The sequence below is a fragment of the Apium graveolens genome, chromosome 5 (assembly GCF_009905375.1).
Source record: "Apium graveolens cultivar Ventura chromosome 5, ASM990537v1, whole genome shotgun sequence".
NCBI classification, from domain to species: Eukaryota; Viridiplantae; Streptophyta; class Magnoliopsida; order Apiales; family Apiaceae; genus Apium; species Apium graveolens.
In genome coordinates, this window is record NC_133651.1 from 205,089,532 (window position 1) to 205,161,620 (window position 72,089).

General features: G+C 38.0%; 3 protein-coding genes and 2 non-coding genes across 5 annotated transcripts; 3 read left to right on the forward strand and 2 right to left on the reverse strand.

The window, feature by feature from the left end:
- Nucleotides 1-12,440: 12,440 nt before the first annotated feature.
- On the forward strand, nt 12,441-19,385 carry LOC141724718 (protein REDUCED WALL ACETYLATION 2-like). The gene is made up of 16 exons (XM_074526953.1): nt 12,441-12,809; nt 13,693-13,784; nt 14,359-14,502; nt 14,592-14,648; nt 14,765-14,837; nt 15,737-15,895; nt 16,899-17,048; nt 17,136-17,391; nt 17,472-17,587; nt 17,726-17,812; nt 17,888-17,976; nt 18,058-18,120; nt 18,241-18,297; nt 18,525-18,621; nt 18,698-18,856; nt 19,110-19,385. The coding sequence occupies exons 1-16, from the start codon at nt 12,777-12,779 to the stop codon at nt 19,113-19,115; spliced, it is 1,638 nt and encodes a 545-aa protein (XP_074383054.1). The 5' UTR covers nt 12,441-12,776; the 3' UTR covers nt 19,116-19,385.
- Nucleotides 19,386-24,109: 4,724 nt separating this feature from the next.
- On the forward strand, nt 24,110-27,988 carry LOC141660602 (uncharacterized). Its single transcript, XM_074467591.1, has 3 exons — nt 24,110-25,052; nt 25,157-25,429; nt 25,727-27,988. The coding sequence occupies exons 1-3, from the start codon at nt 24,110-24,112 to the stop codon at nt 26,662-26,664; spliced, it is 2,154 nt and encodes a 717-aa protein (XP_074323692.1). The 3' UTR covers nt 26,665-27,988.
- A 9,711-nt stretch (nt 27,989-37,699) lies between these two features.
- Nucleotides 37,700-41,142, reverse strand: LOC141724719 (protein REGULATOR OF FATTY ACID COMPOSITION 3, chloroplastic). Its single transcript, XM_074526954.1, has 5 exons — nt 40,787-41,142; nt 39,807-39,861; nt 39,619-39,675; nt 39,177-39,254; nt 37,700-38,486 (listed from the first exon to the last, which is right to left on the reverse strand). Exons 1-5 carry the CDS (start codon nt 41,066-41,068, stop codon nt 38,008-38,010), a joined length of 951 nt encoding a protein of 316 aa, XP_074383055.1. The 5' UTR covers nt 41,069-41,142; the 3' UTR covers nt 37,700-38,007.
- A 10,044-nt stretch (nt 41,143-51,186) lies between these two features.
- LOC141662591 (small nucleolar RNA R71) lies at nt 51,187-51,293 on the forward strand. The gene has a single exon (XR_012550698.1). It is a non-coding gene; the product is annotated as a small nucleolar RNA R71 (small nucleolar RNA).
- A 12,813-nt stretch (nt 51,294-64,106) lies between these two features.
- Nucleotides 64,107-64,213, reverse strand: LOC141662489 (small nucleolar RNA R71). The gene has a single exon (XR_012550604.1). It is a non-coding gene; the product is annotated as a small nucleolar RNA R71 (small nucleolar RNA).
- Nucleotides 64,214-72,089: the final 7,876 nt, after the last annotated feature.

The following is a 72,089-nucleotide window of genomic DNA, read 5'->3' on the forward strand; positions in this document are numbered from 1 at the left end:
ATGAAGACAGCATGGATCATGGGGGAGCATCCAGTTCTAGAGAAAATCTTCCATCTGCAAGGAAGTGGACTAAAGCACATACACCTGACTTAATTATTGGAAATCCTGAAGCAGGTGTCAGAACTAGAACAGCTACATCAAATGAATGTCTTTATCACTCTTTTCTCTCTCAGACTGAACCAAAGAAAGTGGAAGAAGCTCTTCAAGATGCTGATTGGGTGCAAGCAATGCAGGAAGAGTTAAATGAATTTGAAAGAAACAAAGTCTGGACCCTAGTGCCAAGACCAAAGAACAGATCTGTTGTTGGTACAAAGTGGGTGTTCAGAAACAAAACTAATAGTGATGGCATACTTACAAGGAATAAAGCAAGGCTGGTTGCAAAAGGATATTCTCAACAGGAGGGAATTGATTATGATGAAACATTTGCGCCAGTTGCTAGATTGGAAGCCATAAGGATATTTTTGGCTTATGCTGCTCACAAAAAGTTTACAGTCTTTCAAATGGATGTGAAAAGTGCTTTTCTAAATGGAGAATTGGAAGAGGAAGTATATGTTGAACATCCTCCAGGTTTTGTAGATGTAAAATTTCCTAATCATGTCTACAGACTTGACAAAGCACTTTATGACCTTAAGCAAGCTCCGAGAGCATGGTATGAGACACGAGCTCAGTTTCTTCTGGAAAGTGGATTTAACAGAGGGACTATTGACAAAATATTGTTTTATCTCAACCATGGAAAGGACTTACTTTTGGTGCAGATATATGTTGATGATATCATTTTTGGTTCAACAAATGACAGACCTTTAAAAAGTTTGCCAAGCTGATGCAGTCAAGATATCAAATGAGTATGATGAGAGAACTCAGCTATTTTTTGGGCCTTCAAGTCAAGCAGAATGAAGAAGGAACTTTTATTTGTCAATCTAAGTACACCAGAAATTTGTTGAAAAAATTTGGAATACAAGATTGTTCAAGTGCATCCACTCCTATGGCCACTGCAACAAAATTGGATAAGGATACTGGTACATCAGTAGATATTACTGATTACAGAGGTATGATTGGCTCATTACTCTATCTAACTGCAAGTAGACCTGATATCATGTATGCTACCTGTCTTTGTGCAAGATTTCAAGCAGATCCAAGAGAACCTCATTTAACAGCTGTGAAAAGAATTTTCAAGTACCTTAAGGGTACAGCTGACCTGGGATTGTGGTATCCTAGAGAATCAGACTTTAAGCTAATAGGTTACTCAGATGCAGATTTTGCAGGATGCAAAATTGACAGGAAAAGCACAAGTGGAAGCAGCCAATTTCTTGGAGGCAGATTAGTTTCTTGGTTTAGCAAGAAACAGAAGTCAATTTCCACATCAACTGCAGAAGCAGAATACATTGCTAGAGGAAGCTGTTATGCACAGATTCTTTGGATGAAGAATCAGTTACTGGATTATGGGTTAGAATTTTCTAAAATTCCTATTTACTGTGATAATCAAAGTGATATTGCTATGACAGGTAATCCAGTTCAACACTCAATGACAAAGCACATCAGCATTAGGTACCACTTCATAAGGGAACATGTGGATAAATGTACAGTGGAATTGCATTTTGTTCCAACAGATCAACAACTAGCAGATATCTTCACAAAACCATTGTGTGAAGCTACTTTTACAAGATTGGTAAATGAACTTGGAATGGTTTCAGGTTCTTTCTCTAAATCTGCTTAGTTTATGTTCTGATACATCAGACTTTATGATCAATATTTACAGATATTACTATCTTTGTGTATTCTGTGCTTAATTAGAAATTTTTTAAGTGCTGATTATTGTCTAATGTGAATTTCTAAACTCTGATAGTGATATGACTATTTCCGTGACTATTCAATCCGATGAGGATAACTATGCTAGATGCTGACCTAGTAGTCTTTAATATACTAAAGATCCCATGTATGAAGTAATTGTTTATGTGGAAATCTTTTAACACAAACAAATTCTGATATTGAGCTTAGTTAAAGTTTACTTTGTGTATCTTGTTACTAAGTCAAAAACTAGAATAGTCTTCTTTCTGTTAAGTTCTGATGTTGGTAAATCTGATGGATGTACTAAGTGCTGATAAGCCTCACTTATAAAAAGAAAAAGAAAAGAAAAGAAATAAAAATCAGGTACTCCTTTGAGATCTAGAGTAAAAATGTGGAAGGGAAGACCCAAGTACATTGCTGGTATTAAGTTATATGCATTAGAAAAGCAAAAATAAAATTTTCTTGGTGACTTTTCACATTCTCTGATTACTGGAGAAGTACTCTGATAATAGCATAAATTCTAATAAGCAGTCGTGACTCACTTACACTGAGAAGCCACTGTAAAATGGAATTTCAAAAGATGCATAAAATGAGCACAAAACAGTTGAGGTGGACTCATGCATGAACTCATTCTATAGTAGATTTCAGAATAATGACAGATTTTGAGCAAAGTTCTTAGTTATGCCTTATTTCTAAGATGTACTGAAGTGAATCAGACTTTAATCTTTATCTGATATTTAGCTTACTGCACATACATACATTTCATATGAATGATGAAAATTACTGTGGTGATAAATGTTATTTTAGATGAACAGTTTAAGTGTCAGTTGCATAAATTCTGAGGACAAGTTCTGATGGAAGTTCTGATGATTAAGTTCTGATGAAACCATATCAGTACTTGTGTGAAGAATTACAGGAATAAAACATTCACTTTTCGAGTTAAGGAGCCATGTTTTGATGACTATTAAGTTCTAATATAAGTGTAAGTTCTGATATTAAATCCTGATTCTTTACTTGACTTATTTGTGGTTAAATCTGAAACAGTCATATTTAAAATCAGAATATGTTTGGGTGAGATATAAACAGTCAAATTAATTTGGGTTAGTGGTACTCGTATATGCACAGTAATTTTTACTTGTTTCATGTGCTAATTAACTCTTGTTTTAAGCTTCTAATGGCTGTCATAATTACTCATCGGTCTAGGGAGACGAGGCTTTACTTCTTTTCGTTTCACATTCCCTGCATCCCTTGGTCTTCCCTTGTCTATATAACTGACCGATAATCCTTCAGAAAAAACCAATTCTTTCTTCTCTCAAATAATGACTCGGTTTGGTTGGTTTTACTGCTATGGCTCAGACAAGGTGACTATTTGGAACAATGGAGTTCCAACTTCCAACTCGTTATCCTATCAACAACATTCCTTCTAATCTCTGGATTCAATTTCCAGAAATCATTAAAAATGATTTGTTGACTGTTCAAAGAGATCTTCATCTCCGTTCTCTTAGTCAGCATGAGAGAATCATTCGTCTTGATATTCATTTTATTGAAGATAGGAAGAAAAATTAATTGCTATCCTCCTATTTCTCTTCACTATCAGCTTTGTCAGTCTTTTAGACTAGGACTAAGGCTGTTGATGTTAGGGATTCTAGACTAGGGCAATCTTGTAATTTTCTGCATATAATTTAAGTTTCATGAAATGTATTCGTTTGATATATTAATGAAATTTTAATTTATTGTTTTGCCTCTGAGTCGTTTCATATTCTGACTACCCTTTACATTCTGATAATAATCAAGTTGTGTTGCTCACGTGGTAGTGTTTATTTGCTTGGTTTATTTTTGGTTATTCTTAAATGGGATTATTTTATCAGAATAATTGTTTAAATGGGATTACTTGATTAATGGGATTACTTGGTTAGTGGGACGATTTTTCTCCTTAAAAAACTGCATGTGATAAGTAATAATTACTGAATACCCGTGCCCATTAATTATTTTTTACTGCTGCATGCCTGACAGGTGTCCAAAGACCTTTCATATTTGTCTCAACGGTTATCTTTTACCATGTATAAGTAAAAGAGAGAAAAGATTGTAAAATCTTTTATTCACTTTTATACTCTATCTCTCTCTTTTTACTCTTATACTCTCACTATTTTCTGACGATTTATCACACAGGCATTTTCTCGAACACCTTTCAGACACTCAAATTTTTCACTGATTTCTCAATGGCACCTAAAGATATTATCTTCAATGGAGCAAAGTTTGTTCCTAATAACTATGCTTCCATTCTTACCACGCAAGAAGCTCCGTCAGAACTTCACTTTGTTCAGGACTTCTTAGCTAATAGTGAAATTGGATACGCTTTGACTCAACCATCAAGTTTTTCTGGATCACAAGTGCTGACATTCTGGAGAACAGGGGTTTATGATGATGGTGGTAAGCGTGGATCTCCTAGTATTGTCTTTACAGCAAATGAGGAGGATTATGTTGTTACTCCGACAGTGGTTCGCAGGGCTCTCCATTTACCATAAAATGTTCAATTTAGTGCTGTTGTTGAGGAACCACTGCTTCAGCAAATGATGGCTGATTTGGGCTATGAAGAAAGTTTAGCAAAAATGGGTCAACTCAAACATGAACACATGTGCCGAGAATGGAGCTTTTTCTTTGACTGCATCACAAAGGCATTTGGTAACAAATGTATAAATTTTGATGCCATTCCAATCTTGTCTCAACAAATTGGGTATGCTTTTCTCCATCAGTCTCATTTTGATTTTGCTAGAACTGTGATATGCTTTATTGGTGACAGAATGAAAGAAAATAGGAATATTGTCTATTATGCTAGATTCTGTCAATTAATTAATAGTCACTGTACAGAAGATGAACCTATGTTAGCCAGTGACCTGTTAGAATCCTTTAAGCTAGCCAAAAGGGCTTTTACTGATTTAGTAAATGTTGATAACAAAAAGGCAATTTTGAGACCTCTTAGAATTCCCTTAGTTGTCAAACAAGCCTGGTAAATGCTGATGTTGCCAAATACTCTGTAATTTATCCTGATGTACCACAACCACAACATCAACCACAACCTCGGCCACAACCTCAACCACAACTATCAGAACCTACTCCTATCCCTCCTCAAACACAAACATCAGAATATGCTCATTATCCATCAGCTCATACTACATTGCAGCCTTCTTCTGCTAGAGAAACAGCATCAAGATCTAAGAAAGTTTCACAGCAGAAAAGAAGGAGGATCATCTTGAGAGATGAATCAGATGATGAGGCACAGGTTCAACCTACAGAACCTGTTGTTACTGCAGCTGAGAAAGTCTCTTCTCAGAAAGTTACAGAGACTGGGAGTTCTAGGTCCCTGAAAAGGCCTAGAATAATTAATTCTGATGATGCAGCTCCTACAGTCTCTTCAAAAGCAAAAAGATTTAAAACATTAGCAAAAAGGCCTGCAGATTCTGGTAAAGGAATGGAAGCAGCAGCTAAGGAAGGCGGTCAGGAATCTCTAATCTCACAAGACCCTGTTGAAGCTCACAATTCTTCAAGTGCTGATCCAGACCTTCATGCAACTCATCACTCTCCACTTCATGAGCCAGAAACAACTCATATTCCCACACCTCCAGTATCTCCAATACATGCTGATAACCAGGGGCCAAGTGATGAAATTGACATCCATAACTTGGAAGTGCCTCAGGTTTTGCATCTGGAAGCTCCACCAACTACACAACTTTCTCAGCACACTCCTCCAGCCACTCCAGTGCTAAATTCTGATGATCATAGAGATGGATCTCCAATTGCTTCTCATACAGTCATTTTATCAGTAGATGATGATAGTGAAGATTCTACCACTTCTGTTGCACTGCCTGCTGCAAACTCTGATGAAGCTGATGTTAATGTAGATGCTGATGCAGCTGGTCCATCTAGACATGCTCTTTTACCACCAGCTTCTAAGGTTGCTTTTATCGAGAAGTTTGTAGAAAGGGCTCATCCAGTTCCTTGGAGTGAGATTCAAAGAGGGCAAGAGTGGATCAAAGACTGGAATAATGTTAAATTTGTCCCTAATGTAGCTGTTCTTTCTGAACATCTGACAAAAGCTGGTGAGATGTTTGCCAATGATGATTTCAAGACACATCTTAGAGTTACAGCACTGAGTACAAGGCACCTTCAAGGTCAACACTCAGCAACTCACGACCAGCTGGACAAAATTCGAAATAAATTGCAAGAGGATGCGGAGAAGATCAAAGTAGAGAAGCAGAAGTTTTTCAAGCCTAACTTTGACCATTTAGAAAATATTGAAAAGTCTCAAGACAAGCAGCAAGCTCAAATTTCTGATCTTTTACAAAATCAAGCTGCTCAACAAGTTCAGCTCAATGAACTTCAAAATTTTGTGGAATTGCTTGTCTCACTGCTTCTTCCTGATGATGCCAAAAAGGGGGAGAAAGTAATTAAGTCCAAATGCAAGTCTACTAAATCACATAAAGAAAAAGATGATGAAAATGAAGATCAGGGAAACTCTGAAAAGGGTGGAGGTCAAAGAAAAAGCAAAGGCTCTTCATTACAGAAAGACAGAACTACAAGTCAAAGGCTAAGTTCTGATGCTGGCAAGAAATCAAGCTCAGGTAAACAAGTTCTAGTCAATCCTGAAGATCTTGATGAAGAGATCTCAAATAAGCTGTTTCTTAAAGAAAATCCAGGGATGGATCTTGAAATACTGGAAGAAGAAGAAGCTAGACTGAAAGCTGCAATTGATAAGTCACAATCTAAGTCTAAAGCTTCTGCAACAGCAAAGAAACCTCTACAGGCTAAAGGCATTGTGATTAAAGAAAGAACAAGTGCTGAGGCATCTAAAGCCAAATCACAAGTGGAGTATGATCCAAAGTTTAAGGGCAAAGGTAAAGTTGATGAACCTATAAGGGTTTACATGCCAACTATGGATGGACAAATAGATGCTGATGAAGATACTGATCTGATTTTGAAGAAAAAGAAAGATTCTCAAACAACCTCTGATAGAGCTCAAGTTGTTCAAAGTCAGGAGTTAGTAAATTCAGATGCTACAAGGAAGCAAGCAACCTCTGACACAACTCAAGTTAGCTTGACATCAGGAGATAAGGGAATAACCTCTTACATTGCTCATGTTAAACCTTCAACTACTCTACCAGGATTCACCCAAGCTAAACAATCTGCTCAAACTCTAAAGAGTACATCAAGAGGTTTTCAGAGTAGATTGCTTCAAGGATAGGAGGCAAGAGATAAAACTAGTTTGGGAAATGCTGATGAAAGAAGAGTAAGCAACACAACTCTAGATCCTACATCTCTGTCTGAACCAGGAATAGGCACAACTCCTGAAAGATTGGATCAATTGGAGTTTGTACAGATGGTTTACCACTCTACACTGAAAGAACAGGTTATGTTATATTTCATGAAAGATGGGAGGGTATTCCAGATTAGGCAGGATGCTATTAACTTGAAGTATTATGAAGAATTGGAACATGTGCTATATTTGCTTCAAGTAAAGAACAAGTCTACAGATGATGCTGCCAAATTCTTAAGGTCTAATATTGAGAGACAGAAGAAACTTTACAGGATAAAGTCTGACAGCTCATACTATCCTAAGTACAGAGCGCATGATGGAAAAATTGTTGAAATGAAGCCTAACACTGCAAAGATTGTTACTACCTTTCTGGGTTATAGGGCTGTTGAATTCAACATAGAATCAGACAAAGCCTATTATATCAGACTTAATGAGGATATAAGAAAGGCAAAGATCAATGATTTCAGAGCTGCTATCTTTCAGATAAGTGAAGATACAGCTGAACTAAAAGAAGCCAAAAGGAGGATGTTGAATGAACTTGCATATTCTGAGAGATGTCTTTTGAAGAATTATCTCAGGACAACTCTAGATATTAAAGAGATCACATAATGAAGCCAAGTCAGGGACTGCAACTGCTAAATTTTGAAGAACATACATGCTAAAGTTGATATCAGACTTTAAGGATGGTAAAAGCTACAAGTACTGTAAGTTGTAATTTCTTAGTCAAATTCTCATGTGCATTTGTACTTAATATTTTTGACATCATCAAATATATATTGAACTTGTATATTATGCTAATTTATAAGTTGGGGGAGATTGTTAGATATATTTGAGATGCCATGTCTAATGTGTTTCATGTTTAGTTTTCAGATCTTAACAAACAGGAAATATCAGTACTTACTGAAATCAGCACTTACTAGAAGTCAGAACTTAAGGATATCAGTACTTAAAGTATCAGGAGATAATTATCAGAAGATGGATATCAGAACTTAAGTGCGGGAGGACGAACAGTTAAGGAAAGGCTGATTAAAAGGAAAGAAGATCAAGACTAAATAAAGAAGAGATATGCATGGAGAAGATTTCTATGGAAAATAGAAGACTTGGAAAAGAAGATATTTAATTGATATATTTTAGGATACAGAATCAGATTCAATATCAATTAGAGATTATCTTGTAACTGTGTAGTATATAAACACAGACATAGGGTTTACACTATAAGTGTTATCATAATCGAAGTTATTATTTATTGTAACCCTAGCAGCTCTCGTGATAAGTTGTTCATCACTGAGAAAGGACAGTTCCATATTGTAACAGAGTTTATTGTGTTGAATAAAATCTGTTTTCTGTTACTTGTGTTCTTATATTCGATTTGATTGTGATAAACACTGTATTCAACCCCCATCTACAATGTGTGTGACCTAATAAATTAGATCTGTTTGATATAATTTAAAAGCAAAGGAACAGTGTTTACTTTATAGATTAGTAAACACGGGTTTACACAACATGCAATAGAATGTGCTAAACCCTACTTTAAATTATCTCTAAAGCTTTCCATTTCTGGCTTAGTGTATCTTTGCAAATCGTGTAGGTCTGTGACTTTCCTTTGTCTAATAATCTTGGCCTTTGATCTTGCATTCTTCAAGCTGCTTTTGTAAACTTTTCAATATAACTGATTAGATCATTTGTTGATTGATAATCTCGAATATTTAACTTGTCTGCATTCTGTACTTAAGATTCATATCGAGAACTCCAGTTTTTTCTATAGAGAACTGACATCTCGATAAGTATAATGGCTTATCAAGGTCTCTTAGTTCTCTACAAGTGTTTTGACTTATCGAGGTCTCTGAGTTCTCTATTAGTGAACTTGGCTTGTCGAGGTCTCCAAATTTCTACATGTAGAAATGACTTGTCGATATCTCTGAGATCTCTATAGGAGTTTTGAGTTGTCGATATCTCTGAGATCTCTAATGAGAAAATTGACTTGTCGATATCTCCAATATTCACATCTTCATTTTGACTTGTCGATATCTCTGAGTTCTTTAATACAGAAATGACTTGTCGATATCTCTGAGATATCTATAGGCATTTTGACTTGTCGATATCTCTGAGATCTCTAATGAGAAATTTGACTTGTCAATATCTGCAATATTCACATCTTCATTTTGACTTTTCGATATCTCTGATACTTCTCTATAAGCTATTTTGGACTTCTCGATAAGCCAATCTGGAGTTTTCGAATGACTTCAATATATGACTTGATCTGTGACTTGTATATATCTTGACTTAGAATATTTTTCCTAAAACAAATTTATTCGACTCCAAGCTTTTTCACAAATTCTATGAGGCATGATCTTCTTGATCTTCTACCAGAGTTTATTCTTAGGCTTGAGACTATTTACAGAAAAATACCTCAGTCTTATCTTTCACATTTTTACAGACTTAGGTAATACAATACAAAATACAAATTTAGATTATCATACAACTAATTCTTAGGGTTGTCAATATGATTTAGTCTTGTTATAGTACAGGCATGTCTTGCATAACAGTTCTAATCTCTATTTTTCTGATACTACTTGTTACCTTTAAGACCTTTCTCAGAAACAGCTTCATCTGCATCTTGGTGAACTGCATGATGGTCTCTATATTGTTGCCAACAATGTAACCACAATTTTCTCTTCGATCTACTGTTTGTCTTAGTGTGTCAGATGAAGCCAAACTTTGGCATCTTCGACTTGGGCGTCTTCCCTCCGGTCAACTCAAACTAGTTCAACCACATTATTCATCACAAGATCACATTGAAGATTTTTTTTGTCAGATTTGTCCAAAGGCTAAACAACCTAGATGTTCTTTCCCAATTAGTAGTATTAAAAATGTTAAAGCTTTTAGATAATTCATGTAGATTTATGCGGTCCTTTATAGGATCAAAAATCACAATATCTGTGAAATAATAAAGATTAGCACGAGACATCATAGGTATATTTCTCCGGGATCTTGCACTTCTATTTAATGTTTATATCTCAAACCTATCATAGAAGATAAGGTCCAGAAATATAGATACCTTAGAGCCTATTAATGAGAAAAATGATGATGAAGTCAATGTTATACCAGTAACTACTCCAGCAGCGAGGCTCGGCTTTCTGCCTCCACGGTTGAACGATACTTCAGAAGGCCAAGTACTACCGACCAAATGAGTATTAAGAGTTGTTCGAAAATTTTGATGAACATATATTGGTACTCCAACAGCTCTTGATTTTGCAGTCCAGGTTGGAAACTATGTATTCTCGACTTCTAATTACCTGTGACCGGTGTATGCTTCAGCTACTCTCTGTGCAACTTGAGAAACTGGACATCTAGATAAGCTACATTCTTTAGAGAATTTAACAGATCTCTTTAACTGGTCAGAACATGCCTTAAAGTGCAAAGTGCAATGACAGATCATTTTGTGTCTATATCAGTTACAATACAAAAATACATTCAAAAACAAAAACAAAAAATTAATTATAATCATATTTTTTTAGAGAAAACTAAATGACAACATTATATTCACTTGCCTCTATGAACTTCTTGGATTATCCTGTAACATAAAAATTGTACTTAAAGCCTATGATAAGAAAGAGACACGTTATATATTTTGTGCAAAGGCATAAAAGGAACACTTATCAAATATGTTTTGATGCAACTTATGGTGATATCCAATTTGTGACCATAAACAATAATATAAATCATTCACACATATAAAGTACACAAAACTGATGAGGTATGTAACTGGGATGTACCACTTGTTTGGGAGACCAATTTAGTTGTCTTAGTCTTTACATAGGGTGGAGAAATTATGTTTTTTCTCACTCGATCTGAATGAATAGTGTGAAAAATGAGACAATATGGAAGACCTTTAGGCGCGGAAAAAGGAGACAATGATTCATGCATCTGATCAAAAAACAAGTTAGACACACATACTCAGAATTCATCATGATTTTGTAAACACTGTTGTAAACTTTATCAACACACCATCATCTCCTGCCAAAACAAAAATAAATATAAGTAAAAAATAAATATATAAACATATAAAATCTTCACAAATAACAATACTAATCAGAGATTAGACACGCATACACTTAATTCACCACGATCAAAAAATCATGTGCTATGTATTTAAGCATATGTTAAAAAATCATGCATCATTAATCAAAAAATAGATTAGACACACATATGCTCTAAACTTTATCAACATATCATCATCTCCTTCTAAAACCAAAATAAATATAAGTAAACAATAAGTATATGAACATATAAAATCAATATAAATAACAATACTAAAATAACGAAAAACAGAGATTGAAAGGATGAACATAATTACTAACCTGTAGAGCACGTATAACCTGCAAAAAGAGAGAGAAGAATGAGATTCAGAGATTAGAAATTTATGTAAATAAGAATTGATTCATTTATCTCATCAAAATTAGGTATGTGTTATATATATATATATATATCTATCTACTTCAAATAAAAGCAAAAAGTAAGGAAGATATTAATTAGTGATTATTTTGATGAGGAATTTGAAATTCAAAACATAACCAATAAGGAAACTAAAGATTATTATTGACATAGAGATTTAACCAGATGTGAGAAAATCATGCAAATCTTTTTAAAAATTGTCAGTTTCTTTAGATAAGATATTTAAAATTCAAAATATACCTAATTTAGTGTTAGTATGGTTAATAAATGGGTAATAAATGGGTATATAGTTTTATATGTAAACTGGGTCATGGGTAACCCATTTAAAGTGGACTATCTAAAAGTATTTACCAAAATGGATATAGAGTAGTATAATTTTTATTGGATGAGAGGGTATTTAGTGTAATTTAGCTTTTTATTTGCTAGCAAAATTTAGGAATATATTGATATTGATATTGATATTAATATATACTCCCTCTGTCCCATTCATTTCTATACACTTTCCTTTTTTGGATGTACCATTCAATTCTATACATTTCAAACTTACCAAAAATAGTAAAAATTTTATAATATAAAAATCAACCACACCCACTACTTTCTCCCACTACACTCACTTTATTCCCACCACTTTAACCAAATTTATATTTTTTTTCATTAAATTACACTTTTTCTTTCTCTCTTATCACACTATATTAACATAACTAATATTATTTTATTATGTTTTTTGTCCTCCGTGCCCAAACCATTTGTATACAAATGGCTGGGACGGAGGGAGTATATATTTAACTTCAAATGAAAAATCGATGAATCCAAAATAAGAGTTATGACATTTTGACGTCTAGGATTTAGTACTTTTTAAAACAAAACCGACACTCGAAAAACTTGATCGAAATTTAAAAAAAAAAGAGAGGATAGAAACAGAAATAAACGCGTAGATCACCGCCACTCACCCTCTCATTTCAATACATCCTCCACTCACTTTCATTTACTGCCTCCGATTTTCACTACCTGCTCCAAATCTAGGGCTTTCAAATCTCTAAAATACACACACTCATTTGTATCTATAATACACGTACGCTTACTTTCAGATCTTGTGTTGCGCTACTCAAAAGCTCGTGTCGGTTGGATGCGAAACTTAAGTACATTTCAATTGCGTTGATTATATACTTATTTATACATATTTTTGTACAATTGAGTGGTGATTTTGAGTTAGGTGTCGGTGATTATGATGATCTACGAGCCGGTTTCGCCCGGTCAGGTATTTCGATTTTTCGGAAACTTTTTCAAGTTGATTTGAGCTATGAATTGTGTTTATTGTTGTGTTTTTTGTGTTTTTAGTTAATGATTGGTTGAGTTTTAGTGAATTTTCATTTATGTAATGTGTTGTAGTTTACGGAGTTAAGTTACTGTGTGATTGAATTGTCATCAAGTGATTGTGTTGATCAGTGTGTGTATTGTTGTTTTTGCTGAATGATTGGAGGTTTTGCGGTTTTTTAAATGACATCGTTTAGTTTAAGGTGTTAGGATTTTTATGATTATGGATTGATGTCCGATTTGGATCTCGAGCTGAGTAGATGGAAGTACAGTGACTATTAAATGATTATGAAATTGAATGAGGAAATCGGTGGATTAGATGATTATGAAGTTAAATGAGGTGAACAATGAGGAGTTTCTCGGCGTGATTTCATGGCCTCGTGATTTACAAGTTTTAGAGGTAGGGATCAAGGGAGCGGTAAGTAGATTGTACTGGTTAAGTAGAGCTGGAGGCAGGTCTAGCGCAATTTATTATGCATTACATCCCCGTTAGTTCTGCTACTTTGTTTGTGGAAGTTCATCTACATCTTTTCGGGTCTAGTTTTTAAGCTATTGGCTGTGTAGTTTGGGTTCTTGAATTTTATGCTTTAGAATTATAAAGTGATTTCTAATTGGCGAAATCAAGTAGTTCGTAGTTTTCGGATTTTATAGTTTATTTCTTTAGAGTGTATGCAGTCATTAATTGATTCTTGTATGCAACTAGAGTTCCCTTTCCGACTTTCCGTCTGCATTGTTGCAATAACATTGCATTTATATTAATCTCTTTGGTACTTGGCTTGCTCTGATTTATTTGCTTATTCATATTTTTTATATTTTTCCAATTGCAGGTCTCATTTTTGCTTGGTTTTGTCCCATTATTTGCAGCATGGTTATATTCCGAATTTTTGGAGTACAAGAAAAATGTTGCACCCTCAAAAGTGTGAGTTGACAACAATACAACAACGATTATCATTCTTTTTTGTTGTCAGGACAATGATTATCATTCTTTATAAGTTTGTAACATCCCTATTATTGATGATAAAATACCTTTATTATCTTAATTATATTTACATCTACACTCAGCAACAACAGTTATTTTCCTTTATTGCTCCCACAGTCCTGCACAGTATAATATTAGAAGGCTATAATTATTGAACCAAACAATATCTGTTGGGTTGAATTAGTTATATGAAAATTCTAAGATTCCAATAATAAGTAAATACCTCTCTGAAAAAATTTATGTCACTTTAAAAAGTACAGGGTATCCTTGCAAGATTATGATGTATGAATGTAAAGTTTTTTGAAAGTTTGGTGATTTGGACCACTTAGGATATAAGTAGGTTGCTGAAAATGGAACCCAATAATTAATTTATGAAAAACAATATTCTAATTTACTATGTTCTTTTGGATATTTGAGTTCTTTGATGACCAATTCAGTATACCACAATTACTTGTATGCCTTATATCCTTCTAGATTGAAACCCAGACACATGTATCCCATTTTGTACATATAGTGGCAGGAACTCTGATATCAATTTGGTTCAATTGGGAGACGAAACAATTAAAGAAGATGATAGAGCTGTTTTATTGGAAGGAGGTGGATTACAGTCAGCCTCTCCTAGAGCTCGCAGTACATCCTCTACATCTCATATTATCAGGTCTTAAGAGAGTGTCATCATTCTTACATTATTATAAGTAGAGAATTCATGGAGTTAACTTGTCATGTAAATATCTCGTGTCATTTTAGGTTTTTTCTGATGGAGGAGTCTTTTTTGCTCGAAAATCGCTCGACCCTGAGAGCTATGTATGTACACTTATTTTCAGTATCACCCTGCCATTCTTTAGATACTCCCAGACACGCGTGCACACACACGCATATATATGCTTACTACTGTTTCTTTTCCCACATGTTATTATCAGATCAGAATTTGGCGGACTTTTGATCTATTACTACTTATGTGACCGGACAAATCTTTTTGGTGAATCAAAGAAGGTTTGTTAGCCAAACATAAAATCTCTCGAACCCCTCTCCACTCCTTGTTAAGACAGTATATTATTTTAAAAATCTGGAAAGCATTTACAGCGGAATGATCTAATGTGTTAAACATGGTAGACGTGTAGCTGCATTATGTACAGCTTCATACTTTACAGTTTAATATTTCAGAAAGTCCTAGGTACGACCCTTTCTGTGCATGTGGTTGCATTTGAAATTCATTCAGTTTAACTACACAGTAATTTGAAAATAAAACTTTATGTAAGTGTATGGAAGGATGATATTTGTAGTTTAAGATTTTTAGAGAACTTATGCTGAAAGTGTATGTTATTATTAAATGATAGAGAGGCTGCCAAATTGTTCATTAGACCAATACGGCAATACCATAGTCTGGTGGACATTTTTCAGTCTCTAAATTGGTAAGTTTGAACAGGTTTTTAAACAAGAAAGAACATAGCAGAATCGGGTGGACCTGTTTCAGTCTCCAAAATGACTAGTTATGAATAGGTGTCTAAACAAGAACATATAGATTCTCTCAGATGGCTTATCGAAAATGATGAAGTGAAATTATAACAATTTAAATTCTCAGTGGAGGTGTGCATGAGAGTATTTAGCTTTCTTTTTTCTATCATTTAAAAAAATGTATAAGAATATAAATATGGATAGATATGTATTTGAGGCCGTTTATCTTCTGTAAGTAAAATGACAGTAGTTGATTACCATCCAGTTGCTATGTTTCAGTTTAACTTAAATTACATGAGCATTACACCATTATTCATGGTGATTATCACTACAACTTTCTTACTTACATAGTATAACATGTTGGTTTTGTTGCACTTGGACATTGATTTTTCATGTCTAATGTTGCTCATGGCTTAGGTATATTCTTGTGTTTGCAGAGCTACAACCGGGATCTTTTCTTATTTCTTTACTTTCTGCTCATCATAGTTTCTGCAATCACTTCTTTCAAGCTTCATCATGATAAATCACCTATATCGGGAAAATCAATACTCTATCTGAACAGGCATCAAACCGAGGAGTGGAAAGGTTGGATGCAGGTACTTTCTTAGATAGATTTTGTGTTCATACTTTTTGTTTCTGGGTAAATTTGTATACACCTGTTACTTCAGTTGACTGTTAAACTGGTCTTCAACTTCAATTTTGTCAATTTTATTTGTTGAATCATATGTGCAGAGCTTTTGGTAGTATTTGATTTTTTAAAGTTTGTCCCTGAAGTCAATTTGGATTGATCACATATAGCTTCCTGGATTTATTTGAAAGATTAGATAGTAAATATATATAATCTCCTCTTTTCCACATTATTCAATTTGTTTACACCGTTTTGGGATTTATAATATGACAAGCTTCTTGGAATATGTCCGAACTCCTAACTCGGGGATTAATGTTAAATATGAGATTGTTACCCAGTTAGCATAGTTTCTTATCTCTTACTTTTGATGGGTAGCATATTCTTCATACTATGAACCCAGAGTGTATTTATGTGATAAAACTTCTTGAAATATTATCTGCTTCACGTGATCTTTTAGGTTTGCTTGGTAATACCAGTTACCAGGAGAACGTAGTTTTACTGTGTCAATTTTTTTTCATAATGTAAACCTTCTGCTGGTCACGATGAATGAGAAATTTAGAATATAGGGTCTTTTAAGATCATATATTGATGATTCATGGTACTCCCTTTGTCACATGTCAACTGATATTTGACTTTGACAAGCATATTAAAGTGAAGTAAATTAAAAATTTTACTTAAAATAAAATTTCAATTTTTATATGAAATAAAAGTTTATATTCTATTTTTTTATGTAAATCTCCTAACTAAAAATTTTGTACAAGTGTTAGTTTTTTACACTCATTGTGCGTGTCAAAAAGTAAAACATCAGATAAATGGGACTTCTAGATAAATGGGACTGAGGAAGTATATGAAATGTTGATTGAAATATACTGAAAATAAGGATGCATAAAGCGTACCTGCTTTGATGCATGTGCATGCGTTTGTCAACAGTCCCACACCATCACTTACATTTGTTCATCTTTGGCATGCAGGTGTTATTTTTAATGTACCACTACTTTGCTGCAACAGAATATTATAATGCTATCCGAATTTTTATTGCTGGTTATGTTTGGATGACTGGATTTGGAAACTTCTCATATTATTACATCCGTAAAGATTTTAGCCTTGCAAGGTTTGCTCAGGTACATGGTCTCTTGTAGCTATAGGCTATTTCAGATTTTCTTCCAGTTTCTCTTCATGCATAGTAATAATACGCTTCTTTGTGGCAGATGATGTGGAGGCTTAACTTTCTGGTGTTCTTTTGTTGCCTTGTGCTAAACAACAGTTACACCCTATACTACATATGCCCTATGCACACACTCTTTACCCTCATGGTCTATGGGGCACTTGGTATATACAATAAGTATAACGAAAATGGAACTGTTATTGCTGCAAAATTCATAGCTTGCCTGCTGGTTGTTATATTAATATGGGAAGTACCTGGAGTTTTTGATGTGGTCTGGAGCCCATTTACCTTCCTTCTTGGTAAGTCAATTTTGATGGCACTAATTTCATTAAGGTGAGCGAATACATAACTAAACTTAATAATTGTTATTATATCACAGGATACACTGATCCTGCCAAACCCAACCTTCCCGTCATGCATGAGTGGCATTTTCGCTCTGGCCTCGATCGCTACATATGGATTGTTGGAATGCTGTATGCATATTATCATCCTACAGTAAGTTGAATAACTGCACTGTTATTTTTTGGAGTTGGTTGATATCCACGCACTTGTGTTTAGATGTCTTTCTTGTAGTTACATCTTTTCTGGTTTGTTTTTTCAATTTGATTTATTTGTTAGTAATCGTTATCATAGGTCGAAAAGTGGATGGAAAAGCTAGAGGAAATGGAAACAAAGCGTAGGATAATAATCAAAACAGTTGTTGTGACAATCTCCCTGACGGTACCGACCTTTCTTTTGACATATCTTTATTTCTTGTATTTTTTTACTTTACTGATAAGAGATCTATTGTTTCAGATAGGATATCTGTGGTTCGAGAATATATACAAGCTCCCTAAGGTCACTTACAACAAGTATCATCCATATACTTCATGGATTCCTATAACGTATGTATCTCTCTTTTCCTGTTCATGTGGTCTACAAGTTACTCAATAGTCATTAATTTATTGGAATTTTAAACTGGTCAGTGTCTACATCATCTTGAGAAACTTCACGCAAAACTTGCGAGGATATAGCTTGACCCTCTTCGCGTAAGTGTCCTTTAATTTTATTTTCCCCTTAAACTTTGTTTAGGAGATCATTTTACAGTTCAGCACGAGTTAAATTACACGGTAGTAGCCTAACCACGATATTGTTTGGTTGACCACTAGATGGCTTGGGAAGGTCACTCTGGAAACCTACATATCACAGTTTCACATATGGTTAAGGTATGTCTGAATATATTATTATTTTAATAATTCTCATATTTGAGTTTACTGGATCTTGGATGTAGCCGGTATTTGAAAAAAATGATGTTCTACTTCTGTTAGATCCATATTATATCCATGCAAGTATTGAATTGATGGAATTTATTATTTTCTTAATTTGGCAACACAAAGTGCAACAGATTATGTCTCAGTACATTGATTTTTAATGACGCTTTTATCTTCAACAGATCCAGTGTGCCAGATGGTCAGCCTAAATTGCTACTTTCTCTGATTCCGGACTACCCTATGTTGAATTTCATGCTCACCACTTCCATATACATTGCGGTTAGTGTCATTGTTCTCTTTTACATGTTAGGTAAATCGTATACAGCTAATTATTATTATGCTTTTTTAAATGCAGATTTCATACAGGCTCTTTGAATTAACGAACACACTAAAAATAGCATTTGTACCAAGTAAAGATGATAAGCGCCTGGCTTATAATGCAATCACAGCAGTAGCGATACTGACTGTACTGTACACTCTCTCTTTTGTGTTTCTAAAGCTACCACTGATGTTGGTAAGGTTTCTTCCTAGATAGGTTTTCTATATAATTTTTTTAAGTAAACCTTTCTTACTCTCTTGGGAATTATACGTTAAATGAACAGAGATGCTTTAAGCATGATTTGTTGCATCAGTCCTTTGTTGCAAGTAATGATGGTTACAGAATTTTATGCCACCAATCCTACTTTCTTATCCTTTATTCTCCTTCCAAATTACAGAATTTAAATTCCCATAAGTTTTTAGTTAATGACTTGACTTTGTATTCACAGTTATGAGACTTGGAAGCATAGTAAGAGGCCTCCCTTCTCACAAAGACACTGTGATACATAAAGATGGGGTCTTCTGAACGTGCATTGTAGACAGAGATTGTTGTTTTTTTTGTAAAGCCAATGTCTTTCCGTTCTTTTTTTGAAAAGAAAAAGATAATGAGAGTCGATAGTTGTACGAAAACAGTTGTTTCTGTTAGCATTGTATAATATAGATTTCATCATTTTAAGCAAGTTACAGGCCAATACAGCAATTAGATAAGTATGTTATTCTTTTAATTTTTTGGGGGCGAATAATATTTAGAGTTTGTAAGTTGTATCATAAAAGGAAATGAAAGGAGTTGAAGTTGATCATTTTGTAATGTTATTCAAACAATATAAGCAGAACATTGAACACTACAGTTTTCCTTAGCCAACCAAATCACGTTGGTCTATTTTGCACGATCAAAAGGATGAAAGCTAGTACAACGATGTAGTACAATGTTGCAACTGTAAATTGATTGAATTGATTAATTCCAAATATAGATCGTGTCGTAAGCAGCAAGCCAAGGGAGTAGATGGGGCTAAAAAAATATGAATAGAGAGATTGAGGGTCTGTTTGACAAATTTTATAAGTCAACTTATTGATTTATAAGTCCGTAAGAGGTTATTGACGAATGTTTGTTGATCAAACTTATAAGTTGAATTTACAACTTATAAGCTGATAAGAATATTAGTAACGACATACTTTTTTTCAACGTATTTTTTATTTTTTATTTTTTTTATCAATTTTAGTTTTTAAATATATTTTTTAAAATGTTAATCAAACTTAAAATATATAAATTAAGATAATCATATTTAAAAATTATTTATTTTAGTTCATTTAAATAAAAAAATTCTGACTTATAAGTTAAATTATCCAAACACTTATATAACTTATAAGTATTTATTAACTTATCACTTATCAGCTACTTATTCTGAGAGATCCTGTCAAACTGTAAAACTGTATTGATCAAATATTAGTGTGTACAGGTATATTTACCATTTACATGTCAATTTTTATAAAATAATTTTTCACTCCCAACATTTAATTTCAAACTGGGGAATAAGAATACTACGAGATTCAAGTTAAAAATTTGACTAAATAGTTCAAGTGTGACCTCGAGTTTATACTAAGTAGTGACAAAATTGTGAAATTTTTGGCGGTTAATTAAAAAGTAACTTATTCATTTATAAACCGTAAGTACTTATCGACTAATATTTGTCGACCCAACTTATAAATTGAATTTATAATTTATAAGCTGATAAATTGAATGTTGGTAACGACGTACTTTTTCTCAACTTATTTTGATTTTTTCACTTTTTTATTAATTTTAATTTAAAATATATTTTTTAAAATATTTATCTAATTTTAAATCCACGAACTAAGTTAATTATATTTAAACATTATTTATTATAAATTATTTAAATTAAAAAATTCCGACTTTTAAGTAAAATTATTCAAATATTTATATAACTTATAGATATCTATACTTATAAGTCACTTATTCATTTTAAATCGTAAGTTACTTATTTTAAGATTTTCCAAACGGGCACTAATAAGTTCAACTGAGTACATGAGTACACACATCGAACATTTTCGAGCAACTCACTCGTTTACAATTAAGTAACAATCTCTACCGAAAGAACCAAAAATATTAAACCTGATTTATAATTATGATATACCAAATAAAGAGGAAAATGAATTAGTATATGTAAGGCACGTAGCATAAGGCCCGTAGGTGCCAAAAAATCCAGAGAATTTAGTATCTACTTGACAGTTGAACTCGATCTCAAGTATTCCGATCCATATCTTCTCTCATAAAAACCACTTATTCCATTAATGAACTGGAATGGATAATCAAGTGTGATCTGCAACATAATAAGGTAATTGATCCAACAAAAAATTATATATCAATCACGTGAATAAAAATACTTACAAAGTTTGAAATGCCTGAAAGAACAACGTCCTTCAGAAGATAGACCAGACAATCTGGAAGTTTCCGGTGTGTTTTTTGTTGTCAACGTAGAGGAAATCAAACGATTTTTAGAGGCAGCAATGTAAATTTCTACAACTTTAGACTTGGCCTTTGTCATCCCAAACCCTTCATGAAGCTTCTTCTGGTGGCCCAATTTTATACATTTTCTTTATGCGTTTTGCACTTGGACACAGAATTCAAAGGAGCGATTCAGATTATGATATGCTGCTGTTCTAGTGCTAATTTAAATTAGGCTGCCACTTTACTCTCAAAAACTCGACTTTTCCTGCACAAAAACCTGAAATAACAAAGCTATTTTTTTTTACCTTTACACCCAACCGCGGATACAATCGGCCTGTAAAATAAATTACATACTGTAAATAAGTAAATGATTTGTTTCCTCGCTATTTATCATACAGGATTTCAAAAATTTTAAAGCTAAAAAGGAAATCATAAACATTTCAAACTATCCAAACTGCACCAAAATCACTTCACAATTGACCATATTATATAAAAACTGTTGTTAGTCCAAAAACACCAATCACATAAACTCACATTGGAGAAACTGCATCTCAATTATCTATATTCCGGATACCATCTATATAAATGCTGAAAACACCTCAGTTATTTACATGTCGCAGACTACCTATAGACATGCCCGAATATGTAAAACCTCCAAGGATGAATGTTGACGGAGGAATTTGGTATCAACAAAGATTGAGGTTTCTCGCCGGAATTAAGATCTGTGACGGTGGTTCTTTGCCGGAAACTTAAGCGGTGTATGGTTGATTGTGGTTGTTTTAGGCTGAGATTGATCAGAGTAAGTGGTGGCTCTCTTATCAGCTCTCAACTTCTTACCCTCTCAATGTGCCTACGTACCCTTTATATAGGGATCAAGCCTGACGTAGTTCTCGTAGAACAAGAAGTCTAACGCGTTGAGACTTCTTACTCCTAAGCCCAGTAGAAGCCCATCCGATATCCATCTTCTGCTAGCTTTAGGAATGTCCAACTATGAGGCCCAACCGCAAAGGCCCAAGGCTCGTCCGTAATCGTAGGACTTCACGGATAGTGCATCTCCCTGCGCAAGGATAACACTCCGCTACAGCTATCTCCCTTGATTTACGAACGCAGGTATAGCCGCGGTTCACCCCAAGTGCCAGACGCGTCCCTGTCCCCCGAATGAGGATAACCCACCAGATAGCAGGACAGGTGATCCCAAGCTCTTGGGTGCAAAGTGCAGGATGACTCCAAAGTTCTCCAACGAGGACACCCGTTGAATACAAGAACAGAGCTCCCAAAGCACACACCAAAGTAAACCCCACATCCCCAACGAGGACACCCGTTGAATACAGGAGGAGGCCTTCAATCATCAGGCATACCCCTGGAGGCCTTCAAGCTTTTCACGGACATCCCCCTCCTTGACCATCTCAAGGAGGGAATTCTTCATAGAGTACCTGCAACAAACACATTAGTAAAAATAATCCTCCATCGCTCCTTTCCATGCAAGCTTTGTCTTGAACTCAACATCAAATGTACACAGATCAAACTCAGGACGCGTCCTTTCTAATTGGGCGCGTCCTAACTCCCACAGATCAAAACCTGTTTCCTCATCAATCGTTCTTTATAGCAATCAAAATCACAGGACACGTCCTAGAGCTTTGGGCGCGTCCTTAACCTCATCAAACTTGCAACATCCCCTCTAAACCATCATACACAGCATTTCGCCTCCTATGACATGTCCTCGCTAACTTAGACGCGCCCTAGAGCGCCCATCACCATAAGATTCCATCTGCCAAGCATTTTCATAAACATTGGCGCGTCCATAAATTCTGGGCGCGTCCTCCCTTGACCATGCACTCTTCTCGCTTTGTAACTTATTTCTTCCAAAGTAGGCGCGTCCTAAGGTACTGGACGCGTCCTCTCTTCCACAATGCAATATCGGGTTTGACTGTCTGTAAGCCGCATTTGACCCGAATCAATCTCAATGCCAAATTTTGGGCATAACAACTACCCCCCAACTTCCATTTGCAGTTAAAAACAAAATTGGAAGTTTTATCCTTAAATCCCAGTACCAAAAGTTGGCTCAAAACAATCGGACGCGTCGTAGCCTAAAGACGCGTCCTGCCCTTACTTTCTGCATGCGGGGTACAGCTGTCGTCCATAGGATCATCCTTCTATAAATACTCTAATCTCCATCATACCACCACCATCATCTCTCTCTCTCACACACAACCGCCATTGCCGCATCGTTAAACAGGAGCTTCGAGGGCCACATTCCGGTGATCTGTTCAACCATTCCCCTACTTTTTTAGCTCAACTCATTCCTCAACTCAAAAGGTACACAAATTTCCTCTCATTTCTTTATTTGACTGAATACATTAATCTTAATGAGCAAGAAACTATTCGTATACTCCATGCTCATATAAACTGTTCTTCATGTCTGCTTGTATGTATATATGTATGTATAGGTAAATATAACATGTTTAGCTTCCCTGATCTCCCAACAACATATTTCTAGAATTTCGTCATATTTTCCCCAAACTGCCAACAGTCGATTAACATTCCGCTATCATAATCATGTAGGACGCGTCTTCCCGTTAGGACGCGTCCTGTATTTTCTGATTTAAGACAAGTTCAAGTTATCCCAAACAAGGGTAATATAGGGCCAAAGGTTTATTAGGACGCGTCATTGTAGCACACCCCCCTGCGGTGGATTTTCAGGACGCGCCCTCCCAATATCCTTCTTCCATCTTTCCTTTTCTTTTCTTTTTTTTATTTTTAAAAAAAAATGGACGCGTCCTCAAATTTTTATTCATTCTTTTGCAGCTGGAGGACGCGTCTTCTTCTTCACCATTTCACCCGTTTAAAGCACTCAACAAGCGTATTGGAACCTATTCCCCACACCTGATCTCCTTTAACCCCGACTTTCCCAACATCCACAGGACGAATTCCTTCCTTAGAGCAGAAAGACGCGTCTTCCGTTCTCTCAAATCAAAAAACTCAATAATGTCTGATTCTAGCTCTGACTCCATGGACCATGTTCCCATAATTTCAAGAATGGAAAAGAAGGGAGTCAAAAGGCAAAGAACTCCAATTCTCCATTCAAGGGCTGCCATCGAAGATTGGACGGACGACGAAATTATCCCTACTACAAGCCAAAAACCTCAAAGAATGGCTATTTCTGATATAGACGCGTCAAACACGCAGGACGCGTCATCTTCCCAGGGCGCGGCTCCTTCCGAAGACTTGTCCCCACACAGTGTAAGCGAATTCGAAAGAAGGATTCCTGATCCTGAGACATATCCCATATCTCCTCAAAAATCTGATCCTCCCCTAAAGCATTGGGAACCTTCAGATGTGGAAATAGATTGTGACTGGGCGAGGCTCGGTACCCTTACTGAAGCAGAGAAGAATGCCAGAAGGAAAAGAGAGGGTAAGCTGGCATGCGTAGCTCTTGACTCAACTGCAACCGACTGGGAAATTCAATGGCACATGAAGTACTATGACATGGAGGGCATCTGGGCGCGCCCTCTTCGAACCATGAGGCCGCATATTTTTAACGTCGGGAATCAAAGGATCCCCCGAATGGTGCTTACTCCAAAGCTGATTTCCCTAGGCGTGGGCGCGCCCTTACATCCATTCATTAAGAGAATTCTGAAATGGTACGACGTGGCTCCAGTCCAACTATCACCAAATTCATATAAACTAGCCTGGGCTCTGTACATTATGTACCATAATTTGAGGTTGGGCGCGCCCTCAATGAAAGAGTTCAGCTTCTTTTACAGCATCAGGAAATCAATTCCCGGGTACCATTTTCTGGTAGTCAACAAATGGTTGAACAACAAAGGATTTAATGAAGGCAAAATTAGCCACGAGAGAGACTGGAAGGAACCATTTTTCTACATTTATGACGTCAAAAGGACGCGCGTTCGCTTCAATTTGGAACCAAGTGAGTTCAATGCTCTGGACGCGTCCTCACTTTCAAGACGCGCCTTCCCTTTTATAATCCTTTTCTTTATTTTCCTTGTTGTAACCTATCATTCCTTTTTTTAGACAAAAGGACCCAGAAAGAGCTTACGGGAAAGAAGAAGAAGAGAGCAGAGAAGGTTTTGCAGTATGCCGAAAAACATTTCAACCTCAGAGACATGATTACCGAAGAGAATTTGAAGAAAATAGGAGCTTTGTCCCCACGAGTGGGTTCTCTCTGCAAATTTCGAGATTTCCACAATGGGAAACCCATCCTCACCGCTTCTGAAAAATCCAAAGGGCTCCAAGCCACAGAAATTATTCAGCCAGACGTCAACAAGAAAGTGGATTTAGAGCAAGGTAAGAAATCATTATATATAAGACGCGTCACGACTTTAGGACGCGTCATATTTAGCTTGACCTATAAACGTTACTATATATGCATTATCACTTTGGACGCGCCCTACCCCCCGGGCGTGTCTCATTATCACAGAAAACGTCTTAGGCAAGACGCGTCATTCTCACACCCATTTATACATCTTTGCATTCATCCATATCTGTCCTGCATGTAGATTTTATATCACGTTATGGGCGCGTCCTTCTTTCAGGACGCGTCTTTTTGCACATAACTAATTCCTTTTTATGTTTATACCGCAGATATGGCTTCACTCCCCAAAGGATTCGCAATTGGGGCTTCTAAAAAACTAAGGGCAAGGAAACAGGCTCCTACAAAAGTTGATCCACAGGCAAAAACCCCACCTCCTGCAGCAACTCCTTCTCCTCCTCCAAAGATAACTGAGGCTCCCGTGTTTGACATTCCTGAGAAGGAAGAGGACGCGCCTTCTAAACGCCAAAAGATCATTCCTGACGATCAATCCTTTGTTCTCAGATACCTGGGCGCGTCCTCTGTTGGGGATTTTTCAGAGGAGGAAGTCAGAGGCTGGACTTTCAGAACGGAGCAACAAACAGAACAAGCCATGGTGAAGGCTGCTGCTGAGCTTCACCTTCATGCCAGACAGAGTGCCAACATGGCGGCAAGGCTCAGGGCGCGTCTTGCAGTTACTGATACTGCAAAGTGCCAGGCCGAAGACAAAGTCAAATCTCTGGAAAAACACATTGCCCTGCTTACACAAGAAAAAGATACTGAAATCAGGCGCCTGGAGGGAGAGAGGACGCGTCTAGAAACAGAAAAAGCTGTTTTGGAAGGCAATGTCTCTGCAATGGAAAGACAAATGGACAACGTCATCACCTTGAACTCCACCATGCAGCTGGAGCTCGACATCCTGAATGATGATAGGCTGCATGGGTGGACAGAAGAGAAAAAGCTCGTTTACCAGCACGGCTTCCAGGCTGGGTTTGAGGAATGGTGCTCTGGGTTTATTGCCAACGACCCAGAGTATACATTCTCCAAGTTTGATGCAGATACCCAGATATGGGTAAATGATTTCAGGGTAAGGGCCGCAGACTCCATCAAAAACAAGAGGATTTTCCTAGGCTTAGAGGAGGAGGACGCGTCCCCTGAGCCTGCTCCACTCCAAACTCAACCTCCCCCTGCAAATGACCAGGACAAGCCCCAAGACGCGCCTGCTGCCTAGGACGCGTCGTATGTTTTTCATGTACTTTTTCTAAACTATCCTTAAAGGCGCAGGCCCTTTGAAGCCTTGCAAATTGTAAAGACTATTTTTGAACTTCATCCACTTGCACTCTCTTCTTTTCTGATCATTTACATGGGCACGCCTCATATTTAGGGCGCGTCTCCTTTGATTAACTTGTTATTATTTTTACTCCCGTCAAGCAAATATCCATTATGGGCGCGTCCTCTCTAGTCGGACGCGTCTTTGTTTGTCTTGGAAAGTATACGAGCACGACATTATACTGTACTTGTGTGTTTAACCAAGACACAAAGCACGACGGGGCGCGTCCTAACTGTTTGATGCCTTAATGTTTTCTCAGAAATATTTCATCTCAGGGAGGACGCGTCCTTGGTAGGGACTTGCTTTTGCTTTTAAATCATGAGCATCAACCAATACTACTTGGGCGCGTCCTTGGAAATAGTACACTGCCTAGTTACATTTTTACTCAAGTTCTATTGATCCTTTTAGCAGCCACTACTTCAGTTAACATCCTCATAGAACTATCACTCAAGACGCGCCTCACCTTTGATCCAAAATACATCATCCTTCCCGCAGGACGCGTCTTTGACAAACACTTTTTCTTTTTTACTTATGTTGTCAATATCATAGTAACATTCAGTCCAAAGGAGCATCAACCAAGATAACTTGGGCGCGTCCTTGAAAATAGTACATTTTTCTTGTGTTTCATTTATATAAAACCCTAGATTAAGGCGCGTCCTACGTTTAGGACGCGTCATGAGACCAAGCAGATTGAGCAAATATGTTAGATTTTTGAAAATTTCAAAACTTTATTTATAATGCGCTCTGATGTCAAAAGTGCACCAGTCCCACGGCTACTATGCTCTGTGGGGAAATTATTTCTGAACAATGACCCTTCAACTAGTCCCAGAGTAAGTAGTACATGCACCACCCCCCTAGGCTAGGAGGAATTTATTTAATTCTAGCCTATAAACTGAGCATAAATCAAAATGATAAAAGAAATACGCAAGGGGCCAAAGCCACGCCTTACTGGTAATACTTTCGGAGATGTTCCGCATTCCAAGCTCGCGGAATTAGCTTCCCGTCCATGTCTTCAAGGTGATAAGTCCCCTTCCACAGGATAGACTTTATTCTGTACGGTCCTTCCCAATTAGCTCCAAACACTCCATGTTGGGGGTTCTTTGTATTTGGCATCACTTTCCTAAGTACCAAATCCCCCACCTTCAGCAACTGTCCTTTTACCTTCTTGTTATAATACCTTGCGACGCGCTGCTGATATGCTGCTAGCCTTAGCTGAGAATTTTCCCTCGTCTCCTCTAAAAGATCTAAATGAAGCCTTTGATTAACCTCAGCATCTTCTTTCCCGTAATAATCCCTGCGAAGTGATCCCGATCCAACTTCCACGGGGACCATAGCTTCGTAACCGTAAGTCAGCATAAACGGCGTTTCTCCCGTAGTAGATCGCGGTGTAGTGTTGTATGACCACATCACCTTCGGGAGTTCTTCAGGCCAATTCCCTTTACGTTCCTCCAGCTTGGTTTTGAGAGTATGTTTTATTATTTTGTTAACAGCCTCTGTTTGTCCATTGCTTTGAGGATGATAGACCGCCGCAAATTCCTTCTTGATTTTCAACTCCTCACATAACTGTCGCAACTCCTTGCTATCAAATTGTTTTCCATTGTCGGAGACCAGCTTGTAAGGGATTCCAAACCTGCATACAATTGAGTTGAAAACAAAATCTCTGATTTTCTTTGCGGTGATAGTAGCCAGTGGCATAGCTTCCGCCCATTTAGTAAAGTAATCGACCGCAACCACTGCATATTTGACGTCTCCTTTAGCTTTCGGCAATTCTCCGATAAGATCGATTCCCCACATGGCGAACGGCCATGGGCTTGCCATAGGCGTCAAGAGTGTAGCCGGCATAGACGAGTAGTTTGCAAAGCGCTGGCAGCGATCACATGCCTTGACGAAATTTGTAGCATCTTCTCTCATTGTGGGCCAATAATACCCTTGGCGCAACACTTTCATTGCCAACGAGCTACCCCCCGAGTGATTGCCACAGATTCCTTCATGCACCTCTCTTAGGATGTAATTTCCTTCTCCTTCTTCAACACACCTGAGTAGAGGTTGGTTGAACCCTCTCTTGTATAGGACTTCATCGTATATCACATATCTTGCGGCTTGATAACGGAGTCGACGAGCCATAAACTTATCTTCGGGGAGTGTTCCCTTGCGAATGTAAGCTAGAATGGGCGTCATCCATGTTTCTTTGGGAGCTTCATCCACTTGCATAGTTTCTATCTCTGGGATACTAGGAACCTCCTGGATTTCAAGAGGGATGGATCCTAACAACACAGCCTCTTGTTGTGACCCCATTTTTGCCAAAGCATCCGCATTACTGTTTTTCTCCCGCGGAACGCATTCCAATCTAACTTCTTTGAACATTCCAATCAGGCGCTGTACACATCTCAAGTATAATTCTGTTCGCGGGCCTCGCGCTTGAAATCCCCCATTCACCTGATTCACTACCAACTCTGAGTCACTTCTTGCAATTAAGTTTCGCACCCCCATTTCCAGAGCGATTTTCAGGCCATTAATCAGCGCCTCATACTCCGCATCATTATTAGTTGCATAAAACTTGAAATGAATTGCACTCATCAGGTGGTGGCCTTCCGGAGATACAAGTACTATGCCCGCACCTGCTCCTCCATTGTTAACCGCCCCATCCACATGCAAGATCCACCAAGGATGCGGAAACTCCTCCAAAGACTCCTCGGCATGAGGTGGATATAGCATCACCAAAGCTTTATCATCAATTTCAGAATCAAATTCCAGCAAGAAATCGGCTAAGGCTTGCCCTTTTATCGCTGTTCGAGGCACATATTCCAAATCAAACTGTCCCAGCTCCACAGCCCATTTCAGCATTCTGCCTGATGACTCTGGTTTGTGCAGGACCTGCCGCAGCGGGTATGCTGTACGAACTTCAACTCTATGGGCTTGAAAATACGGCCGCAATTTTCTTGACGCAAGAATCAGGGCGTAAACCAGTTTCTCCATACTTGTGTAGCGAGTTTCCGCATCGTGTAACCGCTTGCTCACGTAGTACACTGGTGATTGTTGCCCGTCTTCCTCTCTTACCAGAACCGCACTGATCGAATATTCAGACACTGCGAGGTACAGTATTAGATTTTCCCCCTCCAATGGCTTTGACAACATGGGAGGATGTCCCAGTTGCTCCTTGATTCTTTTGAAAGCCTCTTCACATTCTGACGTCCATATAAAGTCTTTCCCAGCTAATTTAATCGCCTTGAAAAACTCCTTGCATCTATCAGACGACTTGGAAACAAATCGATTTAACGCGGCGATTCTCCCAGTCAAACTCTGCACCTGTTTTACATTGGTAGGTGACTTCATATCCAACAATGCCTTGATCTTCGCGGGGTTGGCCTCAATTCCCCTGTGGTTGACAATGAACCCGAGAAACTTTCCCGATTCCACGCCGAACACACATTTTTGCGGATTTAATTTCATACGAAACCTCCTCAAGATATTAAACATCTCCGTCAGGTGCTTGATATGGTCAGTTGTCACCTTAGATTTCACCAGCATATCGTCTACATACACTTCCATGGTTCTCCCGATTTGGTCTTTGAACATCATGTTTACCAGCCGCTGGTAGGTCGCGCCAGCGTTAATCAAGCCAAACGGCATTCCTATGTAACAGTATAACCCCCTGTCTGTAATAAAGGATGTATGTTCTTGATCGGGGCCATACATCGGAATTTGATTGTATCCGGAGTATGCATCCATAAAACTCAACAACGCATGCCCTGCCGTCGCGTCAACCAACTGATCAATTCTTGGCAGCGGGAAGCTATCCTTTGGACATGCCTTATTGAGATCCGTGAAATCCACACATGTCCTCCACTTCCCATTCGGTTTCTTCACCAGTACTGGATTTGCAAGCCATTCGGGGTAGAACGATCCTTTGATCAACCCCACTTCCAACAACCGGTCTACTTCTTCTTTTAATGCTATCGCCCTTTCTCCACTTACTGGGCGGCGTTTCTGGCGTATGCCCTTGCAATTCGGGAGGATATTCAAACGGTGACACATTACTTCCGGGTCGATCCCTATCATATCTGAATGACTCCATGCGAAAACATCGAGGTTTGCAATTAGAAAGCGGGTAAGACCTCCTCTCATCTCCTCATCCAACTGAGATCCCACTTTCAAAACCCTGCTTGGGTCATTTTTATCAACTGGAATAGATATTGTGTCTTCGGCCGGTCCCGTTTTTTCAATAGGCATAGGGATCCTGGGATCCAAATCGAAATCAAAGTCTCGGGGGTCTTCAATTTCCACTTTTTCACCTGAGGGCGCGTCCTCGTTTGGAGGAGCATCAACCTCAACTTCATTCAAGGGCGCATCCTTCTTTTGAGGAGCATCAACCTTGCAGTTATCGCCGAGACCTTGCAAAATCTCACTTCTCCCTTCCAACTTTTCCCCGTTAACCTCTTTCTGCGTGATTCCCTCTGTATTACTCACCATCACTTCTTCTACACTACGGATTTTCGAAACACGTCCCTGCGTCACAAAAAGGTTCCTAGAGGTATTGGTTTCTTCCTTTCCGGGGTTCTCAAGAAAATAGTGGGCATGGACCTCTCCACTCGGTTTTGTATGAATATCTTCTATATCTTCAAATGGGAGACCTTTCCCTTCATACCTTCTTCTGCGAAATTCCTTGACAGCCTTGTGATAGCAGTCACGTGACTCATACTGTGACCCTCTCAGGCTGCCAACTCCGTTTGGCGTCGGGAATTTTATCATCAAGTGGTGTATCGAGGTTATCACCCTGAACGCCCGCAACCAAGGCCTGCCGACCAGTACGTTGTGCGCGGAATCCTGATCTAGCACCTTAAAATCTATCATTTGAGTAACCGACAAAGCCCCTTCCCCCAGCGTGACGGGAAGCCTGACTGAGCCCATAACTCTCACTGCTTCCCCCGTAAAGCCATAGACGTGCGCATCTTCAAAATACATGTCACTATCTGGGAAACCCAGCTTTTTGTAGGTGCTATAGTACAAGATGTTTGTAGAACTCCCATTATCCAGGAACACTCGATGTACGTTCATTGCCCCAATAAGCATGGTAATCACCAGCGCATCGTTGTGAGGATGATGCACCCACCTAGATTCTTTTTCCCTGAATGTAATATCAGCGGACTCCCCCTTAAAGACCTTCGGGGGTCTATCTTCCAAGCTGTGGATGTTAGTGAGCGGTGGATGTCGCGCTTCTCTCGCATTTCTCTCAAGTGCTCGATTACTGTCACCAACAAAAGGGTGTCCTCCAAAAATTGCCCTGATGCTGCCGGCCCTCTGAAACTTGACCTCCGCTGTTTTCTCAACATCCCCCGCCCGCGGGGGTTGTTTTTCATCTTTACCCTTGTCATCAAGTCCCCTGCGTCGCTTCACCTTGTCGACCCATTCTCCTAGGTGTCCAGCCTTGATCAATTCCTCAATCTCATCCCGCAAGTGACGACACTCGTGGGTGTCATGGCCAGTAGACTCATGGTAGTCACAGTACTTCTTTTTGTCTCTGCTTTGCCATGAAGTTAGACGGTCGGGCTTCTTGAAGATTCCCCTATCCTTATTTACCTCGAAGATATGATCAATGGACGCCGCCAGCGGCGTATAATTGCTGACTCTTCTCTCGTAGTTCGATGGTGGGCTCCATTCTCTTCTCGAGCTCACAGCATTTACCCTGTTAGGGCTTCTGGCGTTTCGCCGATAATCCGGGCTCACGGATCTGTCCCTTCTCTTGGTTCGCCCCTTAGAGTTATAGGTATTATCACTTTTTTTTGTTTCTGCAAGCGACTGCTCGATTGCTTTGAACGACTCTGCCTGTGCGAGCACATCGGCCAACGACACTGGGTCCTTCCCTTGTAGGTGTTTCCAGAAATCCGTCCCCACACGCAACCCAGCTATAAGCAATATTTTCAACGTTTCATCAGTTGCACCCCTCACCAAAGTAGATTCTGCGTTAAACCTCTTGAAATATGAAGTCAAACTTTCTCCTTCCTTTTGTTTCACATTAGCCAGCGTGGTAACAGGTGGTGTGTACCTCACCGCGGCTTGGAATTGTGTCAAAAACAAAGTTTTCATCTGTTCCCAGGATGTAATTACACCTGGACCAAGCTTTTGGAACCACTGCTGAGCGCCTTCTCTGAAAGTGGCTGCCAAGAGACGGCATCGAGCCAAATCAGGTACCTGATATACATCCATTTCAATGTTAAAACGCCCCAAGAACTCCACAGGGTCAGAGTTCCCGTGGAAACGCAAGTCATTGGTTGTGTTCCGGTATCCCGCGGGCAATTGCGCCTCCCTTACAACAGCAGCAAAAGGAGAAGGAGCTTGCGCGGTCGCCGTTACTCTTCCTCCCTCAAGATGGTTGAGTAACCGCTTGAGGTCGTTCACATTAAACGTCCCTACCCCAGGAATAGTTTGAACATTAGGCTGTTGGGGTTGCTCTGCGACTTGCTGAAACTCCCCTTGATTACCCCCCGGGTGTGGTGGAGGATCTCGTCGCCCCTCGCCCTGAGGCTGCAGCGGTGGCATGTTACCATTTCGGTCCTGTACATTTTCCCGTACGCGAGGTTCACCTTCACCGCGTCGTGGAATTTCATCATTGTTCTGCATTCTCACTTGAATTCGCCCGCCGTCCTGGTCATGAGGACGCGCTCCAGACCCATTACCAGTAACGCTGTGAGAAGCTACGGGAATAACGGCGGGGGCTTCTCCAGCGGAGTGCGCTCCACCTCTCCTACCATTGTAAGGGGCTCTTCCGTATTGATATCCCATTCTTCCTCGTCCATTCCCCTGATATCTCCGGTAGAAATTCCCGGGCCTTCCTCGCGGAGGGGCACGCTCGTGCTCGCGGTGCCGCATCCCGTCATCCCTTTGGAATGCGGGGGGCACACGCGTCGTATCACGGGGCCTCGCTTCTCCGGCGTTCCCTTCCTTTTGCCATTCTACCAGCAACATCCTCAAATCGTCGTCCTCCAACCTTATGCCAAGCCTCCTCTTCAAGGTTGAAAGATCCCTTCCTCCCTCGTCTTGGCTTCGAGCGTTCTCCGCACGACGACGCTCGTCCATCGTACGTCCAGACCTATGCGGGTGTGGCACTACCTGGTTGCCCAGGTGAGGTCTTTCTCTGCCTTCAGTGTCCTCATCCGCAAGCTCCACAATAGGTTCTACATCATCGGAATACTGCAAACGCCGTGGAGTGATTAGCGGGTTATCCCCGCTCCCCCGGGTATCCCCCTCAACTACAGGAGCTTTCCCCAAGGCATGACCATGACGGGGGAAACGACGACCTCTCCTCGTCTTTCGGCGCTCCACCGTATTCAGTCTTGAGTTAAAACTGTTAAGAGTATCCCCCATGCGATACAGTTGCTCCAATATATCAGCGTTGCTGATGAGAATTGGAGGTGTTCCCCCCACATCCGGAGCCCTCGGCGGATCCGCCATGTTTCTGGGAACGTAAGGTTCGTGGCGGGCAGAGCGCCCCCCGCCTTCCTCTTCAGACCTGCTGTCACTTCCATCATAAGAACTTCCATCACGATTGTAAGACATCTTTTCCTCCTAAGATTGCGACCTTAATTAGCAGCCCCTCCTTCTAGCGCCAATTTGTTGACGGAGGAATTTGGTATCAACAAAGATTGAGGTTTCTCGCCGGAATTAAGATCTGTGACGGTGGTTCTTTGCCGGAAACTTAAGCGGTGTATGGTTGATTGTGGTTGTTTTAGGCTGAGATTGATCAGAGTAAGTGGTGGCTCTCTTATCAGCTCTCAACTTCTTACCCTCTCAATGTGCCTACGTACCCTTTATATAGGGATCAAGCCTGACGTAGTTCTCGTAGAACAAGAAGTCTAACGCGTTGAGACTTCTTACTCCTAAGCCCAGTAGAAGCCCATCCGATATCCATCTTCTGCTAGCTTTAGGAATGTCCAACTATGAGGCCCAACCGCAAAGGCCCAAGGCTCGTCCGTAATCGTAGGACTTCACGGATAGTGCATCTCCCTGCGCAAGGATAACACTCCGCTACAGCTATCTCCCTTGATTTACGAACGCAGGTATAGCCGCGGTTCACCCCAAGTGCCAGACGCGTCCCTGTCCCCCGAATGAGGATAACCCACCAGATAGCAGGACAGGTGATCCCAAGCTCTTGGGTGCAAAGTGCAGGATGACTCCAAAGTTCTCCAACGAGGACACCCGTTGAATACAAGAACAGAGCTCCCAAAGCACACACCAAAGTAAACCCCACATCCCCAACGAGGACACCCGTTGAATACAGGAGGAGGCCTTCAATCATCAGGCATACCCCTGGAGGCCTTCAAGCTTTTCACGGACATCCCCCTCCTTGACCATCTCAAGGAGGGAATTCTTCATAGAGTACCTGCAACAAACACATTAGTAAAAATAATCCTCCATCGCTCCTTTCCATGCAAGCTTTGTCTTGAACTCAACATCAAATGTACACAGATCAAACTCAGGACGCGTCCTTTCTAATTGGGCGCGTCCTAACTCCCACAGATCAAAACCTGTTTCCTCATCAATCGTTCTTTATAGCAATCAAAATCACAGGACACGTCCTAGAGCTTTGGGCGCGTCCTTAACCTCATCAAACTTGCAACATCCCCTCTAAACCATCATACACAGCATTTCGCCTCCTATGACATGTCCTCGCTAACTTAGACGCGCCCTAGAGCGCCCATCACCATAAGATTCCATCTGCCAAGCATTTTCATAAACATTGGCGCGTCCATAAATTCTGGGCGCGTCCTCCCTTGACCATGCACTCTTCTCGCTTTGTAACTTATTTCTTCCAAAGTAGGCGCGTCCTAAGGTACTGGACGCGTCCTCTCTTCCACAATGCAATATCGGGTTTGACTGTCTGTAAGCCGCATTTGACCCGAATCAATCTCAATGCCAAATTTTGGGCATAACAATGAACAATATAATATTTAGTTGTGAAATGTGAGCTCTTACAATAATTATTACCGTCTTAGATTTAATGCAGGCTTTTCGAATCACCAACAGATCCAATATCAAATAAAAACAACCATAACTAAATAAAAATATGACAAAATATCTAAAATAAGAGACAAAACACACAATTTAACTAGAGTGACACACAAATATCCAAAAAATTGGGTTTTATTAAAAAAAGTTTAACCGGAACAAAGTAAAAGTGTTAGGATTTTTCATCAAAAAAATTAATGAAACTCGATTAACTGGAGAAAGAACGAACCTAAAAGAGGGAGAGGGAGGCCGATACTTATTCGGTTATTAACAAAAAGGCTACTTAATTTGTGTAATCTTGGATTTGTCACGACATCTCCAACAGCTAAGAGTTAAATAAATATCTAAATTTAGATGATGATTCAAATTTAAATTAATAAATAGTACTAATTTAAATATGAATTATTAGATTTTTATTTATTTTAAAATAAAATAATAATTTTAATATTTGTTTAACTTAATTTTATTAGATTTAAAATTGATTCATTAGATATAATATAAATAATTTATCATGTTTAAACATTAAACTTAAGAATAAAGAGTTTAATGTGATATTTGTGTATTATAATATATAAAAAAAGTTTGGAATAAAATTTGGATCATGCTAATGGAATTTTTTTTGGATCAGAATTTGTATATCCAAATTTAAATTTTTGGATCAGAGTTTGGATCACTTGATGATTTAAATTTGAATTTTTGAATAAAAATGGTTAAAAATGCCCTTATGCAAGCATATTGATTATTTACTATTCCCTTGTTTGGTGGTAACTCCCCGATCCTTCAATCACACTATATGATATATCAGGCCCACCAATAAGTACTATACTATTTTTCACATATCGACTCCATTACAACTGCATTAGTGGAATGCGTGCTTGTCCATTATAACTGCGTGGCCCTGTTATAGAATTTTAAAATAAATAATTTATGATTTAAAATAAATAAGTGATTTAAAAATAATAAATAAATAAATATTTATAATTTATATAAATATTTTACTAATTTTATGTATAAGTCAATTTTTCTTACTTTAAATAAAATAAAGTAAATAATTTTAAATATAATTATCATAATTCGTAAATTATAAATTAAATTAACATTTAAAAACATATATTTTAAAATTAAACTTAATAAAAAAGCAAAATATCAAAATAAATTTTAAAAAATAGATTTTTATTAACACTTAAAAATTCAACGTTAATTAAAACTCGTCAATAAGTTTAATAAGTTGTGATAGAATTATAAGTACCACCCCAAACAGCCCCTGCGTCTGTATTTTAAGATTCTCTGTGATTTTAATTTTTGAAACTGCAAAATAAGGCAATTAGTTTGATGTATTTTCTGTGTTTCAAGTTTTTAGGCAATTAGTTTGATGTATTTTTGGTGTTTCAACTTTCTCAGAAAAAATAAATCAGAAATCATTTTAATTTTACATTACTGCTATAAAAATAATAATTGAAATTGCAAAATAAGGCAAATAACCTCTATTTCTCATAAGAGATGAGAGCCCGTAGCTGCTTTTGGTTCTCCTTTTCTCCGATTCTAAATGGAAGGGTACTACTGGAGCTTAGTTGCGAGTAGATCAACTAGTTAAACAACGAATAGAATAAGCTTAAATGAATCTGCCAGAAGCAGAAGATTGGCAAGGGATTCAGGAGTTTCATAAAGAACTTCAATTCCAAAACCACCAAGTTTCAAGACCCATATTACCAAGAAAATCTGCAACATGGTTAGCTTCTCTGAAGATATGATAAAAAAAAGTCCTTGCAGAACACAAATCTTCGGCATCAGCACGGACAACTGGATCTGGGAAATTACCTATACACTCGTACATTGCAGAATCATGTAAACATACAGGAACTTCAACATTTCACATGATTGCACATAGATTCAACCTTTGTATACATATTTTTATTTGATGCGAAACTTTAGATGGAGTGTAAAACACCTCTGCTAACTGTGATATGATTTTGTATGCATCATATGACGTTAAGCTGTAAACTCACAAGCAGAATGCTAATAATTTTTCCCAATCCAAAAAATACATCATACCTGTCCTATTATAGAACTAACCTAATTTTACTGACCTAAAGTAGCTCAAGGAGCTTTGCTGATATCACATTATAACATTCCCAACTATATTATTGGCAATATCAGAATCACTCCTCCAGTGAAAGACTTAAAAAAACCACATGCAAGAAATAACGATCCATTCATCTACAGGAGAACAGATGTAGTATTTTACCTACCAACTTTCTGAGCTTTTAGTTTCTTTCTTCTGGTACTTGCACCGAAGTTAATAGGAGTTCCATTTTCTTGACCATCGTCCTCATCGACATAAATTATGCCATCTTCTTGAACATTATCCACACTAGACGCCTGCAGTTCATCCCCAGTGTCATCCTCTTCATCTTCCTCCTCATAGTCAACATCATAAAAATCATCTTCTTCTTCACCATCAGCACCTGCTCGCATAGAATGAAACTCCGGGGGAGGAGGACAATCCTCGGTGATTGCCTCGTCCCTCTTAATCACAAGATGTCGAATAACTCTCTCATCTTTGTCTAACATGCTCTTAAAATCGTTAATATCTTTTGCTTCCAACTCAATATTCATCAAGATGTAATGAGCATTCTTAGCTTTCTGTATCTTGTATGCCAGTCTTCGAAGACCCCAGTCACTGAATCTCCACACCTTTCCTTTCCTTTCCTTCAAAAACTCTGCAAGTTTTTGTATTGTTTGCGTAAAAACAAAGTGTTGCAATGTTTATTGATTATATTATATATGCATACCAAATGAAACACATACAGATGAAGCTGGGTTATGCAAAAAAACATTAAAATACCATACACAAACATCAACTGGAAATATCTCAGACAGTTGGGATGCAAAAACAGTTCTCCATTTCACTTTGTTATATTTAAGGAAATTTGTTTATTAACAACTAGACCAAGAACCTGAACTGCTACAGTGGTCCTTTTTTCAGTAGGCAATATAAAGGACTTTGGGTGTGTTTGGTTAGATGAGAAAGATTTGGGGGGGGGGGGAACTAGAACTGTTTTCCAGACATTAACAGACTTAACATTCATCTCTTCCTAAATAAAATATAAGTATCGTATACATTCCTTTTCCACTCACATCATTTACACATTTCAGCACCAAAACCGTGCACTCTACTAAAGATATCACACTTTCTCATTTCTATTACATTGTCCAATTTATATTTATCATTCCATTTCACTTAATCAAACACAAGATTAGGAATTGCGAGTGCAATAAAACTATGTATACTGGGTTATTCCACTTGAATCATAATTTAATGTTAACAAAAAAGTATAGAATGAACAAGCTGGTTTCGACTTGGCAAAAAAAATTGGTTTTGACTTAACAAGATAAAAAAAGAAATTAACCTTGTACTTTGAGATCAACGCTCTCAACCTCGTCTACATACTTCTCATGAATCATATATACAACTTCATAGTGACGAACTGCAGAACAGAAAACATACATTAAAAGTTCAATCTTACATGTTAAAAGAAGAACTGCAGTGAAATTATGAAATTCAAAATCCGCAAAAATGCTATATCAAAAATTAGTTATATCCTGTTAACATATTCGTAAGATGTGAATGGCCCAAACAATCTCAAAAGTGGATTGAAAGGATCATAAGTTTACTGTCATGCTTGAAGCAAAAAAACTATGCGCAACATAGTGATAACTTCAATGTCATCTGCAATAGGATCTATTAGTCATCTGCAATAGGATCTATTAGTCAACGATAAAAAGGCTGACATACAAACCTAGTCATATTTAATTAGTTTGTACAGAGAAATACCAAGGAAACATACTAACCTCGGTCTACATCCAAATCACTTTCCAGAAGAAGATTCAAAGCTTCATACAATTCCTCTGCAAAATAATGGTTAACCATTATAGCAGTTTGACTTCAATTAGACCATATAGAAGAGTGATAGAGAGAGAGCATTAAAGAACAAGCACATTAGCACCATCCATAATTAAAACAAACAATAGTCACTTACGCTCTTCAGCATCTGCAAACTCAGGTAGAAGCCTACCATCTTCCTGAACCTTTTTCTGAAATTTGATTAACAAATATGAGTGATATAATCTCCAAACACAATAAACAAATGTTACTAGTCGGTTCAAGACCATCTACACTCTGCTACTTTATTGCATCAAATTTGGCAGTGTGAGGAACAACTGAGGCAAAGTAATTTAGAATGGTCAAATTAATGTTTACATTCAAGGCCAATAAGGAAATTGATTCAGGCACAGAGCAAGCAGTGAACACCAGCATAGAGTACAAGTGTACAACATCTAGTACTTCCATAATAAAGAAAACAGCTTATACATTTGCACAAGTAGATACTTATTTGTACAAATATCTCAATGCTCACAAAGAGGCAAAAATGTAGCTTCCTAACAAACAGCCAACAAAAGGGATTTATGTAAATCTAAATTAACAATCACATCACTAAGTCCTGGTATACTATTATAAAGGAAATGTGATGGTTCAATTCTCTACGAGAAAATTTAATAATCAAATTGTTGCAAGATCTATTGTGGTGTCCAAGCTCAGGTCTAAGAGATGTCTTGATTTAGGAAAGTTCTCAAGTTCAAACATTTCTACCCTAAGCACACTCAAATTATAGACATTTTAGCTTGTTTGTGCCCTCTAGCGAAAATAATGCCCCATAAAGAAAAATTGCGATGGTCCACTCATGTGAGCAACGAAACTATCAATATATCATATTTAGTCAGTAGCTTATCCCAACACAAATCACAGAACTAAAACAACAAATTCACATATCTACACAAAATTGTCACAAAACTAATCTAAATTAGCAACTCATTCACATTTAAACAAGTTAAAGAATTAAAGCAAACCCTCAAGTGCAAAATCAGAACTTTCACTTCATTTGTTTCTCTATATTGATAACAAATGCAACAACAATAACAAAGAAACATATACATACAAATTATATATAAGCATAAAAACCTGTTTAAGCAACACAGCCTCAGGAAAAAGGCCAGCAGATTCATCAGGCTTAACCACAAAGCTATGAGTATCCACTTTTTTACTATTTTTATCTTTCTTGGAAGCTGCTGCTACTATTACTAATGATTTTAGCTTCTGAGAAGATGAAAACACAAAGTGGGCTCTATCAAGATTTGATTTTGATGAAAACCCATGATTTATTAACACATTTTGAGCTCGAAAAGATACAAAAAGATTTGGCGTTGAGCAAGAATATGGAGGAGTTAACAACACAGACTCCATTTGAGTTCGTCGGTAATTTTGAAAGATGGGGAAGATGATTTATCTCCTTACTATTATAATTTTTTATTTCATCTTTCTTTCTTTATAAAAAATAAATTTAAGTTGTCTCCTTCGAACCAGGGTATACCAATGATCGGATCAGATCGGGTACGCTAAAATTCGAATTTAGCGGATTTCCTAATGGATCAAGTTTTATTTTTGAATATCCAAAATTTCGATAATATTATTAAATTTAATATTACTGATATTTGTAAATATCATTAATTATATTTATATAATAACTAATAATAAAAAATTAAATTAATAATTAGTTAGATGCATTACATCGAAGTGACATGATTAGTGAAATATAAGATATATTAATTAATAAAACTGAATTTGCTTTCGATCACTAATGCACCGTTTAAGTAAGTATATCTAAAATAATAAAATTTGAGATAAATAAAAAGAGTTAGAATGTACTAAACATTGATATTAATCTATTACTACTTAAATAAAAAAATAAAAATAACTAAATAAGAGTATTCTTATGTCTAAAATGCTATATAAATATATTAATTTTTTTTTATCAAATTACGGGTTTAAATTGAATTTTGTATTTTGAATCGGTCAAAGGTTCATTATCATTAAAATCCAAATCTAAATGAAAGAATTCGGGTCCCGTAAATCCTAAATTTCGAATTTCGAATCTCCGTCAGATTGGATTAATTCACCATCTCTTGTAGGCGGGCGGGTTGACGAGGTTTTAGTCATTTTCATAACCCAAACCAATTACATTTATTTGAAAATTTTAAACCCGTTCTGTGAAAATAAATTCACAACCCAACCCTATTTATTATATGTCAGTTTAAATTAGGTGAAATAAGATTTGAAATTAATTGTGTTCCCCTGAAAAATGTTGTACCACTGTAAAGATGTCTAATGATTTATTAAATATAGTTATCGACAATAACAATGGCTATAAATATGCCGGAAGAACTAAACAACATGATGCAGTGGTAATCTCTAAATCTTAGTAGGCTATTTTACCTCTAAGATTGAGCCGAGTTCGGATTCCAAACTACCTGAAATGAAATGCTCGTTGGAGATTAGATCTCGGGGAAAATTTTTGGTGTGAGAATAATTTTCCCGACCAAATTATAGAGAAGATGTAGTTTACTAATGTTTGTTGTTAGGGCGAAAACACGCGCTAATATTCACGCAAGTATACGCGTTCGCAAGTAATATAGAATACTTTCTAGTTCGTTCCCTCAGAGACTCAGACTAAATTATTGTCTAATTAAACTCACTCACCAATGTATGATTACTTCTCAATGTTAAGATAATAACACTTAAAATTGTTGATTAAATATTAACTATAATTAACTACTTAATTAACCACTTAACTAACACTTCAATTTATCAATAATAAAACACTCATGAGATCACAACTTCATTATTACTTCCTTCTATAGCCATTGTTATTACCTTTAGCATGTGACAGTGATGATATTAATCGAATAACACAAAACTGATAAAAGCCAACTTTCATTGTACTAATACCATTCTACCAAGCATCCACAATTAAGATAGAAGTTGAATTGAATAGTCATCAATTATGTTGAGTTCCTATATGTCTACAAAAATTGACAACACAACGATTTAAGCACAAGTTATTCTTTTTTTGATTACATAGGGCAAATAAAACTGTTAGAGTTACCCACTAATCATGCACAACGTACATGAACCTATGCTAGCATGGCAAGTTCTAAATCTCAAGATCCACCGTCGCTTCACAAGAGATTAACACCCTATGTTATATGTTCGCGACGCACATAAGACGAATACGCACAACCAATACTAGATATCAAGCAATCATCACACACTAAAGTATTAAACAATTAACTAAAGAATTTCATAATAAATCCGTTGCAACCCCATGATCACGATTAGCCCATAATAGAACTTATCGCCATCATGGATTCATATGAAATCATGATAAACAAACACAAGAAAATAATAACTAAACTAATTATATTAAAACAGAGTACGTCACAAGAGTAAATAAGTCAAAGCAAGAAAACTAGCATCTAACGTTACAACGAAACAAGAATCACAAGAAAATATGCTTCCTCTTCGTTGCGGTGTGCTAAATCGGTCTTCTTCCTTATCTCCTTCGCTTCTTGCGTAAAACACAATCTAAAACATAATCCCCTTAATACTCTCTGTAAAAACGTCTCAAATCTACCTATATAATAGTCCCATAAAACTCAGATTACATAGAAGTTGGAAGCCAAACAGAAGTAGAAGTCTAAAATAATTTATCTTTTTCCCCGACCCTGCGCGGCCGCTCAGCATAGCTGCGCGGGCGCGCAGGTTGCTGCGCGGCCGCTCAGCATTGCTGCGCGGGCGCGCAGGCCTCTACTGGAAAAAATCCAGGTTTGCTCCGTTTCTTCGCCGTAATCTGCCCATTCCTTTCCTCTCGCAATGGTGAACACATGCCAAGGCTTATTCTTGATGATTCCTCCCCCGAAATGCAACTAATACCCTGAAATGCATAAACACTAGAAAAACGCATCAAATACACAAAATACTTGATTTCAAGACACCAATTTAAGCCATTTTAAGACGTTCTAAGTGGTATAAAATGCCACTTATCACACCCCCAAACTTAAATCGATGCTTGTCCTCAAGCGTCACAGACTCAAAAACAAATAAAAATATGCATGAATGCAATCTATATGAAAATGCAACGATCCCCCTTACTACAATTAACCAACCAAATTGTCACATCTCAACGAATGCAGTTAGACAACTAAAGATCAATAAACTCATGCAAACGGACATACAGCCAGAAACGTGGTGTGTGCAAATGCTTAACAGATATGCTTCGGAACTAGACCAATTATTATGACTAGACTATCCTCAAGGCAATCCTACGATTATACAAAGAATAAAAATTCCAGGCACAAAGTGATATACAACACTACAAAAACTCTGGAGCTTACTACGGAATCGTGCTTTTTATTTACAACTCAAATGCTTATTTGACCGTGCAATGAGTGAGGTCCACAAAAGACTTATACAATGATATCCATGTAACGAGCGTTAGGTTAGCGGATCCCAGACTCTAAAAGCCTTAGGTCGCTAGGCACAAAGTCCCCTAAGAACTTAATAACTCGAATACCAAAGAGCCCACTCTTGATCAATTATGCCAATTTTTTTTTTTTTTTTAATTTCTGAGCAAGTGCGTTTCGCTCCATCTTGCTCAACCCTAGACTACTCGCAACATACGCGAGCCGGCTACTAGCCATTTGACGCCTAGCCACAACTAGCAACAACTTCCATATTTTTTTCTCCAAAATTTTTCTTTTTCATGTCTTTATCACTAAGAACCTATAATCGAATTCTAAGCATAATAAGTAGATTGACCTTGAAAACAACCAAATCATAACACTATCTAGCCCTTTCGCATTCTCTAAGACTTAGTGGACTTACAATTGTTTCTAGCATGCATATCAACCTACACAACTTAATATCACTTTAATGCTATCACTACACTCGCATCAATATCACAATTCAGTCGATAAATCATTGCAAAAGGGATCATGGTAAATGCATGAGCTACATGACATTCATAAAAAAAAACTATATGGCATAAATTATGCAACTATATGAACTAAACTATCATGAATATGCAACTAAATGACACACACACACAATATTCCTTAACTACCACCCCCAAACTAAAAATCTTCACTGTCCTCAGTGAAAGTAGTAGAAAGGAACACAGGGTATACCTACTCAGAGTCATCATCATCATCACCCTCAGTGGGTGGAGTATCAGGCGGTGGGTATGCAGAGTCCTCACCAAAAACTGGCCACTGGATATCAGCTCCAAGGCCTCGAAAAGCAGTCCCTAACGCAAGGGTGAGCTCCTGAGCAAACCTGCTCTGCGTCTCATACATGGCATCCATCCGCCGTGAAAGCCTCCTATACTGGGCATCAACCATCCCAGCACCCTCCTGAGCTCTCGAAGAACCAGCCTCACCACGCCCTGGCCTAGCCATAGTAGCACCTCGTGCTGGACGCCCTCCTGGAAGACGATAACCCAGCCCATGCTCCTCAGGCTCACCACCGGTCCACTCCTGCATCCCATTCAGAGTGCCAGAATCTATCGGAGCTGCTGGCAACTGCAACTGCTCATGAGCCGACCAGTTCACTCCTACTGCTCGGCATAGCTTCGTAATCGTGGATGCATAACTTTGCTCCCCTCAAAAACTTCAGAATTCCTTGGTAGATAAACTCACCAAGGTCCACATAGTACTCATCATGCAGAATTCCCCACAACAACTGTGCTCTCTCAACTGTGACCTCGTGTGCATGTGAAGAAGGCAAAATATTAGCACATATAAATGCATTACATGCACGGGCATACCTGTTCATGGCGATCGCCGGAAAGTGACGATACTCATTATTGCCTGGACTGCGGGTCCAAACTGTGCCCGATCGACAGAGAGTCGCACAAATCAAATCCAAGTCAAAATTTTCAGCAGTCTTTTCATTCCAGTTCTCCTCCTCGGGCTTCCTCTCTCGCTGTCCAATCACACGGCGAATCGCCGCAGGATGATAATCAACCGTCAGCCCACGGAATACAGAAAACCCATTCTTTTCAGCCTTCGCGTTCGCGTAGAACTCACGAACAACGCTCATCGGTACTGCTTCGGGTGACTCACAAAAAGCTATCCACCCCTTCTCTGCAATCATGGGCAACAACTCACCATCCCTCCCTGATGGTAAAAACCCCCTCTCCTTCAGAATCGGCTTCCCCAACAGCCTAGTGTACTCCTCCTCCGCAGCTCTGTCAGTTAACCGAGGCCTTGCAGCAGTACCCCTCGATGAATCAGCAGTAGGAACTGTGCTGCTGCTGTCAATAGTGCGTGCTCTCTTGGGTGCCATTGATTCGTGAATAAAAGTGTGTAAGAACTGATTTTTGATGTTTGTGAGAGGATTTAAGTGTAGGAAGTTTTGTGGGAGATATGTAGGATAGGTGTATGTATATATAGGGTGTGGATTAAATTAGGGTTTGGGAATTAAGGGATAAAATGATGGGGTAGTGGGAACAATTCGTGGGTTTATGGGCTAAAACTGTTTTTGTGTTTTTGTTTTTTTTTTTTCTGAACTGTAAAAAAATTTCTGGTCCTCGACCCCTGCGCGGCCGCTCAGCTTAGCTGCGCGGGCGCGCAGGGGGTCACTGGGAAAAAAATTTTCAACCCCTGTTTTCTGATTTTTTTGTGTTTTTGGATAGGTTATTAACTTCTAAGGGTTCCTGTAACAACAATTCATGGGTTGCCTCCCACGCAGCGCTTCTTTTTCGTCATTAGCTTGACGTTCCGTACCTTTCTCAAGTAGTCAACAAAATGGCACTAACCACTTCTCGGTTTGCCATGTCCCCATAGTAGTGCTTCAACCGCTGACCGTTAACCTTGAATGCTTGGTCCGGATCATTCTCAAAAATTTCCACCGCTCCATGTGGAAACACAGTTTTGACAATAAAAGGTCCAGACCACCTTGATTTCAACTTCCCAGGAAAAAGTCGGAGCCGAGAGTTGAATAAGAGAACTTGTTGCCCTGGCACAAATAACTTTGGATGTAGCTTCCTATCATGCCACCTCTTCACCTTTTCCTTATACATTTTGTTATTTTCGTACGCTTGAAGTCGAAATTCATCCAGTTCATTAAGCTGAAGCATTCTTTTCTTACCAGCTGCATCTAAATCCAGGTTCAACTTCTTCAATGCCCAGTAGGCCTTATGCTCAAGCTCCGCAGGTAGATGACATCCCTTACCGTACACCAACTGGAACGGTGACATCCCAAGTGGAGTTTTGTATGCTGTTCTGTAAGCCCAAACAGCTTCATCGAGCTTTAAAGACCAATCCTTCCTTGACGGACAAACAACCTTCTCTAGAATGCGCTTTATCTCTCTGTTAGACACTTCCGCTTGACCATTTGTTTGCGGATGATAGGCAGTAGCTACTCGATGATTCACATTATAACGCTGCATCATAGAAGTGAACTTATGGTTGCAAAAATGCGATCCTTCATCACTTATGATTACCCGAGGTGTTCCAAACCTTGTGAAAAATTGCTTATGAAGAAAATTTAGCACTGCCTTTGCATCATTTGTCGGTAAAGCTTTAACTTCGACCCATTTTGAGACATAATCGACTGCCAGCAAGATGTACTGATTATTGCAAGACGAGATAAAAGGCCCCATGAAATCGATTCCCCATACATCAAAGACCTCGACTTCAAGCATCACATTTAATGGCATTTCATCCTTCCTTGACAAATTTCCCACTCTTTGGCAACGATCACACCTTAAAACAAACTGATGAGCATCCTTGAACAAAGTAGGCCAGAAAAAACCTGCTTGCAGAATACGAGCTGCCGTCTTCTCACCTCCATAGTGTCCCCCATAAACCGTGGAATGGTAGTCTCGTAATATCCCCTCCGTCTCACAGAACGGGATACATCTCCTGATGATCTGATCAGCTCTCTGTCTAAACAAATATGGTTCATCCCACATATACCACTTCACCTCATGCAGAAACTTCTTCTTTTGAGCGGATGTCAAATTAAGAGGCATTATATTGCTGACGAGATAGTTTACAATATCTGCAAACCATGGTTCTTCCTCCTGAATTGCAAACAACTGCTCATCCGGAAAAGATTCATTGATTAACGTTCTATCTTGTGAAGTAGAATCGGGATTCTCCAACCTAGAGAGATGGTCAGCTACTTGATTCTCAGTACCTTTTCTATCTTTGATCTCTAACTCAAATTCCTGAAGTAAAAGCACCCAACGAATGAGTCTCGGCTTCGAATCCTTCTTAGAAACCAGATAGCGAATAGCTGCATGATCAGTGAATACTGTTACTTTCGTACCAAGCAGATAAGATCGAAATTTCTCAAAGCCAAAGACTATAGCCAAAAGCTCCTTCTCAGTAGTGGTGTAGTTCAATTGGGCACCATTTAAAGTCTTACTCGCATAGTAGACCACATGGAAGAGATTTTTCTTGCGCTGTCCCAGAACTGCACTTACCGCATAATCACTCACATCACACATCATCTCAAATGGTTCTGTCCAATCTGGTGCTGTAATGACTGGTGCAGTGATCAAACTCTTCTTGAGAGTCTCGAATGCTGCCAAACATTCATCATCAAATTTGAACGGCACATCTTTCTCAAGCAAATTGCACAACGGCTTAGATATCTTTGAAAAGTCCTTGATGAATCGCCGATAAAAACCCGCATGACCAAGAAAACTACGGATTCCTTTCACAGAATTAGGTGGGGGAAGATTTTCAATGACTCCCACCTTGGCCTTGTCCACCTCCAGACCCTTGCTAGAGACCTTATGCCCAAGGATAATGCCTTCACGCACCATAAAATGACATTTCTCCCAATTAAGCACCAAATTAGTTTCCACGCATCTTTTGAGTACGGCGCGCAGATTATTCAAACATTCATCATATGAGTGTCAAAAGACGGAGAAGTCATCCATGAACACTTCGACGTTATTTCCAATCATGTCAGAGAATATAGCCATCATAAATCTCTGAAAAGTGGCCGGGGCGCCACATAACCCAAACAAAACTCTGCGAAAAGCAAATGTGCCAAATGGACAAGTGAAGGTAGTATTTTACTGATCCTCTGGTGCAATACAAATCTGATTATACCCGGATTAACCATCCAGAAGACAAAAATACTCATGACCCGCCAATCTGTCAAGCATTTGATCAATAAATGGAAGGGGGAAGTGATCCTTCCTTGTGGCTTTGTTCAATTTTCTATAATCCATGCATACTCTCCATCCTGTAACTGTTCGAGTAGGGATGAGCTCATTCTTTTCATTTACGACCACAGTGATACCTCCCTTCTTAGGTACACATTGTACGGGGCTCACCCACGAGTTGTCAGAAATAGGATAAATGATGCCTGCATCTAGCCATTTCAGAATTTCTTTCTTCACCACCTCCTTCATGTTGGGATTCAGTCTTCGCTGCTGTTCCACAGTTGGCTTACTACCTTCCTCTAGCAGAATTTTATGCATACAATATGAAGGACTTATCCCCTTGATGTCTGCTATGGTCCATCCTATAGCCGATTTGAATTCTCTCAAAATCCTTAAGAGCTTGTCTTCCTCACTACCTGAAAGGTCAGATGAAATAATAACAGGTAACGTAAATGAATCACCTAAAAAAGCATACCTCAAGTGTTCAGGTAATGGTTTGAGCTCCAAGGTAGGTGCTTCCTCTATTGATGGTTTGAGCTTCCCTTCAGCATTCTTAAGGTCAGAAGTACCAAGAGATTCAAATGGTATGTCCAGCTTTCGCTTCCATGGAGAAGCGTTCAGATATTGTAATTGCTCGTTGCTATCTTCATCATCGCTGTCAAAATCCCCCACTAAGGCCTTTTCCAATGCATCAGACATTAGCATGTGATCGAGTTCCGAAGTAACCGCAGTATCAATCACATCCACTTTTAAGCACTCCTCATCTTCTGTAGGGAATTTCATTGCCTTGAATACATTGAAGGTCACATCCTGATCTTGGACCCGCATAGTAAGTTCCCATTTTTGCACATCTATTAAGGTACGGCTAGTAGCCAAGAAAGGCCTTCCCAAGATTATGAGAATCTTCTTATCTTCCTCAAAATCCAGAATAACAAAATCTGCAGGAAAGAAGAGCTTATCCACCTTGACGAGCACATCCTCAACTATGCCCCTTGGGTAAGTAATGGAACGGTCAGCCAATTGTAGTGACATGTACGTGGGTTTTGGATCAGGCAGATCCAGTTTTTTAAAGATCGACAACGGCATCAGATTAATGCTTGCTCCCAAATCACAAAGGCACTTGTCAAACGTCAGATTGCCAATTGTGCAAGGAATGGTGAAGCTCCCTGGATCTTTAAGTTTTGGTGGTAACTTTTGTTGCAGAACAGCGCTGCATTCTTCCGTGAGAGCAACGGTTTCAAGGTCATCCAGTTTCACCTTCCTTGAAAGAATAGTCTTCATAAACTTCGCATAACTAGGCATTTGTTCCAGAGCCTCAGCGAAAGGTATATTGATGTGAAGTTTCTTGAACACCTCCAGAAACTTCCCGAACTGTCTATCCAGCTTTTGTTGCTGCAATCTCTTAGGAAAAGGTGGTGGAGGATAGAGCTGTTTCTCCCCTGTATTAGCCTCAGGCAGAGTGTGTTCAACAGTAGTCTTCCTTGGTTCCGCCGCTTTCTCCTTTTGCTTAGATTCGTCACCTCTAATTTCAGCTTCTACTTCTTTTGCCTTTTCAGCATCAGCTACTTTTCTAGACCTTAAGGTAATAGCCTTGACTTGCTCTTTAGCTTCCTTCCTGCCTGGTACTTCCGTGTCACTGGGAAGAGTGCCAGGTTGACGATTGAGCACTGCATTGGCTAATTGACCGATTTGATTTTCCAAGGTCTTGATAGAAACCGCCTGACTCTTGCACAACAGCTTAAGTTCCTCAAAATCAGCACTAGTAGGTGCAGCTGCACTTCCCTGTTGAGGATATGATTGCCTTGTAGCATACTGCTATGGTTGCTGGAATCCAGGTGGGTTAAACTGTTTACTCACTCCTTGCTGATATGGTGGCTGAATAGCATTCTGATTATTCCCCCAGCTGAAATTTGGATGATTTCTGTTGTTAGGATGATAAGTCGCTGGCACAGGCTGCTGTTGTCGCTGATAATTATTCACATACTGAACAGATTCGTTTACAAGAGAACACTGATCCGTAGCATGAAAACCTGCACAAAGCTCACAAACCATAGTTATTTGATTAACTCCATACGTAGCCAGAGAATCAACCTTCATTGATAGCGCTTGGAGCTGGGCTGCAATAGCGGTGGCTGCATCAACTTCCAGAATACCTGCTACCTTGCCTGACGTCATCCTCTGAGTTGGGTTTTGATGCTCATTTGCAGCCATCGTCTCGATAAGATTATACGCCTCAGTATAGCTTTTATCCCATAAGGCTCCTCCAGCTGCTGCATCGAGCATGGGCCGAGATTGGGCCCCCAAACCATTATAGAAACCAGTGATCACCATCCAATCCGGCATTCCATGATGTGGACATTTTCTCAACATTTCCTTGTAGCGTTCCCAAGCCTCGCACATAGATTCTGTAGGTTGCTGCGCAAACTGAGTAAGAGCACTCCTCATAGCAGCAGTCTTTGCCATTGGATAAAACTTCACCAGAAACTTTTGCGCAAGATCTTGCCACGTAGTGATGGACCCAGCTAGTTCAGAATGTAACCAGTCTTTAGCCTTATCCCTCAGTGAGAATGGGAAAAGCCTCAACTTGATAGCCTCATCAGTCACGCCATTATACTTAAAAGTGCTGCAGATCTCGACAAAATTCCTTATGTGCATGTTGGGGTCTTCAGTTGCCGCTCCTCCAAAAGAAACAGAATTCTGCACCATCTGAATAGTGCCCGGCTTGATTTCAAAGGTGTTAGCTTGAATAGCCGGATGAAGGATGCTTGACTGAATGTCATCAATTTTAGGCCGAGAAAAATCCATAAGAGCTGGATCAGCTTGAACAATACGATCTCCCATGTTTACTGGTTCTTTCTGCTCAGTTCCTGAATCCGAATCCTCAAAATTTAACTTCTCCGGAATATCAAGAACTTCTTCTGTCTCCTCAGCTGTATCTAAAGTCCTCTTGTTAGCACGAGAACGAGTTTGCATAAACGCTTTCTAAAGTACCTGAAACACAACCGAAAAAAAAAGAAAAAAATAAGTAACTACTACGTCCTAATCACTGAGTCCTAATGACCAATGATGGTAAGTACATAAACTAAACAAATACGTCGAGTCCCCGGCAGCGGCGCCAAAAACTTGTTAGGGCGAAAACACGCGCTAATATTCACGCAAGTATACGCGTTCGCAAGTAATATAGAATACTTTCTAGTTCGTTCCCTCAGAGACTCAGACTAAATTATTGTCTAATTAAACTCACTCACCAATGTATGATTACTTCTCAATGTTAAGATAATAACACTTAAAATTGTTGATTAAATATTAACTATAATTAACTACTTAATTAACCACTTAACTAACACTTCAATTTATCAATAATAGAACACTCATGAGATCACAACTTCATTATTACTTCCTTCTATAGCCATTGTTATTACCTTTAGCATGTGACAGTGATGATATTAATCGAATAACACAAAACTGATAAAAGCCAACTTTCATTGTACTAATACCATTCTACCAAGCATCCACAATTAAGATAGAAGTTGAATAGTCATCAATTATGTTGAGTTCCTATATGTCTACAGAAATTGACAACACAACGATTTAAGCACAAGTTATTCTTTTTTTGATTACATAGGGAAAATAAAACTGTTAGAGTTACCCACTAATCATGCACAACGTACATGAACCTATGCTAGCATGGCAAGTTCTAAATCTCAAGATCCACCGTCGCTTCACAAGAGATTAATACCCTATCTTATATGTTCGCGACGCACATAAGACGAATACGCACAACCAATACTAGATATCAAGCAATCATCACACACTAAAGTATTAAACAATTAACTAAAGAATTCCATAATAAATCCGTTGCAACCCCATGATCACGATTAGCCCATAATAGAACTTATCGCCATCATGGATTCATATGAAACCATGATAAACAAACACAAGAAAATAATAACTAAACTAATTATATTAAAACATAGTACGTCATAAGAGTAAATAAGTCAAAGCAAGAAAACTAGCATCCAACGTTACAACGAAACAAGAATCACAAGAAAATATGCTTCCTCTTCGTTGCGGTGTGCTAAATCGGTCTTCTTCCTTATCTCCTTCGCTTCTTGCGTAAAACACAATCTAAAACATAATCCCCTTAATGCTCTCTGTGAAACGTCTCAAATCTACCTATATAATAGTCCCATAAAACTCAGATTACATAGAAGTTGGAAGCCAAACAGAAGTAGAAGTCTAAAATAATTTATCTTTTTCCCCGACCCTGCGCGGCCGCTCAGCATAGCTGCGCGGGCGCGCAGGTTGCTGCGCGGCCGCTCAGCATTGCTGCGCGGGCGCGCAGGCCTCTACTGGAAAAAATCCAGGTTTGCTCCGTTTCTTCGCCGTAATCTGCCCATTCCTTTCCTCTCGCAATGGTGAACACATGCCAAGGCTTATTCTTGATGATTCCTCCCCCGAAATGCAACTAATACCCTGAAATGCATAAACACTAGAAAAACGCATCAAATACACAAAATACTTGATTTCAAGACACCAATTTAAGCCATTTTAAGACGTTCTAAGTGGTATAAAATGCCACTTATCATTTGTGAAAAGTAAAATCCTTGTACTCGTTGTTTCGTTAAGTAACTTCTACGGATTTTGTCATGTAAGGGGCACATGCGCACGGAGGAGTGTGCCAAAAATCATGATGTTGATAATTGAGGGTGTTAGGACCCCACGTGGGTGTATCAATGGCCCTTATCGAGATGGGGTCGGCCCGACCAAGTGCTGGAGTCGACTAGACAGTGTAAATGGGCCTGAGTCACTTTTTCGGGCCCGATTTGTCATTTTATTTCCCTGGTGTGGGTTTAATGGGCCTAGCCTATCATTTGTCCATTACTCTTTTATGTAACTTTTAGTTGGATGGGGAAGTAAAATCGAGGATAAAGGGTGAGTAAAAATATGTCCCTCTCTGAGAGGCGGTTGTGGCTTGACATCAGATAATGAAGGCCTAAATTTGAGGGTTGACTAGGGTCCATTTTAAAATGGTGTCCCCTTTGTAAGACGGTTATGTACGTCTGCTAGAAAATGAAGACCTAGATTTGAAAATTGACAGCATATTACGTTAAAATGGTTCCTTCCTCTAGGAGACGGTTGTGATCGTCTTCTAGGTAATGAGGACATGGGTGTGAGAGTTGACGAGGGTCAACGTTAGGATGGTGCCTCCTCTGGTAGACGAGTATAGCCTTTTTTCGGTAATACAGGCATGGATTTAAGAGTTAACGAATGTCAAAAATTTAATGGTGGCCACCTCTGGGAGACGACTGTGGCCGTCTACCAAATAATGAAGACTTATGGGACAACGTTGAATCGGTGCCCCCTCCTGGGAGATGGCTATGGTCGTCTACTAGGTAATGCGAACCTAAATTTGAAACTTCAGGAGGGCCAACGTTAAAATGGTGCCCCTTGTTTGGCTAGTTTGGTGATTGGCTTACAATGAAGACTTCTTGTGATAGTGTTTGGTCTAAGGGTTGACTGCCGACTAGAAACATGTTGATCAATACTTTAATCCTGGAGGGCGACTCTTTGACCCTAACCGTGGTGGGAGGGGTTGACAAGAAAATCCCTTGTTTAGCTAGTCTTTCAAGAAAAATTTTTAAGGAGAGTCATTCCTCTGTTGTGTGTCCATATTCCTAGTGGAAGTCACTTTTTTTTATAAATTTTGGGTTGTTAATGGGGACATGGGCCTAGGTTTCTCGAAAAAAGGCTTGTCTTTGATTTCGGCAAGGATGGCAATCGGAATGCATGTAAACTTGGTTTATTCTGGAAGAGGTCTGGGAGGTCGAGTGGCGTCCGAGAACTAAGATGGGTTGCTCATAACCGATGAGGGGGGCATAGATGAAGGGTCCATTGGACACACCGATTGTTGGATGAAGTGACTTTGTTTGTCTAGTGCTGGAGTCGAATTGAGGCGAATTGTGTTTGTTCTTCTTGTGGTAACCCTTTAGCGGCTCTGGTTCTTCCTTGTCGCTGTCCACTCGATTTATCCTAAGGGATCTCAATGCATTGTCAGATGTGATGTATTCAGAGGCCTTGTTATAGACTCTGGCCATGTCCTTCGGCTTCTTATCGATTAGTTTCAGAACGTAGTCCTTGTAGACGTAGCTGTTGAGATTGCGGTGTAATGTACTGATGGCCTCATGCTCGTTAACGGAGCTAACATTGTTTAGTATTTCTTTGAATCATTCGATGAAGTCACCCAAACTTTCTTTTTTCTTTTATATAATGGCTTTTAGGGAGACTGTGTGTATATCATGGGGTCGTGGCTCTGAACCGTTTGGGGAAGGTTGATCGGTACTCAGCCCAAGTGCCTATATTGTAAGACGGTAGTAGGGAGAACCATTTATGAGGTTGCCCCTCCTACAAATAGTCGGTACTTGGTCCGATTATTGTAATCATACAAGGCGATTTTCGGGTCAAAAAATATTTCCAAGTGAACTTTGAGAAATCATCAACAATCACTAGGCGGTATCTTTTCCTTGAAATTGACAACACATTGACTGGTCCAAACAAATCCATGTGCAGTAGTTGTAGAGGTTCTTCAATTGTAGATTCAAGCTTCTTTTTGAATGATGCCTTGATCTATTTTCCTTTCTGACAGGCATCACACAATCCATCCTTTGAGAACTCAACTTGAGAAATGCCTCCTACAAGATCTTTCTTGACTAATTCATTCATAGTCTTGAAGTTCAGATGGGACAGTTTCTTGTGCCACAACCAACTTTCATCTTGACTTGCTTTGCTGAAAAGACAAGTAATAGAATTTACACTTGATGAGTTGAAGTCAACTAGATACACATTTCATTTTCTCACTCCAGTGAGAACCACTTTGTTGTTCTTTTTGTTTGTAACAACACATGCTTCAAAACTGAATGTTACTGAGTTTCCCTTATCATATAGCTGGTTGACATTCAAAAGATTATGTTTGAGTCCATCCACTAGAGCAACTTCTTCAATGATGACACTGTCTTTAGAAATTAATCCATATCCCACAGTATACCCTTTGCTGTCATCTTCAAAGGTAATACTTGGGCCAACTCTCTCCTTGAACTTAGTGAGTAGGGTAGAATCTCCAGTCATGTGTTTTGAGCAACCACAGTCCAAATATCAAATATTCTTTCTGTTTCCTTGCACAAATCAAAACCAAATCAAGTTGATTTTGGTACCTAAGTTTCCTTCGATCCTGCCTTGTTAGCCTTCTTTTTTGGTTTCTTAGGCTTGTCCTCATTTGACTTAAGTGAATGAGAATTAACCTTGGTCATTTGAGTATAACTTTGAAAACCATTCCTAATTGCAGAATTATCATGCACAAGTTGATTAACATGAAATGGCATATTATGTGCAAACATGTTATTCCAGTATGGCATGCTAAATGGCATTTGGGGCATACTGAATGCAGCATAGTAAGGATTTTGAGCAAATGGAATATTAGCAAATTGTGCATTCAAATTTTGTGCAGGCATAACATTCATAGGCATTGTGGGCATGTTGAGAAATGAGGGAGGTGCAGACATGGGTGCAGGCATAACATATTTGCAATTAACAGACAAATGATTAACACTACCACACTTAACACAAATTTTTCTAGGTGCATATTTATCAGGTGTGTAGTTGTTATGTTTGTTAATTCCTACTTTCCCATTCCTGTTATTTTTCCTTTTTGATTCTGCCTTACCCTCAATTTTCTTTAATATATCATTTAGTTCCTTCATTGACAGATGCCCCACATTAACTCTTTTGTTCTCCTTGATTTGACTTGATTCTCTTGTAATAAAGTTCTTGGAAACTGATCCATATTTCATTGAGTTTAGACAGCTTGGATTTACTAATAGGTTTTCTTTCACTCGACGAATATGGTTTCTTTTTATCTCTCGATGGATAATCTTTATTATCCGTTGAATCCACATCCGTTGAAAGTCCTTCTGTTAAAACATGATCTAGTTTCTCCTTTCTCTTTTTCCAGGCTTCTTCACAGAAAGATTCCATTCCTTGAACTTTAGCAATTTGAGTGTGTACATCTCTTGATGACTTCTAAGCTTTGATTACCTCTTGCTCTCGTTCAAGCTGCTTTCTTAAAATCTCTTCTTTTTTTAAAGATTCAGTCAGTTCTTCCATAGCAATTTGTGTTTTCTTTATTGAGAGATTTAAGTGTAACACGCAGGTGATATAATTCTGTTGACATGTCATTTATAGCATCATTACACTCATCTTTAGAAAGATGTGCTAGATTAGTAGTGATTACCTAATTTCTTGTATAACTGACTTCTTTTTCATTAGATTTGGCCATCAGGGCTAGGTTGACATAACTTGTTTCTTCATCTCCATCTACCCCATCAGCTGCCCAATCATTATCTAGAGTCAAGAAAGCCCTTTCCTTTTGTTTGAGCAATTCAAAGTATTTCTTTTTATAATCCACAGGCTCAACCTTCTTTCTTTCAGAATCAGGTTTTCTGCATTCACTTGCAAAATGACCACTCAAGCCACATTTGAATTTGGATTTATCCACGATGTTTCTATTTGGCTTGGCTGCTCCAAAATTCTTTTTGAATTTGAGCTTGGCAAACCTTCTTGACAGGAAAGCTAGATGTTCATCTATGTCTTCCATTTCATCCTGACTGAGATGATATTCATGCTCAGCCACTAGCCCTTTTCCAATGCCTTCACAAACCCTGAAGTTTGGTGTAGATTCTATAGCTTCAGCCTTCATCTCCTTCCCTCTCTCTTGTTCAGCTACCAGTGCTATAGATCCTCCCTTCTTTCTTCCTTTCTCTATTTGCTCATATTGTTCTAACTCAAGGAATCCCAAACAGTCTCTCCAAGGTGAACTCCTTATAATCTTGTGAATTTCTGAGAGAGACGGTCTTAGGATTTAATTCCTTTGGTAGAGATCTAAGGAACTTCAGGTTTGAATCTTTTGTCTGAGAGACCCTTCCATGCACCTTTAGTGCATTAAGCAGTTTTTGAATTCTACTAAAGATGTCACTTAAAGATTCACTATCTTCATAATAAAAATGCTCACACTGCTGGATTAGAAGTTGCATCTTATTTTCTCTCACTTGTTCAGTTCCATCATATATGATTTGTATTGTATCTCAAATATCTTTAGCAGCTTTGTAGTTGATGACATTGTCAAACATATCTTCATCAAGGCCATTGAACAGAATGTTCATAGCCTTCTTGTCTTTGTGTACTTGTTCAATATCTTTATTTTTCCAATTTGATTGTGGCTTTGGGATGCTTTGCTCATTGCCTACATCTCCTTCAACATCTGTAGCAGCTCTTCGAGGAACATAAGGGCCTTTCTCAATGCAATCAACATATCTTTCATCTTGAGAGAGAATGTATTTTCACCTTCCAATGGTGATAGTTGTCTTTATCCAAGAACGGGATCTTCACTCCAATATCCTTCCTACTCATCTTGTTAGTTGCTTTGATTTTTAAACTCTCAGTATGTCAAGAGCTTGCTCTGATACCAATTGTTATTTCCAAACAATCTAACAAGTAGAATTACAGAAGGGGGGTTGAATATAATTCTTGGTTTCTTTTCAATATCTTAGAATCTTCTTCCAAATATAATATAACTGTGTATAAATATGCTATGTGCGGATAAGAAATATTCAAGTATTCAAACACAACGTAAATAAACAAGGATGTTTAAAACTTTCTGGTGGATTGTTTTTTCCACCAGATATATATATAAATGTAGAAGATATATGTGATGTAAAAATGCACACAACTGCTTACAAGAGAAATTACAAAGAGAGAAATAAGAAATTCTTAACAGATTGTGCCTTATCTATTTCTCAGTTCTTTCAATCGATGTTTTTGTACTTGCTACTCTTGGTTTATATATTAGAAGAAGACAAACTAATAGAATAAAACTCTCCAAGTCTAATCACATGTTTCTTTATTTCTCAACCCAGTATCTTTGTATTTCTTCAGGTTAGCATGGAAACGGAAATGCTTCTTGATCTTCATAATCCTTATTACAGGATGCCACATTTCTTTTGTATACAATCAACCCATATGATTGTCAAGTCACTACTAACTCCTATTTTAATTTATTATCCGTTGAGACTCTGTTGGATCATCCGTTGAGACTATGTTGAATCATCCGCGGAGACTCTGTTTGAACATCCGTTGAATATGACTTGGGTCATCCGTTGAAGCTTTATAGAATCATCCGTTGAAAGTATTTCTATAACAGTTGATTCAATTTCACTTATGCAAAATTACAAGACATCTAATATTTACAATTAGCCAACCTATTTTACATATCATACTAGAAGTCAACATGACTTATAATATCCTACAACTTTTAATCCTTCAAGACATTTTAGTATACAAGAATGTGCTAAAAAAACTTATTTAACTATAAACTACTCTTTCAACGGATGACAAATGGGATTATCCGTTGAAAGCTACAATTTTACTTAATAAAATCTACTAAGGTGTTTTGGTAAAATATCATCAAGCCTATAACATATTTTCAACATAAGTTGAATGTAATTCTGGTTCCTTTTTGAAATAATAAAATCTATTTGCAAAATATATCTGTGTTTGAATAAGAAAAAGTGCGGAATAAAAGAACTATGTATTCAAGACACAAAGGAAGTAAACAGAATTACTTTAAAACTTTTTGGTGGATTGATCTTTCCACCAGATATATATATGAATGAGAACTTTGTAATGCAAGAATGCACACAACTGCTTACAAGTGTTTTTACAAAAGAACAGAGAAATTCCTAACATATGTAGTCTTTTCAATTTCTCAGTTCAATCGATAATTAATCTACTTGCGACACTTGGTTTCTATACAACCAAGTTACACATGAAAAAGACAAACAGATAAAACAAAATATCTAAGTCTATTCACATGTTTCTTCATTTCTCTTTCCAGCATCTTTGTATTTCTTCAAGTAAGAATGGAAATGTAAATGCTCTTTTGTTCTCTCAAACCTGCAAATAGGCCGCCATATTTCTTTTGTATACAATCAACCCATGTGACTGTGTTAGGAGAAATTGATGATATCAAGCAGAAACTATCAGAAGTTCATATTAGAACTTACATCAACGGATAAGGATATCGACGGATGATGATGTCAACGGATGATGTAATTAGTATTTGTCACATCAGTTGATCTTTGATATGGAAAAGGAAACATGAACTCAAGGCGGTGAAGGACTTTATCTCAGAAGCATTGTATAGGTTTCCTTGTTGTTAATAGAATATGATTCCTTATACATTGTGTAGCTGTGCTCTATATAAAGCACAAATCAGGTTCATGCTATATGTATTGCGACATTGTTATATCTTTCGCATAACCTAGCAGCTCTCAAGGATATTTGTTCATCCTTTTGAGATAGTACGTTTGTAAACAATTTTTATTTGTTAATATAAAAATCGTTGGTTTTGTTGAAACTTTGTTGAATTGATTATATTAACTGTATTCACCCCCCTCTATAGTTGATTAAGGGCCTAATATGGGGTATTAGAGCTTGCTGTTAACGCACAAACAGTTTAAGATCTGAAAATCAATCAACCATGTCAGACAAAGAAGAAAAAATACAGAATCCGAAGCCACCACCCCCTGCCACATCACAGATAAGCAGCAACATGAGTAGGTATGAAGCAATCAAGGTGCCTATCCTGAAGATACATGAATATCCAATCTGGAAAGTCAGGATGACCATGTGCTTGGAAGCTACGGATCCTGAAGACATGAAGGACTACCCTCCTGAAGATATCTCATCTATCATGAAGGATGCTAAGGTTAGACACATCCTGCATATCGGTCTTGATAGTATTATGTCTAATAGAGTCATTGGATGTAAGATAACAAAAGAGATATGGGATGCTTTAGAAGTGAAGTGTCAAGGTACAACCGCTATCAAGTAGAATATGAGGACAATACTTACTCAAGAATATGAGCACTTTGACTCAAGGGACAATGAGTCCTTAACTGAGATCTATGACATATTTCAGAAGTTGCTGAATAACTTATTCCTTGTCAACAAAGAATATGATTTGGAGGAGTCAAACTTGAAGTTCCTACTTGCTCTCCTTGAAAAGTGGGAATTTAAAGTCACATCAATAAGGGATAACTATCAACTTGATAACACACCTCTAGATGAGATCTATGGAGTTCTGAAAACTCATGAACTAGAGATGGAGCAAAGAAGCAAGAGGAAAGGATCTAAATCTAGACCAGTTGCACTCAAGGTTGAAAAAAAGCCAAGTGAGAAAGCTATGAGAAAAAGCTACTCCAAAGGGAAAACCATGATTGCAAAGTCAGATACTGAATCATCAAATTCTAATGATGACTCAAATATTGATATTGAATTGGATACTGACAATGGTCATAACAACAATGAAGACATGGATCAAATGGCTATCCTACTGGTTAAAAGCTTCAAGAAGATGGTTTACAAGAACTTCAAGAAAGGGAGAAGATATTCCAGAAAAGGTTCCAGTTCCTCAAACTCTGATAAGAGGAACAATAGGAGAAATACTGATGGGAAGGAATCTAGATCTGGAAAACTTGACAAGTCAAAAGAGAGATGTTACAACTGTGATGGAATTGGACACTTTGCAGCTGACTACGAAAACCTCAGAGCTAAGAAGAAACAAGCCTTGATCTCAAGGAAGAGAAACTGGGATGATTCATCAGATTCAGATGATAGAGTCAATTATGCTCTCATGGCAAAAGTTGATGATGAGGCTGACAATGCTGAATTAAAGGTACCTTAGACTACTCTTGCTTTTGATATTGATTATATTTATGAATTAAGATGATTTCTTAAGTCGCTGCATGTTAGTTTTAGGGATCAAACCTTAGAGAATAATAGAATCAAGAGTAAAATCTCTGTGTTAAAGAAAAGGAATGATCACCTAGAAATTGAGTTACTTTCCATGCTAGAGATTCAAATAGAAAGAGACAATGATGTTTATGTTAAAGAATTTTTTTTAGAAAAACATGCTAATCTAGAGAAGGAGCTAGCAAACGAAAAAGAATTCATTAAACTTTGGACTAACTCAAGCTAGTCAACTCAAGAAATTTTAGAGAATCATTGTTGTTGAGTGGCATTTATGACACTTTATAACGCTCCATTAAGCTTTGAATTGGTGTATTTGTACTCAAGTTGTTGGTGTTTTAATGTGTTTTCTAGTATTTTTGCATTTCAGGCATTAATCCGGGATTCAGGTGAATTAACATTGATTTGATGCTAATATGGTGTTAGGATGGTGTCCAAGGAATAAAGCTCGGATAACCAACTTATTGCAACAAGAAAAGAAAGAAAGCAGAATTTTATCCAGGAGGCCAGCGCACCCACGCTGTCATAGCGCGTGGCCGCGCCCAAACTTCAGAGACACAACGTGCCCGCGCTGAACAAGCGCGCGGCAGCGCCAGGTCGGGATGTTAAAATCCTGATTCTGCTGGGCTTCTGATTGGAAGACTTCTACTTTGCATGGGCTGCTATATATACCTAAATAAAAGACATTTTTCATAGAGAGATATAACGGAGCTTAAGGAGAAGATGACAAGAAGACCTATAGCACAATTCAACGAAGGCGAAGAAGATTTAGTTTATTCTTGTGAATCTTTGTTCTAAGTTGTAATCTTGGATGCTCATTTCTTGTTTTGTTTAACCTAATAATCTGGATTACGTACTTTGTTTATTATTTGTTTATAAAAACTACGTTTATTATACCATGCTTTCAGCGGAACCCAAGTTGATGATGAGTTCGATTATGGGCTAATCGTTATCGTGGGGTTCTAACAGATTTATTTATGGATTTCTTTAGTTGATTTGTTTCGATGCCTTAGTATGTGGTGATTCCATGATAACCTAGTATTGGTTGTGCTTATTCGTCTTATAAACATCACGAACTTATAAGAAACCTGTTTAATTTTTAATGAAGCGAAAGTGAATTTAAGGATTTAGAACTTGCCATGCTAGCACAGGTTCATGTATTTGTTATGCATGATTCGTAGGTACTTTTAACCATCTTACTTTCCCTATGTAATCACGGTAGATAACTTGTGCATTAAACCGTTATGTTGTCAAATTCTATAGGCATATAGGGTCTTAATATAATTGGTGTCTATTCAGCTTCTATCTCTTTTGTGGATGTCTGGTAGTATGGTATTCGTGCAATGAAAGTTGGCGTTTATCAGTTTCGTGTTATCTAATTAGTGTCATCACCATTGCATGCTAAGGTTAAGAATAAAAAGGCTATTGAATGAAGTACTTAATGAAGCTAGAATCCCAAATTTGTGTCATATATTATTCAACTCTCTTTACTCTCTTTAGTTAATATTCCCTAGTATAATTCTCAATAGTTAATCGCAGTATAATCAAAACCCAATTTATTATTCGTCTTAGCACTGAATAATAGCCATATCATTGTTGCATAAGTGCATAAATCACATAGTTAACCTAAACCAGTCTCTGTGGGAACGAATCTGATCTATATCTTATACTACTTGCGAACACGTATACTCGTGAATTTTAGCGCGTGTTTAGCGACTAACAAGTTTTTGGCGCCGCTGCCGGGGACACAGTATTAACTTTTAGTTTATGTGTTTGTCATCAGTGATCATTAAAGTTCATTTACTCGGACATTGATACTTACCTACTCTTTTCCTTGTCGTGTTTCAGGTACTCTAGGGAGCGTGTATGCATACGCGTTCGCGGGCTCGTAAGAGAACTCTGGATAAAGCCGAGGAAGAAGCTGTAGTGATTCGAAGGGAAGTTTGTGAGGATGAAGAGAAAGTAGAAGAAGAAGAAGAAGAGAAAGTCGAGGAACCAGCTTTAGTAGTGATGGGAGATCAAGCAGAAAATCCTAAGGCTCTGATGGACTATTCTCAGCCTAATATCAATGATATTCAGTCGAGCATCATCAGACCAGCCATCTCGGCTAACACTTTTGAGATCAAGTTGAGCATGATTCAGATGATACAGAACTCAGTTCAGTTTGGGGGTTCTCCTACAGAAGACCCCAACATGCACATCAGGGATTTCATCAAGATCTGCGATACTTTCAAGTTCAATGGGGTGACTGAAGATGCTATTAAGCAGTGACTCTTCCCATTCTCTCTGAGGGATAAAACAAAGTGCTGGTTATATTCTCTACCACCAGGGTCTATCACCATATGAGAGGATCTTGCTCAAAAGTTTCTCACTAAATTCTTTCCTATGGAGAAGACTGCTGTAATCAGGAATGCTCTTACTCAGTTTGCTCAGCAAACTGGAGAATCTTTGTGTGAGGCTTGGGATCGATATAAGGAGATACTAAGGAAGTGCCCACACCATGGCATGCCTGATTTGATGTTTCTACAATGGTTTGGGCGCTCAGTCTAGACCTTTGCTTGACACAACGTCTAGTGGAGCCTTATGGGCCAAAAGCTATAATGAAGCTTATGAGTTGATTGAGCTAATGACAACTAATGAATACCAGAATCCTACACAAAGAATGTTGCAAGGAAAGGTAGCAGGAATTCTGGAAGTGGATACAACTACTGTTATAGCTGCTCAACTTCAATCTTTGACGATGAAAGTTGACTCGTTGGCGAATTATGAATTATGGAGTTAATCAAATCACTAGTGTTTGTGAGCTTTGTGCGGGGGCGCATGAAACTGAGCAGTGCACTATTTCTACCGAATCAGCTCAATTAATGAGCAACTTTCAGAGATCACAACAACAAGTTCCAGCCACTTATCATCCAAATAACCGCAATCATCCTAACTTCAGCTGGAGTAACAATCAGAATGCGGTGCAATAATCTTATCAGCCATACACAGCAAAGCAGTATAACCCTCCTGGTTTTCAGCAACCGCAATATGCCCCTAGGCAACAACTTCAACTTCAGCAGTTACCGCAAGCTAATGAAAAATCTAAATTGGAGGAGTTGAGGCTCATGTGCAAGAGCCAAGCTTTGTCTATCAAGACCTTGGAGAATTAGATTGGGCAAATTTCTAATGCATTACTGAATCGTCAACCTGGCACGCTCCCTAGCGATACTAAGTGTTAGGCAATAAGGAATCTAAGGAGCATGTGAAGACAATTACATTAAGGTCTGGTAAAGTTACAAATCCTGAAAAAGCTAAGACTCCAGAAGCTGAAGCTGAGGTTGAAGAAGAATATGTGTAGAAGGAAGTAGAAGTGGAACCAAGGAAGACTACTGTTGAGCACACTCCTCCTGAGGGTAAAACAGGGGAGAAACGGATCTATCATCCACCTCCTTTTCCTAAGAGGTTGCAAAAGAAAAAGCTGGATAAGTAGTTTGAGAAATTTTTGGAGGTGTTCAAGAAACTTCACATCAACATTCCTTTCGCTGAAGCTCTTGAACAAATGCCTAGTTACGCGAAGTTCATGAATGGTATTCTCTCTAGGAAGATGAAGCTTGATGACTTAGACACCGTTGCTCTCACAGAGGAATGCAGTGCTGTGCTGCAATAGAAGTTGCCTCCGAAGCTTAAAGATCCTGGAAGCTTCACTATTCCATGCACCATTGGAAATGTGTCATTTGACAAGTGTCTATGTGACTTGGGAGCTAGCATCAATCTGATGCCCTTGTCAATCTTCAAGAAGTTGAACTTGCCTCATCCAAAGCCTACTTATATGACTTTGCAGTTGGCCGACTGTTCTATTACATATCCGCAAGGTATTGTGGAAGATGTCTTGGTCAAGGTGGATAAACTCATCTTCCCTGCTGATTTTGTAATTCTTGATTTCAAGGAGGATAAGAAGATTCCCATAATCTTGGGAAGACCTTTCTTGGCTACTGGCCGAACCTTGATAGATGTGTAGAAAGGTGAGCTCACCATGCGAGTGATGGATCAGGATGTAACTTTTAATGTGTTCAATGCCATGAAGTACCCTACGGAAAATGAGGAGTGCTTAAAAGTGGAGTTGGCTGATTCTGTGATTACTTCAGAACTTGATCAATTCCTAAGGTCTGATGCCTTAGAGAAGGCCTTGATGGGGAATTCTGATTTTGAAGATGATGAAGTGGATGAGCAGTTGCAATTTTTAAATGCTTCTCCCTAGTAGAGGAAGATTTGAAAGAGATATGTCCTAAGTCCAATCATGTATGAGAATTTAGGAATAACTTTTATGTAATCTGTTTTGATTTCATTGATATTAATAATAGACTTGTTTTGTTTTTTATTGCGGGCTCTATCTATTTAAATGTTTAAATAAGATATACCACAATTTAGAGTAAAGTTTTTATGGATTGTGATGAGATCATAATAATGAGACCTAAAAGATGATAACTCTAAACTTAAATAGTTCCTGGTCGTAGGATTACTAACTGGTAATTAATAATCCGCAAAGATTTGTACATACTATGCTTGCTTCATTATGAAGGATGTCTGTTCTCATAGATATTTGTGTGGTGACACTATAGCTAGTATGTAGGTGCTTATTATAGAATAAATTCACTGAACATGACTCACACAGCTGAACAACTGATGGAGTTCACTCACGTGTCAGCAATTGTTCACATAGTGATAGTTGTACAAGTATACTCAGACTTGAGGTCATCATAGTCATCTTGTATACACTGAACTATGCTTTGGTTTAGTTCTTAGTCTCAAGGGACAATTATAAGGGCTCTACTAAATATAGGAATTTGTATACGAAGATAGTGTATGATCAATAAAGGATCTACCCCTTCCAGTAAAGGAAGAGAATGTCCAATGCTGATCCACTTATGCTAGTTCAGGAATCTCTGGCCAGAGTGAATGAAATTAGAAAGGAGTTTCAAATTTACATTAAATAGAACTAAGCATAGTGAATGGGAAAACAAATGATTAAATAAAATAGGCTTGACATAAGTTCCATGCCTTGTATTTAATAGTGCCATTGCAGGGTAGAAGGAATTGATTGTACGGTAACTACTCACTGAATAGGTTCTTGGTATTCTAAGCAGTGAATTCGTATTATCCGGATAGTCGCGATATGCTGAGAAGTATCCCTCACGATGTAGAATAAATATGATTAATTAAATAATCATATTTAATGAATTAGAGAATTTAAATAAATAATGATAAATAGTTTTATTATTATTTATTTCTACTATCGGCTTAATATTGAACCTACAGGGTCACACCATAAAAGAGAATGATTTAATGGTGGAGGAATTAATTAATAATGACTGATAATTATTTATTTATGAAATAAATAATTAATTGGAAAATTTAATAATTGATTAAATGAGATTTAATTGATTATAAATTAATTAAGAATAAGTTCTTAATATTATTAATTAAGAATTTAATTTCTGGAAATTAAATCAAGTGAGAGAATTATTTCTAAAGAGTTTAGAAAAAGGATTAATAATTAAAAGGTATTTTAATTATTAGTGAGAATAATAAAGGGTTAATAATAATAATATTTTATGGGAAAATTTTCAGCTGAAAATTTTGCCTATAAATATACTATTTTAGACTCTATTTTTGACTCAACCAAAAAGATTTACAAAACCCTAATTCTCTCCATCTCCTCCTCCTTCATTACATCGTTTTCTTGGTGGATACCGGTGGAGTGCTTCACACTTGAGGAGCAGCTGCTAAGGATCTCCGTTCATCGTTCTTGGATCGCTATTAAAGACCTCCATCTTTCCATTAACGTAAAGCTTCTTAAGGTAAACATACTGAACTACGAATTAAATATTATTTTTCGCATGGATCCTGCAGAGGGTTTCATTTTTTTTTAAGATTTAAATTTACGTTTTCGCTGCGTTTATGTGCTAAAAACCCTTCAATGGCATCAGAGCTACTTGCGAAAAGTTTTTAATTCGTTTATGTGTTTAAATGTTTTCGATATATGAGCATGTACGTGATTCGCCATGATTTGATGTTGATATAATATGCTTATATATGTATGGTTTGGAATATATGATATTCATGTGAGTTGTATAATCATAAGATGATTATGTAATCTGTATATATAATGATATATACATGATTTATGTTTGTTCTAATTATGAGAATCATATTAGATACGAATTCTGAATTCGCTGCTCCAGATTTGCTGAAATCTGGGTCTGGTGTCCGATTTACGCAAACGAATACCCTATTCCATAGGTAAACGAGCTTCTGAACAAAACTGATAGCTATAGCTATCAACGACTCGTCTGTAAGGAGTTTGACATCGTTTACTGCCCGTAAACAATGATTCTTGTTTTTCTAATTTGATTCTGATTTTTCTGATTTTTGTCATATTTTCTTTTTATGATTAGATCATGGGTAATATGATATGTTAAGATCATATTATGTGTTTTAACATGCTTTTATGTGTTGTATGAGCATGGTGGATGGTTATGGCCTTTCAACCTTAGTGTAATGGTTTTGGTTTTGGTTTTGGTTTTAAATACGACTTGCATGTCGTCAATCTTTGTAATCATAAATCTCGAATGTAACTCGAGTTATTCTTGTAAGTTTATTAGATTAGTTTTACTTTCAATAATGTAATGTAATTGAAGACTCAAGAAGACTATCCAATGGAGGTGATACAAAGAAGAAGATGAGGTATACAAGAAGACTTATGTAATAAGTACTTGTATTTATTTCTATCACCATATTAGATTGACCTTGATCTTTATCATGAGCTTGATAAAGATCACATAGGATGGGGCCATATCCAAACACATTTACTTTATTGCACTTTACATTTACTTGTTTATTTAATTTTATATATGAGATATATGCTTATGTTTACCATGCGATGATAGATTTATGTGAACTTAAATCAATATAAGGCGTGCTCTAGAAAATCTAGAATAGGAATCGTTTCTTGCCTTAATAATAAATATTATGAATACGATCATGAGATTCTTGTGTTTATGAAACACGTAATTGAATATGAATTTTCAATATTGAGATAAAGGATGATTCTATCAACAACAGATTTCTATCTGTAAGAAAGGGTTATTAAGTGATGCCTCTTGACAATGCTCCACCCGATCTGGGAATCATCTGATTATCGATTATTGATTTGAAATATTTAATTTAAAAGGAAGAATCTCTTTATAATATGATTATGATTGTAACGTAATATAATCCCTCTAAAATTAAATAATATCAAGTAGTAATTGGCCAATGACACAACGGGCTTGTGTCGGTCATAGCCTTCCAACATGGTAGAAAGCGGTTCTTATTTTTAAATCATTGTCGTTTCATGCTACAGCCGATGGCTTTGATTTCGAAATAAGAAATACTTGTCTATTACATAGAGATGTGTACATTGAATTAAAATCTAAAGGTCGGTACGTGCCACAGCCGTGGGCCGTTGGAGACTGATTCAATTGTACGAAATGTTGGGTTAGACTTGACTTAGAATATTGAGTTTGTCATGCCACATCCGTGACTCAATTATTCAAGAGGCTAAAGTTATATTAGGGAATAACATAAGATGTAATTGACAAAAGTTGTCTACCTATTGAACATCACATGACGTTTCGTGCCACAGCCGAGGTTGTGTGATGGAATGTAGGATCCCTATTCCCACTAGCATTATGAATGCTTAATTTTCACTTAGGGGGTTGAATAAATTAGATAAACTAGTGGGAGACACTATGAATAAAGACCCGATTTATATAGTATTTTTAAATGAAATTGAATATTTGCTAAGTGTTGTTATGTGTTTATCATTTACAGATTTATTTTATTCGTCATGTTTTCTGCACTATCACTCTGAAGCATACTAGATGCTCACAAGTTGACTGGTCCTAATTTAGCTGTTTGTTTTCACTGTAACAAGTTGGGGCACTGGAAGAGGAACTACAAGGTTTACCTTGCAGAATTGAAGAAGAAGGGTAGTAAGACTACCGCTTCTGATTCAGGCATGTTCATGATCGTAGTTAATATGTCACTAGGTCAAATTTCTACTTGGGTATTAGATACCGCCTGTGGTTCTCATATTTGCAATTCGTTGCAAGGACTAAAGGGAAGTAGGACTCTTGAAAAAGAGGAGGTGATTCTACAGATGGGAAATGGAGCAAGAGTTGCTGCTGAAGCTGTAGGATCATTTCATTTACATATGCCTACAGGCAAGACTATTGTTCTAAATAATTGCTATTTTGTTCCCTCGATTGTGAGGAATATTATTTCTATTCCATGTTAGACTTGGCTGGATTTTTGTTTGTTATTCAGAATAATAAATGTTCAATTCTTAGAGTTAACGTTCTTTATGGAAGTGGTATTTTAAACAATGGTCTGTATGTATGTGACGTAGAGCATTATTTACTTCAGATTGAACAAACTAATAAAAAAAACGAGATGATGAAAATCTGACCTATTTATGGCACTGTAGGCTAGGTCATATTAGTGAAAATAGACTGCGGACATTGTATAAGGAAAGGTTACTTGACCCCTTTGATTTTGAATCATATCCTACATGCTTGTCTTGTCTATTGGGTAAAATGACCAAATCTTCATTTAGTGGACATGGAGAGAGGGCTGCAGATTTGCTAGGATTGGTACACACAGATGTATGTGGACCAATTTCTACGCAAACCATGGGTGGATTTTTGTACTTCATTACTTTCATAGATGATAGATCTAGATTCAGATATGTGTATTTGATGAAACACAAGTCTGAAGCCTTTGAAAAGTTCAAAGAATATAAACATGAAGTGGAGAAACAAACCAAACACAGTATTATAACTCTTCGATCAGATCGAGGTGGCGAATACTTGAATGGAGAGTTTCTAGATTATCTCAAAGAAAATGTTAAAGTCTCCCAGTGGACTCCTCCATATACTCCACAGTTGAATGGGGCATTTGAAAGGAGAAATCGAACTTTGTTAGACATGGTTCGGTCCATGATGAGCTATGCGAATCTTCCAGTATTCCTATGGGGTTATGTATTGGAAACCTCAGCATATTTACTGAATAAGGTGCCTTCCAAATCTGTTCCTCAAACACCATATAAGATATGGAAAGAAAGGAAATCGAGTCTTAAACACGTTAAGATTTGGGGATGTCCAGCTTATGTCAAGAAAGTTGACCCAGATAAGCTGGAATCTCGATCCGTAAAATATAATTTTGTGGGATATCCTAAAGAGACTTTAGGGTATTACTTTTACACCGATCATCGGGTGTTTGTCTCCAGACATGCTACCTTCTTGGAAAAGGAGTTTATCCTTGAAGGAAACAGTGGGAGCAAAATTGAACTTGATGAAGTTCAAGAAGCACAAACTACTACGGATCAAGTGGAAACACCTGTTCAGACTGAACAACCTTCTATGGAACAACCCATTCGTAGGACAGGGAGAGTGTCTCGCCAACCTGAGAGGTATTATGGCCTTGTCATTGAGAATGGCAATGAGTTGTCAATCATTGATGATGACGACCCTGTGACCTATAATGAGGCTATGAGTAGTGTTAACTCAGAGAAATGGCATAGTGCCATGAAATCCGAAATGGAATCTATGTATACCAACCAAGTATGGACTCTGGTTGAGGCGCCTGAAGGTGTTAAGCCTATTGGGTGCAAGTGGGTATACAAGAGAAAGATTGGAGCAGATGGCCAGGTGGAGACCTATAAGGCCAGGCTCGTGGCAAAAGGATTCAAATAAAGGCAAGGGATTGACTTTGATGAAACTTTTTCGCCTGTAGCCCTGTTAAAATCAATTCAGATTTTGCTTGCGATTGCTGCTTACTACGACTATGAGATCTGGCAAATGGACGTGAAAACGGCCTTCCTCAATGGGGAACTTGAGGAGGAAGTGTATATGACACAGCCAGAGGGTTTTCTTTCCAAGGGAAAAGAACACCTAGTGTGTAAGCTGCTGCGAACCATATATGGTTTAAGGCAAGCTTCTCGTAGATGGAACATCCGTTTTGATGAGATAATCAAAGAGTTTGGTTTTATCAAAAACATAGATGAACCATGTGTCTACAAGAAGTTTAGTGGGAGCGCGGTAACATTTCTTGTATTGTATGTGGATGCCATACTTCTTATAGGAAATGATATACCGATGCTACAATCAGTCAAAGTATGGCTATCAAAGAACTTCACTATGAAGGACTTGGGAGAAGCATCCTACATTCTCGGTATGAAGATCTATAGAGATAGATCTAGAAGAATGATAGGTCTTACCCAGGGTACATACATCCAGAAAGTGCTTAAAAGGTTTAGCATGGAAAACTCCAAAAGAGGTCTCATACCGATGAGCCATGGAG

Bases quoted from the DNA above. Each gene is read 5' to 3' on its own strand.
- LOC141724718 (XM_074526953.1), top strand. From the start codon at position 12,777: ATGATGATCTACGAGCCGGTTTCGCCCGGTCAG. The intron at 12,810-13,692 runs GTATTTCGATTT...TTCCAATTGCAG, and splicing joins AGCCGGTTTCGCCCGGTCAG to GTCTCATTTTTGCTTGGTTT. The intron at 17,049-17,135 runs GTACATGGTCTC...TCTTTGTGGCAG, and splicing joins GCCTTGCAAGGTTTGCTCAG to ATGATGTGGAGGCTTAACTT.
- LOC141660602 (XM_074467591.1), top strand. From the start codon at position 24,110: ATGTCTGATTCTAGCTCTGACTCCATGGACCATGTTCCCATAATTTCA. The intron at 25,053-25,156 runs GTGAGTTCAATG...TCCTTTTTTTAG, and splicing joins TCGCTTCAATTTGGAACCAA to ACAAAAGGACCCAGAAAGAG. The intron at 25,430-25,726 runs GTAAGAAATCAT...TTTATACCGCAG, and splicing joins GAAAGTGGATTTAGAGCAAG to ATATGGCTTCACTCCCCAAA.
- LOC141724719 (XM_074526954.1), bottom strand. From the start codon at position 41,068: ATGGAGTCTGTGTTGTTAACTCCTCCATATTCTTGCTCAACGCCAAAT. The intron at 39,862-40,786 runs GTTTTTATGCTT...ATCAAATTTCAG, and splicing joins AGGCTGTGTTGCTTAAACAG to AAAAAGGTTCAGGAAGATGG. The intron at 38,487-39,176 runs GTTAATTTCTTT...AAAAACTTGCAG, and splicing joins CGTTGATCTCAAAGTACAAG to AGTTTTTGAAGGAAAGGAAA.